Raw genomic sequence first — 64246 nt, forward strand, 5'->3', positions numbered from 1 at the left:
CTGATTTACTGCTGAAAGGGAAAAACTAATTTTGTTAGATAAAGAATGTCTCGTACAGAAAATAAATTGTAACAATGGCTTATACATTTTAACATGTTACAAGCAAATCCATTTAGCATTGCTTCAAGGATGACAGTGATGTGATTATTTCTCTGTTATTTCTCTATATGGGTCGGCTGTGGCTCAATTATTCTTCAATCATAAAAAATAGTTGCTGTTTATTTCCCGCTGACTGAGTGACTAATCAGATAATTGACTAATTGTGGCAGCTCTGTCGTTTGTATTCACACGTGTAAAACATGTAGGCTAATCAATCTGATTTTATTTTTCATTAGCTCCACCCTGATAAACACCCTGTGAGGTCAGAATTGGTTGGCATTTTGAGCATTATACCCAATCAAAGGAAAGCTTTTAATTTAATTTAGTGCTGTTGGATTGAACACTGCGGTTGTGCATCCTCTTTGACAATGACACAGGTCTATTTTAGGAATCTGTGTGACAAATTATGTCTGATTTTATTGTACGAGATTTAGAAGCCTATATTCCACATTAAGTGCAATGGAGCACAGATAGGATACCATTATATTTATATATAAATGCACCTTAGAGACATTTGACGCCCCTTCAGATGTATTACAGGAATAATTTGGTGGTAGAATATGACACAATGCAGACGCTGAGTCACGCGGAGAGATGCTGAGTCATAGCGTTCACACAGGTTTGGTAGCAGCTGTTAATCAAAGTAAGTGCTCAGTTGATTGCTCAATTAATGAACTGTGTTTTTAGTAAGGATAAAAAGCCACAAAAGGCAAAACTACACAACCTCATGTCAGGCAACGAAATGTAAGAATTCAAACAAAGACCTGAAACTACTAATCAATTCATCAATAAATCGGTGAAGAGGCTTTTTTTTTTTAAAATTTAATGTAACCTTTATTTAACCAGTAAGTCCCTTGAGACTGAAAATCTCTTTTATAAGAGAGGCCTGGCCGAGGTAGCAGCCAATCAGAACACATTTAAAATGCAACAAATATAACATGTAATTCAAAAATCCACAATAAAACAACAACTACTCAAACACAGTGGCCTCTCAAGACAAACTAGCACATGGTCTCTGTCACCACATTTGTTATGATGCCCTTAAATCAGCATCATAAAGATCAGAAGCTGCTTTTTAAAATTAGTTTTCAAATAAAAAGGCCAGATTTTTATGTTTCAAGCTTCTCAAATGGGATGATTTGCAGGTGTGTTTTTTTTTTGGTCAAATATGATACTAAAATGAATGTATTTGGGCTTAGGACTGTTGACTTTATAACTAATATTATTTTCCTGTAAAATGTTAAAAAAATACTCAAGTAAAAAAAACAATATCTCATAACTGCACCTATGTAAATGTAGCCCACTTAGTTTCATTCCATCATTGCTTTAAATTTGACCTGGAATGGTATTTTCCGTGTGGGAAGCTCATATTTACCGGTTTTCCCATGCGCCCGTGAACTCATAGCGCGGGCAGTGATCGCGGTGGGGGCGTGGCCTCTGTATGCAAATGATCCACTCCCCCGAGCGCCTTTCCCCCGTGAGCGGTGACGTCACACGAGCGGCCCGTGTTGGTTCCAGCTGACTGGCAGAGAGAGAGAGAATCAGAAAGAACGACGAAAATAGAGGTGTGTGTTTGTGTATGTGTGTGTGTGTGTGTGTGCGCGCGCGCTCGAGTGTGTGTGAGGGAGAGAGGGAGAGAGGGAGAGAGAGGGAGGAAAATAAGAGCCATCAGTCTCATCTATCTGACTCTCATACTACTGGATATTATTATTTTTTGGGGGGGATCTCTTTATTTCCTTCATCTTCTATTTGTTTCGCTCATATTTAACCACAAGTTATTTTTGTCTGTTTTGGAGACTCTTCGCTTCGACTCTGCTCTTTCTAATCCTCCTTCTCACCTCACTGCATGGAACTATACAGCCATCCGAATCTGCTTTAATTTGATTTTTCTCCCCTCAGGACTAACAACCCTCCGATCGATCGATCCAGCAGCCGGACCGGAGCGTGAGTTTGTGACTGTTTTTATCTCCACAAACTCCAAAGGTGGACTTGACTCGGCGCGAGCTCCGGGATCCAGTCTGTCTTCCTGTGTGCGTTTTATCAGTGTTGAAGAGGTGACAGCAACTCAGCCAGCCTGAGAGGATGAAATAGACTCGGTGAACATGGTGCCATATTGGAGATAAAGTCCCCCCCACACACCCATCCCTCTTTTATTTTGACACATTGTTTTGTCTTCATGGGACGGGAGGCAAAGCGGGACATCAGGTGGAGATCTTGAGTCACCTGCCCGCGCACCTTTTGACGGCGCGCCTGTCAATTAGCGTCACTAATTGGATTATTTTGATCTTGAAGTCACAGTCCGCAGTTTGCTCTCCTCCACCTCCTCCTCCCCCTCACCTCCCCCACCACCACCACCTCCTTCCTTGAAGTTATGTCAAGGCCTCTGGCTCAACTCTTACCGCCGGATCTCCCCGCCGGGGCCACCAGCCCCCAGTTTGGGGCCAGTAACCCGGCTGGAAGTGGGCCCCAGGGTGGACATCTGACCTCCATGACCAACCTGAAGTCCCTGCTCCAGCTGCCGATCAAGGCCGACCAGAGAGGCACCAAGGACTGCTGCGAGATGAAAGGTGAGTGTGTGCACGTGTTTGTGTGTGTGCGTGCGTGCGTGCAAGCGTGTGTGGGTGAGTGTGTGAAGGATCCTATAGGCGAGAAACTTCTTAAAGGGACAGTAAGGAAAATACCCTCAGCCAACAAGTCAGTGCAGGAGCATCACAGAAAAATGTACTATAATACATTTCCATGTAGAACAAGTGTAGTGCAGGTCTGTATGAGGAGATGATGTGACACACTATGGTGCATTTTAGAACTGTGACTCTAAATACACATTTTAAAGCCCCTGCAATATTACAGAAACATTTCAGTGGTATAACATCAATATGAGCTAAAGCTATCAATTGTATGATCAATTAATGGATTACAGGACATTTTTCAAGCAAAAAGGCCAGAAAGTCTTTGATTCAAGCATCTCAAATGTGATAATTTGCTTGATATCTTTGTCAATTTTGATATTCAAAATATTTGAGTTTAGGACTGTTTATTGGATGAGATAGGCAATGTAAATATGTCAGCTACTCCTTTTGGAGGTTGGAATAGGCATTTTTTGTTATTTTTTGACATTTTTAATGAAGAAAATACACGTTATATTATTTAACGATCAAAATAATCATCAGTTGCTGCTCTAATTTAAGAAATATGATGGATAGGAGAGAGAGTAATTGGTTTCAGCTTCACAAATGTGATGATTTGATTGATGCCTTTGTCGAATTTGGTATTAAACACAGTACATTTGGGTTTAGGACTCGTGGTTTGACAAGATTAGCACTGTGAATATTTCAGGTACTCCTTCTGGAAGTTGGAATCTGCATCGTTTAGATAAAGGTGTTGACAACGTTTTCCTTTAGGTACATAATTTGCAGTTAAAAAAAGGTACAATATTGTATAGGTTAGCACAAAACATGTTTAAAATTGTAACAATATTGTAGCATATTGCCTCTGGTGATTCTCAGCCCTATTCATAGGGTTGGGAATATGTGCGGTGAATATGTCTGCTTCCGTCTTTGGGAAGTTATAATCTCCACTGAAATCATTTTCGCAGCAAGAGGGTTCTTGGTTTGAACCTGGGGTGGGAGTTTGCATGTTCTCCCCGTGTCAGTGTGGGTTTTCTCAGGGTACTCCGGCTTCCTCCCACAGTCCAAAGACATGCAGGTTAATTGGTGACTCTAAATTGCCCGTAGGTGTGAATGTGAGTGTGAATGGTTGTCTGTCTCTATGTGTCAGCCCAGTGATAGTCTGGCGACCTGTCCAGGGTGAACCCTGCCTCTCACCCAATGTCAGCTGGGATGGGCTCCAGCCCCCCCATGTAGTGTCCCATGAATGACATCACATCCTTACCATACAGTTACATAGTAAACGTAAAGTTATGGAGGTTAGGTTCAGGAAACATGTTGAGGACTTTCCTTAAAATGACCCAAAGTTTACTCAGAGTTCACATGCCTCCTTACAAGACCACTTGGGACTGCTTCCTTGTTTACTCCCATCAGCACATGGGTCACGTGATTGGAGCCCTTCAAAATATGTGGAATATGTACGTATTTGGGTGCATTATTTTTTGTCGGAAAACATACTTATCATGTTAAAAATTGCAAAAATATTGTACCGTGGCGTAAGAATCGCGATAATATCGCATTGCGGGCCCTCTGGTGATTCCAGTCCCTAATAGAAATGAAAGAGATTCTTTGTTTCAAGCTCCTAAAATGTGATCATTTGTGTAATATCTTTGTCAAATGTGATATTAAACTCAATATATTTGGATCTAGGACTGTTGGTGGGATAAGACAAGCAATGTTAATATGTCAGCGACTCCTTTTTGAGATTATAATCTGCATTTTGAAATGATCTTTTGAAGTTTTTGCTCAAGAAATAAATAAATCGATAGTGAAAGTAATCAGTCGCTGCTGCTGTAATGAGAAACAAGCACCAATAAGTATTCATTAGAGAGCCTCTACTCTATATAAGTCTCTGCAGAAATACCACGGGAATATTACAGCGATTATTCATTGGTGTATGTGTGTGTGTGTGCATGTGACTGAGTGGGCAGGTGTGATTGTAAAAGGCAGGGGCCCTGCTTATCCAACGCACACACTCACATGCACACTCTGTTTTCACTTCAGCCTTCCTCCTTCTGGCTCACTGGAATTTTTTTTTTATATTAAATGCTTCCTTTTTGCTTTTTGGTGGTGAAATGAAATGATCATGAGGAGGAGGAGGTGGAGGACGAGGAGGAGGAGGAGGGAAGAGGAGGGTTTAAAAAAAGCAGTGTGGAGTGGATGCCATCAAAGTAGAGCCAAAGGAGCAGCAGCAGAAACAACAGCAGTCGTTTGCATGATTCTCTGCTCTGTTTAAATAAAGGTTACTGAGTGGGACCGAATTGTTTCCCATCCACCGGCTGCCATGACAAATATTAACCAGGCTGCCTCTTCTTCCTCTCTCTCTCCCTCTTGCTGTGGGGATGTCGTAACTCTCAGTTAGCTGCAGTCACACACACACACACACACACACACTTACACACTGTTTTTTCTGGGCTTGGCCTCCTAATTTTTATCATCTAGTCACTGTGAGGACATGATAAAATGTCCTCAGACTGTCAAGAGTCAGCCCTCACAAGTAGGAATAAATCTGCACACACACACAGAGGAAGAAAAACAAAGATGCTCCCTGCTGGTTGGCGGCCCCTGGTGGCCAGTTGTCGTAACTGCACCTCCTTTTTGTTCCTTTACATGAGGAGGAGGAGGGGATGATGGTGAGCGCGGCTGACAGGCTCTCCATGGAGTCAGAAAGCAGCTACAGCCTCATTGTCAGCACACATATATACATACTCTCCTAATGATACGTGATGCATTCAGGGGTCTGTAAAAAAAAAAAGATGTTGCTGTGTGATGTTTTTTTTTTTTTTGGTTTCCCCCTTCCCTGATGCAGAGTCGATGTTTCGCCCTCCTGGCTAGCTTTGTTTGACGCCTTCACAAACACCCACTCGATCTAGCACATCTCTTCCTCTCTGTCTGTCGTTCTCTCACGTCTTTGAGTTGTCTGTCTTGCTCTCCTACTCGATCACATCCCTTCCTCGGTGCCTCTGCTGATTTTCATTTTTTTTTAAGGCATTGTCTTATCCTCCTCTTCTCCTTGTCCCTCTCTGTGTCTTTTCCATTTCCCCTCCTGCTCCTCTTTTCATTCTCTCCTCCTGCTGTTCTCAAAGGGGTTTCCTCATTTCTCTTGAAGTCGCTTTTATATTGTTAGTTTGCTCTCCTTTTTTTCCGTTCTATGCAGCCTGCAGGTGTGTTTATTATTTGCGTGAAATATTTTGTATTTTATGCTTTTGAGTTAGTCACGTGTGCACACATATGAGTAATTTGTACCCTCTTGAATGACTGTCACTTCACTGGGGCAGAAGGAACTTAAAGCCACACTTCACCCACAACTTAAAAAATACATAGTTTTCCCCTTAACTGTAGTGCTGTTTATCAGTCTACATTGTTTTGTTGTGAGTTGCTGAGTGTTGGAGATATCAGCCGTAGAAATGTCTGCCTTCTCTCTGATATAATGGAACTAGATGGCACTCAGCTTGGGTTGTTCAAAGTGCCGAAAAAAGTACTCAACAGCAATGTCTCTTTCCAGAGATCATGTTCCGGTTACTCAAGATAATCCACAGAGTTTGTTGTGGGCAGTTTCATGTAGGAACTATTTTCTTTCAACCGGACTAAACCCTCCAACTGTATCACGGTGCAGACGGAAGCGTGCATCTATGACTAACTCACGTAGCACCGCTGAGGTAGCTAACGTTACAGCTCAGTCGAGGAGGACGCCATTAATATCCGTTTTTACACAGAGGGCCGCTACAAAGTCCCGTCTTTATGCCTCATTTGCATTTTTACGCCGAAGCCAACAACGGTGGCTTCAGTTTTGCTCCAGTGTGTGATTACAGAAAGCATGCTGGCATCGCAGATTTAAAAGAGACAGCTTCGGCCTTTAGGGTGACATGTGACAGACGCCTCTGCAGTGCTTTAAAAGCAATAACAATGGCAAAACAGGCAATAACAGTCATTTACCGTCTCTGTTATATGTTGACTGGTCTCGTTCTCTGCTCAGAGGGTAAAGAGCTCCCTAATTTAATCGTTTTCCCGATTTGCGGACATTTTTAGCCAATTGAGTTAGTTGCTAACTGCTAACAGCTACTTTTTAAATCTCCTGCAGTGGGTTGCATGCGTAACACATTGTCAAAACATCACATCCACCTGCCAATACAACACATAAGGTTGACTTTTGGTTTCACATGAGACACTTACAGCAGTCTCCTTAGTGGAAGTCCTGTGTTTGTTTGACCCATCCCTCCCGTCCACCTCCTTAAGTGGAGTTTCTCACTCTTTAATCGACATCACCTGACTTCCTCCTTTGCTCCTGCGGTCACTAGAGGTCACCGGCTAACAATAAGTACCTGCTTTTTTGCTAAAACGTTACTCTTTCAAACACTTATGCATGAACAGCACAAGCCTGCTACTCATCTGTGTATGAGACAGTTTATGCAGAAGTGTCATAAATGGTAACAGTTAAGTGAAGTGTGCCTTTAATACATGAAACAAACATAAACACCAGATGTCCATATTTTTTAATCTCTACATTGTTTGAAACTGTTTGACTGTTTGTCTTACGTTTTTAACCTGTCAACGTAACCGTTCATCAGGACAGAAGTGGTTGGCTGTAGCCGCTAACTCAATGTTGTCACCAAAGCATTGTGCAGATTTAGCAGTTATTATTTCTGCAGGTCAACTTACAAATACTAACTTGTGCATCTGAAGTGACATTTCATTTTTAAAATCAATTTAATACTTTTCACTGTTTTCGTTCTATCTGTGGTTCTTTCTTCCAGTGTATCGTGCTTTGAGTATTTTTAACGAACAGACAGCAAAGAAACTGGCAGGCAGATGAGGAAGATGATGACGATGATGATAGCAGAGAGATTATGAGGGACACGAATTTGATGGCCTTGACTCTCCGCTCTCTTCCTCCCTCCTTCCCTCCCTCCCTCCTCTGCTGTTTTCACGTTGTAATCTCTCGTGTCTTTATGTTCTTTAATCCCTTTAAATTTAAATTTCCGGCCTTCCTGATGTTCTCCCGCAGTCTCTCTCCCTCTCTCTTGGTCCCTCTTTCTCATTACTCTCTCTTGCTCTGTCATCCCAGCCCAGTTAAATATGCTCTTTTATTACTTTTTTATTGGGTTTTATTATTCAGTGTGCCATTTATTCAATATGCACTTTTGGAGGCATAATACTGTGGAATAATATTATTAAAGGATCAGGGTACTAAACAATCACTCCAGTTCTTTCCATGTGTTGCAATTAAGTTTGGTTCTTGGTTTACTTGCAGTCATTTACTTTTTTCTGCTGATGCTTTATTGATGTCTTTATCTATCTTTCCATCAGACCCCCTCCCTCTGTGGAGGGTCAGAGTGCAGGGTCAGCCAAGTCAACTTTATTTATAGATGCCTTTTAATGATTGCAACTAAGTGCTTCACAGGCAGCAGAGGACATGAGCACAAACCTTAGCCGGTGTTCATCAAACAACAATGCAGCCTCCGGAGCTGTTTGTCAATGGTTGTTTGTCTTTTAAAATGATTTTCTGACAAAGTTTCACAGGATTGTGATGCAACGTCTTGTAGATAAACGCAAGATCTGGATCACATCCGAAAAGAAGCGATCCAAAAGCTGTCTGTCTAGCAGATATCAGCTCACTATTTGAGTTTTTGTAATAAACAAATGACTAGAACAAGGGTGAGGTCCAAGGAAAGAGCCAGATCTTGTGTAACCAAACATACATTTTGATTTTGTGCCTTTCTCAAGAGCTCTCAGAGGACAATGATGAGTATTGGTGGTTATGAGACGCTGTGGAAAACTATGCAACTTTAACTGAACTAGATTTACATGTCCCAGTTACAGGATGAAGACGAATATTAAAACCAAGCAGTGTAACAAAAGAATAAGTAGAGAAGAGCCATAAAGTCATGCCTGCTGCACAGCATTAGCTAGCACAAGCTACTGCTCATACCAGACCATAATGCTTTAGAGGAAAAAAACTTGACGAGATAATAGCTTTTCTGGAGCTTGAATTGAGACACATTGGCACCAAGAAAAAAGAGTGCTCCAGGAATTAGCCCTAAACACAGAAATTAATTTGCATTTTAGCACTTCAGGTTACCTTGTTCCAAAGTGAATGTGTTTTTTTTAGTGTTTTCTTGGTTGGACTGAAATAAGGTCTGTGGTTATCACAAGCTCAAGAGACTTTCATGTTTTGTTCTCCGCCATAAAATGAACCCAGAACGTCAACAGCCAACGCACCCAGGGTACCTTTCACATCATTAAGTGGATGTGGAAAGTCCATGACCAAAATCTCTATATGTGACGAGGTCGGAGTGAAAATGTTTTGTATAAAATACGCCAATAAATACTCCACTTGTGAAATTTGAAGCTTTACATCTTATAAAAGGCAGTTGCTAACAAGTGGTAAAATGAGACGAAAGAACGTCATCAGGCCGAATACAGCTTTACAGCCTAGTTGTGGTGGTGACGTTGAAGTCGTGTGTCTGCGGTGTAGTTTGTTCATAGCCTAATGTTAGCTTTTCTCTTCTAGCGACTACATTTACACTTTAGAAATCATAAAAGTGGTGTTCATTTCTGAACAAAATATGTAATTATCATGACCATTTGTTCGCCAAAGAGCTTATTTTCTATGTAATTCCAAGATCCAATTGAAAAATCCCTTTGGCTTTTCATTGAGGGAACCACCGCAACGCTAACTTACACTCTCGCATCCGATTTTCAAGACCTGCTCCCGAAGTGGAACTGTAACATGTAATACCGCACCTGCCACCCACAAATATGATAAACTATCAAACCCAACCCACCGACAAAAGCTCTGCAACCTGACCCAAAGCCGCAAATTGTATAATAACCACGTGCTGTTCAAACAATTTAATTTTGTTATTTGTATTCTCACTTTATTTTAATATATTTATCATACAGCACCCCACTCCAACACACGTTCTTTTGCTCACCCATAACCAAATCTGAAATTAAAATAAGACAAAATGTCACCAGCCTCTAGTGCAGGTTTGCTAGGGAACTTAACCAAATGCAGGACTCTAGCAAATAGAACGTCCCTGTGTGTGTGTGTGCACTGGTTAATGTGTGGTTAGGTTTAGGCACAAACATGACTTGATTAGGTTTTGGAAAACATCATGTTTTGCCTTCAAATACCTAGTTTTGTTGTAACAAACACAGCTGAACACGTCCCGGACTCTATTGGTATCAAACAGTGGTCTCCTGCTGTCTTCTCTTGATGTCACGCCATCCACGCCATTGATATCCCCTCTTTTGCTTGATGAGAAAGTCAACTCATATACATAGTGTGAACTATGCAACATGAAACATACAAAAGTAAATAAATATGCGTTGATTGCAGAAACATACAATGCCAACATTTTGTTCTGCTACCTGGAAACAAAAAGCACTGGTATTTTCTGTGTGTGTGTTACCTTTAGGGAATCAAACCTGTGACCATCTGGCTACCAGACTGTTTCTTTAAGCACTTGTGCAGAGTGTGTGATGGAATATTTCAAATTAATTATTTCGTTTCCACAGTTGTAACTGATTATTGATATTTTTTTGTAATCAGGTTTTGAATTGTCTGGTGTCAGTGGGGGCATATTTAGGGGATTGTTTCATCAACACCTGCTCACAAGGATGCTCACTTGCTGTCGTTCATCATATTCAAATCAGGAATTGTTAAAGATAAAATCATGCTCTAGAAACATTTCCATAGTGGACACATAGTGTGTTGGAATAGAGGACTGCATTAGTTTAACAGTCAATAAATCACTGCCACATTAAGCTGACAACAGTTTGATTACAGTAAACAAATGAGATCATTGTGAATGAGATTATCAGCCTGCACTGCACAGCAGAGTCTCATCTGATGGATTGTTTTACAGCTCAAAATACTGAACATTTTCCCTCACTGATACTTAATCATTCTTTCTCACTGCATAGTTTCCAGCTACATAGTTTCAGCTGTTATCGTCTCTTATCTTTCCTTTCACCCTTCAACATAAACACAGGGATGAGGAAGACATTTCAGTCTTTGGGTGGGAACAGTTTGTCTCAATCAAGATAATATAACATACATCTCCTCCTCTCCAGACAAAGACAAGCCTGTGGACTCTGACGAGGACTCCCTGGGTGTCAACGTCGTAGGGCCCGGTGGGGTTGGAGGAGGCCCTGGCTCCGGCACATTGCGGCCCAACTCCCAGTCAGCGTTCCTGGGCCCACTACTGTGGGAGAGGACCCTGCCGTGTGACGGAGGCTTGTTCCAGCTGCAGTACATGGACCTGGAGGAGTTCCTGACTGAGAACGGGATGGGGATTCACAGCAACGGGCCCAGCTCCACCAGCGCCCAGATCCCCTCCCAGGTGAGACCAGGACCCCAGGAATGCTACTCAGCCTTACAGCCCATTTTCCCAGTGGCCTCTTGCGGTATTGCAGTGAAGAAAATCCTCTGCAGCCTGAATCTTTTCCCCATAGACCACCATTATAAAAGAGACGTCTGTAAAACTGTTGACAAGACACACTGAACTGCAAACAAGATCAATTATGACTCTTTCTATTACAGTTTTTTGATCCATGGAGATTTTATATTTTTAAATTTGCCTTGAGCTGAAAAGCAATTTAAAAATCTGAAACCGTTAATGGCTCAGTGCCCCATTCATGCTCTCGTCATAGCTACCAGACTCCATTGGCCATATCAGTAATTTTGGCGCATTGAACACTGGAGCTGCTGGTCTACCACTGCCTTGATCAGTTAGCTTGTTTGGGATATTGTACAAGATAAACGATCGAAGCAGCGGTAGACCAGCAGCTCCAGTGTTCAGCACTGTTAAATCACTATTTTTCTAAATGGAATCTGGCTTTGAAGAGAGCGATATAACGGATTGCTATCTGTAAATAATATGTGAACAGGACATGATGGTAATATAGCATCATTATAACTTGCTCACTAGTTAGTTTGCAGGTCAGCTATGAGCGCCACATTTCCTCCTGAAGTGGAATGGCTTTTAGGATGTGAGTAAACGAGTTGATGTCAAACTCACGCTATGAAATTCTGCCAGTTTCTCTGTTTTAGAATTAAGATCCATTTTAATTTGAAACATTTCTAAGAGCACTAAAGACCAACCTGCCCATCATTTGAAAACAAAGACCCATTGTCTGCAGCTGGCATGTGGTCATTTTAAAATTTCAGCCAGAGGTGCTGCTGCTCAGGACAAAGTTAAAACACCTGAATTTAATTTTGGTGAATTGGACGAATCTACAGGATCTTAATGAGAAGGGATTTACTGCTCTTCTCTTTGTCTGTACCGTGATTTCAACTGATGATCGTCTTGGAAACAAAGTTAAGTCTATTAAATTTCCTCTCCTCCCAGAGCTCCCAGTCGGCGGTGCCCAACCAGAGCTCCCAGTGTCCTCCCAGCTCTCCACCGCCCTGCTCCTCCTCTTCCTCCTCCATGTCCTCCTCATCCTCCTCTTCCTCGCTGCTGGGACTGGAAACTGTCCAGCCACAACAACCTCCGCCACCACTGCCACCTCAGCAGCAGCAGCAGCAGCAGCAAGGCATGATGGGAGGACCTGAGTGTCTACATGGTGAGTGGCTGAGTGAATTTGGGGGTGCCATCAGGCGGTTTGTTTCATTTTAACCCATTAAAATGGACATTTTCTCAACGTTTTGAGTTAATTCGTTATCAAGTAATTATTAAATCTATTAGTCACTCCAAAGACTTCAAGTAGGAGGGGGGTAAATCTTAAAAGTTGATAGAAATAAAACAACTTTCCACATTAAAGCAACATTTATGCAGCGGCTAATGCAGTCAGACATATATGAAGATGTGTATGTAAAGGCCTCAATGTGATCTGACAGTAATGAGGGCACACACTCATGATACATTACATTAACTAACCCACTCCAACGATAACCAGAGTAAGATTTTGTCCAATTACATCTCTGTGTGTTAAATGGCTGACACGTTGTTCTCCGGCTCTCCTCGTCTCTCCAACTGCCTGTTTTCATCCATTATATATTCATAATTTATTGTTTCCTCTCTGCTGCTTTTGATGTGAACCAGAACTGCAAGAACATCAGAGCTTTCTTGTCTGTCTGTCTTTATTTAAAAAAATTTTCACAAGTCTGTCAACTTCCAGTTCTGGCTAATTGAAACCACAAAGCCGCGCTTTGTAGTGCTGATGGCCGTGTTTTTTAATCCTGCGAGCCATCGAATGAATCATCACAGCAAATTTTCTTGATGACTTATTAAAGACAGATTGCCACATGTCTGTCTAAATGTTCAGCGGTTGTATGGACATTTAAAGGAAGGATGAGGGGATGAGTGATGGAGTGTGGAAAGGACTGTGTTGAGAGTCTTTGATCAGATTTAAGAGAAGCAGAGCTGTGATACATCTTTAAAGGGACAGTTCCCCTCCGAAATCAAAAACATATATTATTCCTTTTACCCGTGGTGCTATTCGTTGGAGATATCAACTGTAGACATGACTTCCATCTCTCCAGTATAATGGAACTATATGGCACTCGGCTTGTGGTGCTCAAAGCGCCGAAAAAATACATCTGAAAAACTCAACAGCAATGTCTCTTTCCAGAAATCATGACCTGGTTACTCACGATAATCCACAGACTTTGTTGTGAACAGTTTCATGCAGGAACTATTTTCTTTCTAACGAACTACACCCGCCAACTGTATCACCACGCAGAAGGAGGCGACATCTATTCACGAACGAGAAGCTCGTGCTTGTGACAGTGCGAGATGTAAACATTAATGGTGTCCTCCGTGGTTGAGCTAGCTAGCTCACTGTTGCTAGGTGGGCTAGCAGTAGATGCATGCTTCCTTCTGCGCCGTGATATGGTTGTTGGGTGTACTTTGGTGGAAAATATTTTGCTCCAGCCAGTGGGTGCTGCTTAGTTTTGGCTTGACTGTTTTCAACATGGCAGCTGGGTCATGAACGTTCTCATTTTACGGCTAAACAGTACACTAAAATATGTTTCTGAAAACATTCGAGGTGAGAAATAGGAAATGCAGTAACGGAATCTGGATTCACATTTGACCAGTGCTGCCTAGTTTGACTGCAGTTCATGAGCAGTGATTGACAGCTGCAGTAGAGGCTCCTCAGCTCTGATTGGTTGTCTTCAAATGCCATCAGAAGCACTACAAGGAGGAGGAGAACATGTTTATTTCACAGATTAACTGCCTCGTGTACTACTGTGTGGATGTAGTGACAGTTTCAGAAAATATAACAAAAAGTTATTTTTACAAAAGTAACCAACTACAGGAACCACACAAGGGAAAAACAAAACAATCAAGCTGACGATGAGGAGGTCCATTGTTATTTGTTTGTTCCAACACATTGTTGGCGCACTTTATACACAGCCTGAATTTCTAAAGGTGGACCAATCTTATAGAGACGTCAGAGTGTAAGAGGTTAATTCTGAGTTGTTATGCACGGGCGGCTGCTGCTCCCGCTTTGTTGTTTGACACATTGTGTAGAAAATGTTGCCTGACCGGGTCACTTCTGTGGGAACTAGGCACAAAAACAGTTTTTATCATCTGCTTGCAGCTGCTTTTATCAGCTCTGCACTTCATATTTTTGCCTGTCCTGCTCTCATACCTTTGCTTTTCACAGCATTTTCATACTTCTAATACAGTGTGCAGTAAGAAGAGTTTGTACACAGCTACAGTCAGAGGAAGACACAGATAGAGAGACAAAGAGTTAAACTGCTCAGCAGGATCTGATTCTGAGAAATGTGACTGGAACATTGTGAACATTGTCTTTTTATTCCGAGTCATAAACAATAAGAGAGGACATGTTTCACTGTGAGAGCGAGCTGCAGAGAAGCTTGAAGGAAAAAATAAATGAGTGAAAAACGATTGGAAAATGAAACACAGACAGAAGACACATGCATGAAAGAAAGCAGCAGAGCTTCAGCAGAGCTGCTACAGAGGAGCGAATACCACTGGATACTGCTGCAAGGCTCTGAGTGTGTGAGCGTGTGTGTGTGTGTGCGTGCGCCCTAAGTGCTTCTGTGAGTGTCTATGAATACACACCATCAGTGTGTCTTAGTGTGCATGCAGGCCTTTATGTGTTTTCTGTGTGTGTGACTGTGCAGCACAATGAACTTCGAACATGCATATGAGAGTGTCCTCTTTGTTTCGGCATTTGCATGCAACTGTTTAGGCTTTAATGTGAACATACCCTCTCTCATGAGTATGTGTGTGTGTGTGCTCTTTATTCTGAATTATAAACACGTGACTGGGTTGAGCATGATGCATCCAGCCAGAAATCCCTCAGGTCGCTGTGGAGCTGAAGTGTTACTACAGAGCTGCAGAGAGAGGGAGAGAGATTCAACCAGAGAAATAGATGGAAAATAGACTGGCAATATTAATCTGATCCGCATGCACATGTTTGGTTTGATTTTAATTCATTCTGGGCAAAAGAGGGAACAGCTTAGAGGGAGAGAGAGCACAATAATATGGATGCGGCTGTCATTTTATAGGGTTTGTTTTTCACCTATGTCTTGTTTAAAATGCAGTAATATTTCCATCTGAAAATTCAAACTGAGGTCTGAGGTTAAAAACGGATGAAAATGGAGATGAGTGGATGAATGCTGCAGAGATTAAACAATTACTAAACCAGCTGTGGTGGAGCTAGTGCTGGTTTTTCTTTTCTTCCTGCTTTTCCTTACCTCACAAAACCAGACTGAACCTGGCGAGCTCAGTTTTTGCTACTAGATTTCAGCCAAACAGTGTCTAATGTCATATACTGTCTCTCAAACCCCTAAATTTAGATTGTTGTTTTCAATTTGACCTGATAATAAATGAAAAAATACTTGGGTTTTATACTGTAATGGAATGATTCACCACAGTTTATAGTCCAAGTTTTTGCAAGCCACAGCTATATTACATTTGTACATTATTTTGTAGCAAATGTGTTGAAACTTTGTTTCTCACAATGCTGTGGTTAACTTGTGGTTAGGTACAGGCACAAAAACCACTTGTTTTTTTTGTTCGGAAAAGATCAAGTTTTGAAACTCCCACGTTTAGTGGCATAAATGCTGTGGTGTGGAGATGAAGAACACCGAGGTTTGGTTGCTCAAACACCACTAGATAATGCCACAATGTTTCTGTAAAAAAAACCAACCCAGATTTGGTGCCATAAACACTGCTGCAAATGAAGCAATGTGCCACCAAAAAACCCCCAGGTCTAGTAGCATCAACGCCACCGGAAAACGGCACGATGTGACACCAAGAATACTCAGGTTCGGTGGCTTAAATGCTGTGGTGTGGCAGTGAGGAACACTGAGGTTCGGTGGCTCAAATGCAACTAGGAATCACCACAAAGTGCTGGTAAAAACACCCAGATTTGGTGCCGTAAATACTGCTGGAAATGCCACATTGTGCCACCAAAAACACCCAGGATTAGTGCCATCAGCGCCACTGGGAAATGGCAGGATGTGCCCCCAAGAGCACTCAGGTTCGGTGGCTCAAACACTGCTTTGAAAGGCTGCAATGTGTTGGTAAAAAACACGTAGGTCTGGTGGCTCAAAAGCTGTGGTCTGGCACTGACAACACTGAGGTTCAGTGGCTCAAATACAACTAGGAATCACCCCAAAGTGCTGTTAAAAAACACACAGATTTGGTGTCATAAAAACTGTTGGAAATGTTGCAAAGTGCCACCAAAAACGCCAAGGTTAGATGGCGCTTCAATCGCCACGAGTAAATACCACATGTAAAAACCATCCCGATTTGGTGGCATAATCCCTGCTGGGAAATGCTGCAGTGTGCCACTAAAAACTCTCAAGTCACCAAAAAGCAACCTTTGTCCTTGGTCCTGAACACTGGTCTGCAGCTTGGCGGACATGCCGTCCACCTTCTCCTTCACCTCCTGATGACAGTGTCAGTGCATACATTACGTCACTTTAGAAACGCTGACAATATGAAATGTGCAAATGTAAGGGGTATTTGTGGATTGCAGAAATGTAAAAAATGCCAACATTTTCTTATGGCAACTGGGCTGTGCAGCACAAAATAGAACATATCTAAAAAGAAATAAACAGAAATTGACATGTCCCTGAAATATGTAAAGTAATACCGATATCTATGTATGATGTAAAATAGTTTGTGGTTTTCACTCTGATTTTTGTCTCTTCAAAACATAATGAGCTGTACGTATAAACAGGTAATTAAAATCATGATTGCATGATGCATGGCCCATTTCCCATGAAAGGTATTGTTCAGAGATTAATTTTGCTGGATGTTTAAGAAGAAATTCGACATTTCCACAACAGCAATCTGATAGCTCTGTAAGCTCTGTGCTGATGTTGGTATTTTAGTCGGTAAAGGAGAGAATTTGTCAGGTTGAAGCCCGATCCCATCATCTGCAGTGTAGTTTTGCTCAACACTCACTAATGATGCTCTTAACCAAGCAAACGCCCACTGAGCTACAAGATCATTTGTCTATTTTTTCCTTGCCAGAGCAGTTTCTTGTTTCCCTAAAGAACCGCTCTTATTTAGGAAAGGAAAGAGGAATCACCTTAACTTTTAGTCCAAATCAGCTGTTATCAGGCTGCAGCTCCGACGATTCCAGGTCAATTCACTCAGTCAGAAACCTTCTTAATCAAACACAGATACTGAAACCTCAGATTGCTCTGAGTCTGCTACATGAACTCATTGGGCTGCGATGTGTTTTGGAAGGAAGCATCTGCTACACAAATTTATCACAGCTATTACAAAGATGGTTCTTAATCACTTATTAAACTAAAGAGCACAAAGACATAACTGCACGTAAAATGACGCAACAACACCTGGAGAGAAAAATCCCAAACCTGAATAACCGCCCAGATCGAATCAGTTGTTCCTTTGCCTGAAGCTGATCTGGTCACCAAACTTCATGGGAATATGTGCAGATTTTAAATCCTGCTGACAGACTGACACGTGATGAAAGCAGAAGTGGTGAAGCTTCAGTGGGAAGTGCAGATAAAAACAAACAAGCCAATAGTGGAATATGGGCTGTAAACCTCAACAGGCAGACAAACTAGAGTTTACACAAAGCTGCTAAATTAGGAACTTGTGTTTTTTAAATGACATTTACGTTTCAATTATTTATATCCTGGGCAGGATTTCAGGCCTCATTTTAAAACATTTTGAGTTTGATCCAAAGTGTATCTGAAGAGAAAATGGGCTGAGTTTCAGCTGTCAGATTTCTCTCCGCCCTCAAGTTGTCTTTGACTGTAAACACTGATATGCCATTGTTTTGACAGCTTTTAATTCCAAAGCCCCAATAGTCCAAAAAAAAGACCTGTCCCATTGGACCAAAAGACCCTTTATCTGAAAGCCCGTAATCCCAAATACTAACATGCACTGTGCCAAAGGGCCATTTCTTCGATGAGACTAAGCACATGGCTAATTATAATGCAGAATGACATCATTGGACCTTCATACATTGGCGTGATCCACCCTACTCTGCCTCTGATTGGCTTACCCTGATATTTTTACCCTAACCAATCTCAATCCTCATGCCTAGACTTAACCAACCCAACCAGGAAAGGTAATGAGGATTAGCCAATCAGATGCTGAGTCAGATGATGTCATTCTGCATAATATTTAGCCATGTGCTTGTATTTAGGCAGCCCAGCTGCCAGAAGAAAATGTTGGTATTGTATGTTTCTGCAAACCATGGATACGTGATATTTCACATGTATCATATCAAAATTTCTAAAGTGACGTAGTATAGCAATTGAGTTTGTTATCACGAAGTGAAGGAAATGATGGATGGCGTGACACCGAGGCGAGATGCCTGCCAAGCTGCAGACCAACAAACAACAAAACCGTTTGCTTTTTAGTGAGTCATCACTGCGTTTTCTAGCGGCTATTTCATCACCAAAAGTGGGTATTTTTCAGCGGTCCGTCACTGTGTTTCCACCAGGGATAGTGCCGTGAAAAGGGATATTTTTGGGGTGCCAAGTAGCTCACCAGGTAGGGCAGGCGCCCCATGCATAAAGGCTTGCCTTTATGCATGGGGCATAAATGCATACTCCTTGCCGTAGTGGCCACAAGTGCACAGAAAGTGATCTTTTAAAAAAAAACCTGGCTGCTTCTCCAGCCAGGATTGTGCCACGACAAATTGTGTTTTTTACCAAGATATTGCTGCGTTGCCAGCCATCAAAACCAAATACACTGATATGTCTTGACAAATACTGGATTGCTGTGAAATTCTGAGCACACATTCATTGTCCCCAGAGGATGAATTGTAGTAGCTCAGCACTGTCTCCAGAAAAAAACATTGCTTTTTTCCATTACTGCAAACCACAGATACATTACATTTGTATGTTATAATGTAGTGGATAAACTGACCCTCTACCTTTCTTTATGTCTCAACAATGCTGTGGTTAATGTGTGTTTAGGTTTAAGCACAAAAACACTTGTTAATGGTAAAGAAAAGATCATGGTTTGGCTTAAAATATCCACTTTTCGTGGCACTGTCCTCACAGGAAATGCAGCCATGTCTCATTAAAAAACATATGCTTTTCGTAGCCTAATTCCCACTGGAAAAACTGGCATGGGTTCGCCAGAAGACAGCTGTGTCTGATGCCTAAAAAGCTGCTGAAGAACAGCAATGACTCACTAAAACCCAAATGGTTTGTTGTTTGTCGGTCCGAGCAATGAACTGCAGCTTGGCAGGTGTCTCGCCAAGGTGTCACACCATCCTCCATCTCTTCCATCTCCTGATCACTAACTCAGCTCATATACTACCTCACTTTAGAGACGCTGACATGATGCATATGAAACATTCAAATGTGATGTAGAAACATACAATGCCAACATTTTCTTCTGTTGATCGGGCTGAATGGCACTACTCCCTCGCTCTACAGCCACCATCCATTCAGAACTATTGATGTTCCCATCAGCGTCTGCTTCAGTGTCTGTTTAGTGCTAATTAGGAGATGTTAGCATGCTAGCACACTGAACTAGCATGCCACACATATTGTTAAACATCAAGATAGAATTATGACTGTGAGCATGGTGATGTTAGCTTCAACTAACATGGCTGTAGACTCTCAGTACAAGTGTTTATGGCCCATAAGCTGCTGTTTTACAGTCTTCTATATAAATATATTTAATCTTTTGCAGCGTTTTCACTGCTAAGAAGAAAACAAATCAAAAATAAATATGAAGAAGAGCCAAATTACTGCAGCTCAAATTACTGCAGTCAATTTTTCCTGCAGACAAACAATCTGAGCAACGATTAGACTGTCTTGGGCCTCAGGAACAACATACACTATATGATTTCCCCAGCTTTCAACCACAGAACTGCTTCACCTCAAACAGAAACCAAATACCAGCGTCTAGACGGGAAGAATCCCGGATAAACCCTCGACCCAGTGAGATGAGATATACATCAAGTTTCTTTCAGGTATTAAGAGATGAATTTAGTCAAATCTGGCTGTACATTGTTGAGGTATTAAAGTGAGCTGCTGTGTCTTTAAAAGAGGAGAGTGCAGGATAATGCCATGCTGAGGCAGTCAGTGATTTAACATTCAGGGCTGTGATTAATCTTGGCGAGGGAAGGGTTAAACAAGACACTGACTCTGCACTCTGTAACACTGCACAGAGAGAGGCAGAGAGAGAGGCAGAGAGAGAGGCAGAGAGAGAGAGAGAGAGAGAGAGAGAGAGAGAGAGAGAGAGAGCAGTGCCGGAGGGGGGAGAGCCAGTCCAGAGTGTTCGCTTTGCATGTTTTGAAATCTCTCTCCCTCACCCTCTCTCTCTCTCGCTGTCTCTCACACGCTCGGGCCATGTGCGGCCGCCACGTCACGTGCCGCTGCAGAAAGCATCAGAGCGAGAAAGAGGAGAGGAGAAGGGAAGGGAGGGGCTGGGGGAGGAAAGAGAGAGAGCAGGCAGGAGGAAAGTGGAGGGAGATAAAGAGAGAGAGAGAGAGGAAACAGTGGAGATTACAGAGAGAATAAACAGGAGGACGAAGCAGAAGAAAATCTTTAGGATGGCAGAATAAACAGGGATTTGGGGAGAGAATTTTAATTGAAAGCAGATCTTTGTGTAGCAGTATATATACTATTCAAAAAAGACATAACACTTCTGATTACAGTCTAATAAAGATTAACATTTTTAATAAATCACCGTCTCTAAAGCTAAGTTCAAACTAGAAACCATTCAGGTCCTGCATTCAACAAGTCCTCCAAACTAAACTAAAAAATAAACAGTTTTGTGTCACAATATGAGCATATTCTGATCTGATGCCCTGTTGTCAGTTCATGACTTTACAGCACCCTCCAAAATGCATATGACCTTTAGCAAAATGAGTCATATAACCTTTTCTTTTTGCATCTGCCTCCTTTATGGTTAAAAGCAGGATACACCAGCAGCTCATGGTGTGCGTCGACTTGTAGGGATACACTGCTGTCCTTTGTCTCCATCAAAGACGTGCACTAGCTCTTCAGAAAATATTGCATTTCTACCACACTGAATTATATCGATTTGTCACATCCCAGCTACTGTACTCTGACTATGATCTGTATTACGCACCAGGTATGTGCTAAAGGCGTTAACGCATTGATAATGTGCATTTCACTTTGAGGTCATGTCCTGACCATGAGTCCAACATCCATATCGCAAATGCAAGTTAGTCGAAAACCTCTGAGATGTGGTGTGTCTCAAATCACATACTTCCGTTAGTACAATTCTATGTAGTATACTATGTGCACTATGTACTCATTAACGTAGTGCGCAAATTTCGACAGGCTAGTGTTGTCTCAAACCAAACACGGCCGTCGTGCACTCACTGGAAATGACAACCGCAAATTAGCTAGTCAGCAAACTAGCATTAGCATCCGCGTTATCGTTTGCGGTACCAAATCATTACAGACTGCTAAATTAACCCAATAAACATACTGCTGGCTTATACCCGACAACAGTATAGTGGTGCTTAGTGCAAAAAACACATGTATTTGTACAATGCAGCGACGTTCACGGTCGCACAGGCCTCGCCGCTGTTTCCAGTTTGAAAAGTGGTTCCTCCCTTTCCGCTACATAGCCAAGATGGCGACCATTGAGGGCGAGAAGTGTCCATAGTTCCACACTGAACTTTTTGACCGTTTTGAGTGCACCATCCGGGTACTCATAGTGCACTGCATTTTTCCATACTTCTCAGTGTGAACGCACTTATGCACTCAAAATAGTAAGTGTAAGTACAGAAGTACGTGATTTGAGACACAGCACTCATCTTTGATCTTTTTGAACTCCAAGGGATGTTATGAATGGCGGAAGATCAAAATGCTTTTGGATGCATTTGGATAGACCTTAAACCAATTCGAAGCACTTGAAGCCCATTCTTATTGGCAGGGCGTCAAATATGACAGTTTAGTCAGTGGTCATTTGCATTTTTTTTTACCAATGTTATGTTGTTAATGTCATGTGACTTATGTGCCATGTTGACATACATGACATATGTCTTGTTACTTGTAACATATACTCATAAACTTATTTTAGTTATGTAGCAAACATACTTATTTTACAACACATTTTCCCTCCTACCTCGTCAAATACCGACGCTTGGTCAGTGGCCCTACACTATGATGCTGTAGGTGTCCCTCTAGTGTGAGTTTGGACACTGAGGAATGGCGTGATAATTTATGCTTGTTACATACAGATTCTTTTCAAAATAAACTTCAGCTTTCATAAGAAATGTACAGTACCTTAGACCAACTTAGATTGGTTCAGGTTTACTTCCTGAAGTTGAGGCAACAAAAGAATGTGGTCAGGTATAGAAAAAAACACCATGGTTCGGCTTGAATAAGTAGGGTTTGTTTCTAACGTAATGTAATGTCATTGTCATAGATTTGTGGCATAGTATGCTACACATACTAGCACACCAAGTCGTCATTAAAATAACTCGACTAACTTGTGGTGTCACAAGGCAAATGAACACCAGTCTCAATGCTCTTTATACTAAGGCAGTTGCTTTGGGCGCCAAAAACTTACATCTCATGCAGCTGCTGAAGGGTGCCTTGGAGTGTCGGTGTCTGACTCTGAGAGCCACCAACCAAGCTTTCTTATTTGATCAGTATGGAATGAGACTGGGTTGTTTTTTAACCCAGATCATGTTCTTTTTTGTAAACCTAACCAAGTATTGCTGTTGCCTAAACCTAAATTACTTTTGGTGATGAAACCTACATTTCCTGTGAACAAGGAAGTTTACTTTGAAAAGACACTATGCATGTAAAGAGCGGAAATTGACACACCATCCCTGAGGGTCCAGAACTGATGCTTGAGTGTTGCCTAGAGTGTCACAGTTTGAAGCGTAGGGTCAATGACCAAGCTGCTGTATTTGTTAGAGTTAGGAGTGAGAACATTCTGACATGTGACGTACCGCTGAGCAACAGACAAATGTGAACAAAGTGCAGCGTGCAGAGATGAGCTGTGATGGCGTAGCATCAGCATGTGTATGAACGACTTGTACCATTTTTGCCATCAGAATTTGAAAACAGTACTTCAAATGAAAGTGTCACATCAGATGCAGGCCCCTTGGTGGTTTTTAAAAATGCCTCAAAGGCCCGTCTTTTCTAGGTCTAAGCTCACTGCAGTGTCCCTGGAATGAGGGTGCGTGAGCTAAAAATAGCATCATCACGTATTTTGCATATTCTGCAGTTGTCAGTCAATGTCTTAAACCTGCCCCTTATCAGATAAAGGGTTGTGATTGGCCCAATCTGAGTGTGGTTGGCTAAAAATCTGTCTGAGACCAGATGCATCTGCCAGTGCAAATAAAACATGAGCTCGTAGATTCATCTGGTACCCAGGCTAGCTGACCGCAGAAGGCCTTGGCAAAAAACAAACAAAATTTGGTTTGCGCCGTAATCCTGCAAGATTGAAAAGCTTGTCTCATAATGTGATAAACTGCTCGGCAGTGTTTTGGCATCTGCTATCTGATAATGGCAACTGCCATGTCAGCCTGGCCTTACTGGAATGCATGCTAACATCTTACGGCTACCTAAAACATTGTCATTGCCAGTCTGAATATCTGCTGAGGATTTGTTATGTTACGCCACCCGAAACTACCTATTTATGGTTAAGGAGATGTGATGATTGTGGTTAAAAGAAGCCAACCAAGAAGATATAATCATCTTGGCGTTTTTGGCATTCAAACAAATGAGACTCAGGCCCTGTCTACACATATGCAAATATTTTTGAAAGCAGATATTTCCCCCCCTCCTTTAAAAAGATCTGTCCACAATACCTTTGTTTTACAGAATATCTCCATCCACAAATGCAAAAACAACTCCAAACACTTAACACCGATAGCCGTCTTCTGCAGTCTTCCCTCGTCACAAAGGTAGTGAAGTGTACAGCCTACCTTTTTTCGAAAAACCTTGCTGGAGATCTCATCACAGTTGGTTCCCCTTCAATATATGAAAAAAAGGAGCTCAATCAAAAATGGGGAGTGATGCTCTGGACTTGTGACAGTCTTCCTTCCATTTCTCATCAACAATTCCACTCTCGAAAGTGTCCCACTGTCTTCTTTTGACCAGGCCTGATCCAAAACTGTTGGTTTTGGCGGACTTTAAGCTGCGTACACTGAGGTGGAACAAAACTTTTAGGAGCAATAGATGCCTCTGTCCATCTGTGAAGTGGGGCGGAAATACTAATTTTATCAGACCAAGCAGTGTTAATAAAGCGTTAACAAACCAGTGGTTCACCATGGTTGTTATTATTTCAGCCGCTTTGTTCATTACATGCAACAATGGTGTTTTACATGTCCACAAAGACACACAGTAACTTTTGAAAAATCTGCACCTTAGAAGGCGTTTTCAATAATGTTGTCTCCAAAATGTGAACAGGGCCCATTACTGTTGTTTTTATGGTGGGGACAAGCTCACTGGGCACTGATCTCTGTTGGATTTTATTTTAATTTTTTTGCTGGAAAGTAAAAGTCAAAGCTTTTTTTCTTCACAACACAGCTGCACAGTTCATACTCAGGCTACAGTGATTCAACAATAAATCCAGTAAAGTATTTTAAATGGTTGAAAGCCAAAAAGCTTTGCCGTACGCTCGTAGAAATTTGCATAGTGTGTGTGGAAAGCAGCATGAGTGTTACAGCCTGAATTCATCTCCAGCATGAACAAAAATTCTGATGCAGCTATAGATAAACCTGCAGAGTGTAATACTATGTGGGGGTCTGAACTGCCTGTAGACAGAGTGTGAGCTGTGATTAAGAAACATGAGAGAGAGGGAGGAGGTCACTACTATACCCACGCTGCAGTGACATAACTCCCAGTCCCAGTGTGTTGACATAAGGAACAAGACTCCTGGGGTGTGTCACCTGGACTGAATTGTTTCTGGTGTGTTTGTGCATCCACTGGTGTTCTGGCACACTCATGTGAACGTGCACGTGCCTGGCTGTGTGTTTGATTGTGTGTGTGCAGGGGCAAGTCAGAGCCTGCTGCCTTGGTGTGTGTACAGGGACGTCCATGTTTGCTGCTCAGCGTCTCACAGTGAAACCATGAACTGAGACAAAAAAACACACGTTAAAGAGGCTGTGAACTGAGATTTTCTGATTTCATATGATCATTGAAAGCTTGGTGCAAAGACTTTTAATTCAACACTGATTAGATTTTCTTCTTATAGTATTCTTTGTGCTAACAATAATCAAAAGAGATAATGCAGTTTAAATTTGAAAATAATGTCTTTGTGCTTCTAAAGTATATAATCATAACAATACAATTCATTATATGTAAACTAGATTACAACACAGTCAGTAAAAAAATCAGTTAAAAAAAAAGCACTTACAGTAAAGGAACAGTGTCAAAAATTTGGGAGAATTTAGTGGCATCTAGCAGTGAGGAATGGCAGATTTCAACCAGGTTAAACTTGTCCTGGTTAGAATTCCATCGGTGGTTATTGTTCAGGAGGTTTTTAGCAGGAGCCGAATTATCTGCAGAGGTCTTCTCCTCTCCAAAACAAACAGACCAGGTGATTAAAAAACACTAAAAACACTGGATGAAGCAGTTCCATGTTATAATCAATGTTTTTCCAAAGCTCTTTGGCATGTCAGAGCCAGGCCGCTAGCCTTGCACCTGCTAATCTCTGCTCACCCTTCTCTCTGGTGACTTAATGTTTTCTCACCTTATTTCTGATCCAGACATTCTGGAAGTTTTTACCAGGAGCCGAATTATCCCTAGAGGTCTGGTCCTCTCTTAAACAAACAGATCTGATGGTTTACACAGATAAGAACATTGAATAAAGCAGTTTTACTTTACAGTTCAGTGTTTTTCTGATGCTGTTTGGCAGGTTGGAACCAGGCTGTTAGCCCAGCACCTACTAATCTGTGCCCACCTTTTTTCTCTGATAACTTGAGATCCAGACATTCAGGAGTATTTTTTACCATGAGCCGAATTATCCACAGATGTCTCCTGCTCTCCAAAACTCTCCGTTACTTTTCTCTGTTTTATATTTGTGGGGGATTTTTGACTAGCTATTTGCCATTGCTAGCTGTATAAAACTGTATAATGATAACAATTGTACGCCGCAACCACGAAGGACTGTGTGTGTGTGTGTGGCCAGCTGTTCCTCCATATTGTTGTTTGCACACATAATTGAAGGATCATGTAGCTGCTGCTGTGAAGGAGGAGTCCACTGTGTTTAAGTTAGAGCGGAAGAGGCCAAACATGGTGGCGGTGGCAATGAGGAGTGTGAGGAGTGTTTATGTTACAGGGAGGGGAGCCCTCTTTATGTAACACACTTCCTATATCACATTCCATGTACGTATTGCATTTCCAACTCATGTTTTTGTGTTTGGTACAAACAGCTGCTGGCACAGGTCATCTGCACGTCGTCCACTCTGAGCGGACTCAACAGGAAATGAAACACTGCTCTGACTCTTTATCTGATTGCAGTACTAATACTGCATCTGTAAGTTGTGATATCATTAGTACTGCTGCTGAGTGTGCAGTTCATGCTACTACTGCTGTTACTGCTGTTAGCACCACTGTTGGGACTACAAATGGTACTTCTCTTAGTACTTCTGCTGAAGGGACAGTGCTACATGCAGGCTTACCGCTAGTGCCACTGCTACTGCTGCTACAGCCACGAGTATTATAGCTAATACTTCTCTGACTACTACTGTGGAGGCCACTACTTCTATAACTAGTAACGCTCTTAGTACTGCTACAACTAGCGCTATTGCTAAGGCTACAAATACTACTGTTACTGCTTTTTGTACTGCTGCTGAAAGTACTACTTTTACAACTAGTACCACTAATACCAATTCTACTGCTGCTACTACCATGGCTACTACTACTAGTGTCAGCACTACCACTGCTGCTACTATTATTTGCATGGCTGTTAGTGTCACTGTTACTACTAATACTATAGCACCACTAGTACTATTGTACTGCTGTTACTACCATGACTCCTGTTACCACTGATAGTGCTGCTGATGCTACTGCTGCTGCCAAGGCTACTGCTAATACTACTGCCCTTAATACTACTGCTATTACTGTTAATACTGTCAGTGATACTGCCCCTGGCACTACTAGTACTCTATGTACTACTGTTATTACTACTCTGCTAAAATGAGTACAACCATTGTTACCAGTACTACTTTCCACAATCACTAAAGCCGTTTAATACTACTGTCATATAGGCACTACTGCTACTACCACCTCAGTTATTGTAATGTCGAATAATGAAGAATAATCTCACTTGTGTGAAATATTATTTACATATTTGACTAAGCAGACTACGAGTCAGTCATAATTCAACGTTAACGTTAGATGACACCAGCAGTCATGTAACTGTACTCATGATGTGTTTGATGACTAAATATTAAGATGTGTCATCCCGTTTGTTCTTTTCTCCTTGTACCTGCTCTGATGTCTGGATCTCATCTTGTGTTTTACACTCATATCTGTTCTATTTTTGAAATCTGATGTGAAAAATGAATAGTTTCAAATAAAAAAAAATGACAGGGAGAGCATTTCGCTTTTATTTGACAGTTGACAGCAGAGACAGCGAGGATCATGTGACAGGCAGGACATGCAACAAATGCCCCTGTTTGCAGTAACATGACATGCACCTTCGACCATAGCGATACAGAAAAACCCAACAAAAATCATGATAATGCTTTATCATGAGAAGCAATTTCAAAGCAATTAGTGATAAAGACGTTGAGTGGAAACCTCAACTTGAAAGCTAATGGAGTTTAAATGCAGTGAAGTACTTTAACTTTGATGAAAACTCACTGAAGATGAAAATAACGGACTTTAAAACCACTGAAAAAGTACAAGTCTCAATTACTGTAGTCACAATAGAAGTTAATTGTTACCTCCATCCTTGTATAATTAGCATAATTACCATTGTCACAGTAATTGCATTGTTTCCCTTTATGGCATAGGAAGCTGCTGAAACAGGAAAAGGCTTAAACAGATTTAAAGGGAAACAGTCTGTCCTGTTTTAGGATGGTGATGATGATGATGATGATGATGATGATGATGATGATGATGAAGTGCAGTGTTCAAAATTAAAAGATACAATATTTAACTTTTTGAAAAACAACTAGACCAATGTTATATATTTTGTTGAGTTGTGTACTTACATTATCCCAAATGTTTCCAATGAAGTTCAAACCCAGAGAAATCTGTAATTTTATTCAAGGACAGTGGCATCAAATCCCCTTTGCACAAGTGTCAGGGTTGTGGTTGTCTGACAGAAGCTGTCATAAATGAACTTTTTATCCAGTTTTAAGCCACAAATTTCCCTTTATAGATCTTGGTCTTTTTTTAACGGGATGAGGGATAATAGCCATCAGATGTCTTGATCCTAAGTTATCAGAGATACGAGCTGGGTAAATGTCAGCGGCAGCTCAGCTCCAGTCTCTGCAGTGCCAAACAGCATTGGAGAAACATAAAATGGCTTTTTTCAGTGTTTTTACCTGTTTCAATCACTGAGTCCATTTGCTTTGGATTCAGCTCCCAGTAAAAACTTGCTGAACATCAGGATCTAAGAGTTCTAAGAGAAAAAAGATGAGCCCACATTAGTTGGAGGCGGGCTAGCAGATCCTCCGCAACAAGGCAAGCAGCATCGGAGAAACACATGGTTTTAACAAGAAACTGCTTTCGTGTTTTTGCTGGTTTTAATCACCTGGTCCATTTGTTGTGGAGGGGAGGAGACCTCTATGGAAAATATGGCTCCCGATAAAAACCTTGTGAATGTCTGGATCTTAAGTTATCAGAGAAAAAAGGTGAGCACACATAAGCAGGAGCTGGGCTAGAGGGCTCTCTGCAACAAGCCAAACAGCATCAGAGAAACTGTGATGTTTGGGAAGGAGACCTCTATGGATATTACGCTCCCAGTGAAAACCTTCTGAGCACTAAGGAATCCTAACCGGGAGAAACTGACTGCAATAATGGCATTGCTCTGTATTTTGTTATTGTTTAGACTGAGGGACCCCACCAGCAGAAAATTACATATTGTGCGTTTAAGTCTTAAGTTTTACCTGCTACGCCTACTTCCACTTCAGTGTTTTGGGTTCCTACATTTCCCATAATGCCTCTCCACGACCCCTCAGAGAGCAACAGTGAGTTTGTTGCATTCAGTTTCATGTGTAGGCGGATCAAGTGGAAGCATAGTTAGATCAAGCGAGCGATTAGTCAAGAGGAAGAGTTGCTCACCTGACTCTCTTGTACCTCAACCTGTCTATTTTCTGACTCTGTGGGCGTCTCTGCCCACTGCAGCTCATCTCTCCCTGCATGCTTTGTGAACACTAGAATGACGGCTCAAGAGAGAAACTGATCATTTTATCATTGTCTTCTTTCTTTCAAAAAAGTTTCCGAAGGAGGGCTGGAAAAGTTCTCTGTGTCTTAAAGTTGCAATACGTTGCCCAACTTGATCAGCATGCTTCTGTTCGCCCCGTGTGAGGATCAGCGCAAGACAACCTGAGGCGAATCCTGTGATGGAGATTTCAGATGATACGGCAGCCGTTTTAAAATGAAGGATTTCAACCAGGATTTCTCGACCTGACAAGAATATGAATAAGAAATGAAGGCTCTAAATCTAAAACCGTTGAGTCCTTGAATTTCACCAAACGCAACCTTCAAAGACCTTGGAGAGTCCTTAAAGTTAATGCAGGAACTTTAGTGTTGCAGTCCTGGAAGAAAGACTGGATTCACTGTGATGCTGTTGGCGTGAAAATGATTCATTTTACATTAAAAGCAGTTGAGTTTTAGTTGCTTTAGTCCAAAAATGTTATTATACACAAGGCTTTCAGTGAACTTCACAGACTGATCCAGAAAGACAGAGAGAAGCAGAGATTGACAGGCAGAGCGACAGGCGGAAAAAGAAAAACACATAATCTCAGCTAAATTAATGAAAGCAGAGAGAGGATCCGAGAGTCAGCGGCTGCTTCATCCAAATGGCTTCTGCTCACAGACAGGAAATGAAGCCAGGCGAAGCCGTGCTTGGCGGCTGTTTACCCGGCAGCAGCGGGAGCCATGTTCTTGGATCAGTTTCAACTTTTTGCCCAAAATGGTTGTTATTAGGACGGGGCTTTGGGCAGACTTATCCAGGATCAGCCCCGTCCAGCTGCCACAGAGTCAGATCAAGCCAGCAGCAGTTTATCTGATGGAGTCGCTGCTTTACGGACAAACAGATGGACTAGAGGATGTATAGAAGGATAAAGAGGAGCATATATGGTGCATTGCATTATGAGTTGTAAACAGCAATGGTTCATGATGGTTTTATAAAAGTGTGCACAAATGTGTGCATGTTTTTGCTCACTCAGTGTTTGGCAAAGGATATTGATGGTATATCCTGTATTTATGTCGGTAAGTGGACAGTTTGGAGCAGTTTGTTTGCAGGATGCAGAATTCAGTCATTTAGTTCAAGTAGAATTAAACAAAAGCGCTTAAACGCTGCTAATGGCAGCAGATGATGACACTGAGATATCTGGAAATGAAAACCCCTTCCAAGAGAAGAGGAATCAGGTTTTGATTTTTCTGCCAAAATGTCAAACTCTGCAGAGGGACAGGTTGCCAAGACTCTGGCTAATCAACAAGCTTCTGTATGTGGGAGCCCATGTGACTTTTGTTTACAAGCCCCAGTTTGATTGCGACTGGGCACTGGGAGCCCAAAATAACTGAATACACAAAAAAGTTTTCCACTCTTTGACTGTGACCAAAGAAAACCAACTAAAAAGCATAATAACTGTACAGCAGGATGATGCATTTATGTCAGACACGGAGCTTATGTCAATCTGAGAATGTCCACATAGGTTGTTTGTACAAGCAGCATATTATGACCCATATTTAACTTTATTGTTGGGTGGCAACCTCTATTGGCCGTAGTTATTGACAGGAGCAAAGGAGGATGACAGGTGACGTAGTATAAAGTGTGACAAAGTCTGCGTAGGTAGCATGGATGTGCAAAAAGAACTAGATACAGCTGCGCGGGCCCAAGTTGCTCAGTGGTGCATGAAGCCAAAAAAAGTTCGACCTCCTGGGTACAAAATTACCCAGATCTTCCACATCCTTGGACCCACAGAGCAAGTGTATTAGAGACTAATGCCAGCTGAGCAGTAAACTTCTGATTGAGCGCTCTGCTAACTTGAATGGGAATAAAATGATTTAATAGTGCGGCCTTTTCTTGTCTTTCAAAATGTCATCCAACTGAATGAACAAAAATCCTGGTAATGAAATGAGTCAATTCACGGGAGCTGTGACACTTAAAAAAAATCGACTGATTTACAGAAGTCTCCTTCATAATGTAAGTCTATGGGAAAAAGTCTTATGGGAGTTGTAATTCCACAGTCTGGCCACTATGTAAAACTGGCTTCAAAGTCTGGTGCTGGTCCTGGGGACTTGGTAAGGAGATGGTCCGGATGGATGAATTCATCAAACAAACACAGGACTTACTTGTCCCATGTGAAACTAAAAGTCAGTGTTGAGTTCTTTTACGTACGTACCATAGTTAACTACATGACATATGTTACGTGACTTAGATACCTAACTTATGTATGTACTTATTTGAACCCAAACCATGATCTTCTTTCTAAATCTATATGATATGATATATGTAAACAAACTACGAAGTATGACCCTAGTGATGCAAGAGATGGATTAGAGTCTGAGGCGATCCAAGTCATTTAATATTGCTTATCTGCCGATACTGAGTCCCAGTCTGATACCTCTATTTCGTCTGTACATCTTTTGTGCTGATTAGATTAATAAATTGCTCTTATTGGTTTTATGCTTGCTTGACTTTTGTTGCACTTGCAGTGGCATCATGAGTGTTGGTGTCCCCCGGCTATCCACCACTGTCTATGTCTCTCCCAATGGTGAAACACCAAAATGCAAACGACTCTCACACTGAGCTGAAATGAGTGCTTCTAACTTTGGTAAATAACATAAAATAAACAGCCTCAAATGGCATTTGCTGTCAATTATGGCATGTTGTGTTTCGTGGCAGTCAGGGTGCAGAGTGGAGGAGAGACAGATAGTGGAGAGTTGGAGAGTAGACGAAGGCTGGACTCATCGCGTCGTTGTGCATGAAACCTTTGACAGTAAAAGCATTTGTCTGACATAAAAATAGGATTGGATAGGACTCCATGAGCTCAATATAGCTGATCCTGATCAGGTCAAAAACGCCCTGATCAGCCCTCATACCAATCTTTGAGATTGATCGGGACACTCCTGCCCAAAACTACCTTTGAATCATTCCACAACCAGAAATTATGGATTACCAGAACTGTCTTGGATGCCACATAACACAAAGTCATGGACAATTATGTAGAGGCAAAAAGGTTGAAGGAACTGACAGGATCGCATTTCACTGACGATAAACCTTGTGTGACTTCATGTAATAAATAAATGATTGAGTAATTAATAAATGTGGATAAATCCTCACAAAACTTACAGATCGTGTAAAAGTGTAGGAGAATGTTGGTTTCATAAGCGGATCAAAATCCCTGCATAGAAATGAGAAGCTTTTTCCTACTTCTTATGACTGGATGTAAACACCGTCTTCAGATGATTTTATCTCAGAATTTGACTTGAGTTTGAACTTGAAAACCACCGCTCTCAAAGTTTATATACTCAGAAGTTTCCACTCTTGTAGTGGCACTGCTCCCTCAGTGTGTAGTCAAGTGTTTTCAGCTGGATTTTGGAGGGGAGGGGGGAGGGGGGGGTGGGGTGGGAGGGAGGGGGGGGGGGGGGGTTGTGTAGACCATGTACTTCCCCTCTCAGATGGTCCCATCCCACCCCCTGCCTGCCATGGAGCCTCAGCCTGATTTCTCAGAGCCTGCAGAGGATCCAGTTGTGGTATTGTGGTTGAGGCACATAATAAAATGACTGACAGCTCACAGCAGCAGTCAAGTATCAAATCAGTTGTGCTGCTCCGACTGACATCTCCAGGTTTACAAAATGCTTGGGTTGCAGAAAGTCTGATGGCTGAGGACGTTTTATTTGTGTCTGTGATTTTATACCAGAGCTTCTTTATAGTAAAACAAAATTAATTCTGAATCTTTAGAATCTACTGTTAATGAGAGGGATTTTGGATCTCGGCTCTCTGTTGGTAAAAATAACTTAAGTCATATTACGTAAACACTACTCTTTTCTGTTTAATTTTGCTCAAGTATCTGAGATCTTTCCACTACTGTTTTAGTAGATATTGGTCACCAGCTCTGCAGTTATTTATAATCCGTGGCTCGGAGCCTGGAGCTCCAAAAAAGCGTCTTACAAATGCTGCCACAGTACAGTTCTGACTGGTGCTGGATGATTGCTCAACTCACACTTGTATTCAAGAGAGAAAACATTCAGAAATATTAAGTTTTTTTCTCTCCAGGTATCAGAAATGGAAAATAATTGACTGATAAGCAGCTGGTGTTGAGATATGGGCGAAAATAGACGCTCTATTCTTTGCATTCAGAAAAGAAAAGCGGTGCTAATGCAAAATAGCTGCAGGGTAAAAGCATCCAGGAGGAGTTTAACATTCACTGCCACACAATTTCCTACCAGCATCCAAGAATCACTTGACTCAACATCAACAACGTCATGTTTTTTTAAAATTCCTGCTCTACTTTATTTGATTTGATTTCATTCCATTACATTGATTATTCAGCACACACACATGAAATCATGCCAGTAAAGCTTGCTGGAATCGAATCAGGGGGGAAAAAAAAATTGACCGCCACACCACCAAGCTACCAACATTATCTGCAGTCTTTCAACAGAGCTTTATCAAATGTAAAACAGACACAAGAGATCTGACTTCTGATCAGATTTTCTGTCATTTCCTTGTTGTGGTTCAGAGACGGTCTTTCAGTTTCTGTTTTCAGTGGTAAGACCTGATTTTTCTCATACGAAGCCGCACAAAGGGTTAAACAAAATCCTGATCTTTCCTGCTTGTTGTAAATCCAGCGTGATGTGAACCCACTGCCCTGCACAGCGTCTCCGGCTCGATACCATCACCTGGTGGTGAGTCAGCGTCACTGTGGCTGCTGTGGGGAAACAGCAGAGTGAAGCTGAGATTTGAGAATACGAAGACTTACAGCGTCCGCTTGTTATTCCACATGCAAGAAACTATTACCCCCCCCCCCCCCATTTTGATTTAAATTTGAACATATTGTCAGCTGTCTATAGGGTAATCCTCTTTATGGTCAACTCATCTCAGTGGGCCTCTTTTTTGGCTCACTGCTCTCTGGATAAAACTGTGTACATCACATGTCACTCTGCTGCCAGCCGCCTCAACACTAAACCACACAGGGTTTGACCTGTATGAGCTATTGTAACCCAAAACCAGTAGCGTTGCCTTTTTTGTGCCATCATAGAAAACAGGGTATCTGCAGGCTCTTAACAGTCTTAAAATGTCTTAAATTCAGTTTTACAAATTTTAGGTTCTAAGAATCATTTGCCTGGGTCCACACCTTTGAATCTGCCCACCCCAGGTTCTGGTTGCCCAAAACAGACTGAAATCTGCACCTATGTCTCTCAGAAAATATTTTGTATTGGACATTAAAACCAAACTGCTAAAACACTATGGGCAATGGCTAAATAATAATTAAATTAATATGAATATAGTGAATTTGGAAGGTGAGATATGAATGTACATAAACTGATGTTAAACACTTGAAAAGTCAGATTTTAAAATTGTGCCAAAAAACCCTGAGCATTTCCATTGGTTGAAATCAATTAATAGCTGATGTTCATTTTACTATGGGAGCTGGTTCTAGAGGGATTCAAATGCAGAGAAAATGGAGACACTTATTACAAAATAACTGAACACAGACAGTAACTGTGTAAAGAAAATTAATTTCAATTTAAATTTTATACTTTTTAAAGACTGCTAATATCGATAGTCCTTGTATAATAGAAAAACAATGACACCATAATACTACAGTCACCATGTTTTTCTCCACTGGTAGCTGAAACACATTCATCAGTCATGTTTATGTCTAGAGTTCAAGCTCAAACCTCCGCTGAGGACCGTGTTGTGGTCATCTTTAGCATGTTAGCTTTTATCCTTTAGCTCTGCTGCTGCTCTTTAACATGTGACCGTCCTCAGTGAGGGCAGATGGGCTCTAATCTGCAGATAGAACTAGATGATAATGAGTGAACAGCTAAATGAGTAATGAAGCAAGTCCTGCTGACTCTGTGTTGATTGCATCTGAACGGACCATCGAGCATATTACACTTTGCTGGAAATGTATAGACAATTACCCTCGTTTGCTTCTCTCTTGCCCTCTCCCCTCTCTTCTCTTGTAATTTATGAGCTGTGTTATTGAAATGACTATCATAAATTGCCAATATTAACAAAGTACCATGCACAGAGCCATCAGAATAAGCAGCAGACCGGGGAGCCTGTTTCAAGTTCAAACCAAACTCAACCTAAATGACTCCCACTTCCAGTGTCTGTAGCTGAGCTTGACCTCTGACCTTCCACTGACCTTCTGCCTTTTGACAATCAACAGCAGCTTTGCAGTTATTTGTAAATCTCAGCCTCCACATCTGGCACTGTCGAGCAAAGCTCTGTGAGCTCAAATACAGCTTAAGCCTTTGAAAATCTTTGGCAGCTCCTAGTGGTCGTATCTAGAAAGACACCACTGCAAAAAAAGGAAGAGTGTACTGAGGTTGATTTGTTTCCAGATTTAAGTTATTGTGATGCAAGAAAAACAAATATGTCATATATGCTGTATATATAATATAAGTTTGAAATAATGTAATTGTCATTATAACATACTGAGTCATCCTCTCTTTCTCCCTCCCAGGTGGTCAGGCGGTGCCTCAGGACCAGTCACCCACCTCTACTTGCCCTCCAGGACCCTCTGGACCTCCGGCGGCCGCCAACGGCAACAGCGACATCATGGTGAACTTTGACCCTGACCCAGCGGACCTGGCGCTGTCTAGCGTGCCGGGCCAGGAGGCCTTTGACCCACGGCGGCACCGCTTCTCCGACGAGGAGCTGAAACCTCAGCCGATGATCAAGAAGGCCCGCAAGATGCTGGTCCCCAATGAGCAGAAGGTACTACATCTCCCACAATTCTTTGCTGTCCTACATACCAGTTTCTGTTCAGTAATGTGTTTTTCCCCAAAAATGCAAGCATGCAAACAGCTTCTGACAGGCTAGAAATATATTTTCTTAAAATGACATAAATAATACATTAACATTTTGTATAAAGGACAAATGTTTTTGATGGCCAGTGAGTGGGTATATATTTGCTTTAAATTAAGCTTAAAACTTTTGTAGCACTTTTATAGCACTTTATTTTGCAGTTTTCAGAAGCTTTTGTCTCAAAGCTGCAGAAATGTGGTTTCAGGATATTTTTGTCTGCAATTTTAGTCGATAAAATCTGCCAGTAAAGCAAGAATATTTCAACTTGTTTCCAGTTTTCAACTTGTATTGGGTATTTTATAACATCACATTTCATTTTTTTGTTATACATTCAGCAGTGGCATGCCTCATTTTTATTTTTTCTAAACATACATACTCTCATTTCCATTAAGTGTTGAAATTAATGGATTTCTGTTAAAAACAGGGTGAAAAACTCTCACAGCGCTTGCAGAAAATAAGGATTTTTGTACTCAGTTGCAGACAGAAATTTATTGATGTTTTTATCTGTAATAAATACACACAAAACAAAACCAGTCACAGCTGAACGTCATCACAACAAACGCCACAGCTCTTTGACAGCTCCTGTATTGATGTGGAAAAACTAAAGGAGCACAATGCCCACTTGTAATTGATGCCTCCTGACGAGAGTCCTTAAAATATTATGTCCTCAGTTTATTGCACAATAAGAGAAGCTCTGATCAATGGCTTTCATAGTTGAGTGCAGAGCAGCTGCAGCTCCTGAGGCGTTGGGTATTTATGGAGAGATGAAGGCGCACACCTCGTGCTCAGTCGTTGAAGGTTTTATAAATCATTTGTACGCAGGTTGTTTGGAAAAATTATCTCTGACCAAAGTTAAAGATGAAGCTGGGATTGCTCTGCAGCCCCTCATAAATGAGATTTCAGATTCAGCTCTTTGTTTAATACCAACCCTCTACTGAAGAGTTGGAAAATATGGCCACGATCGAAAGATGAAAGTTATTTCAGGATCGCAACATTAAGGAGAATTACATTTTTTCATTAACTGATTAAAAAACTAATCTCAGAGCGCTGGTAGCCCCAGGAAACATTTAAAAAATGTTGCAGAGGGATAATGATGTGGCTGAGGAATGATGTTAAAGACCCCCTCCTGTGAAAATCAGGTTTTTAAACTTGAGTTACCACACATTTTTACCAATGAATTTTCAAACCTTTTTCATAACTTTTCCAATATTTACCCTATTTCCATGACTTGAGCAGATAAAAATAAGTTGACAGATGCGATACTGATGCGTCCATGCTGGTAGAAGTGTTCATGTTATTTGGCCCATGCTTAGTTTGAACTCCTCCCACTATGAATATGTATACAGATAATTCAGTTGGTAGAACAGTTGCAGATACGTATATTGATGTACTCACTCACCACTATCATTAAATGCCTGGAGGGAAACTTAAACTTAGCCAGATGTAAACAGATCCTGCACAAGGCCCTATGAGGATACACTATTTGGGCTGTCAGATAAAGATCTCTCAATTTGGACTCTTATTTTGCTCTCTAGGTCCAAAAGTTTAACACAACAATCTCAGTGGTTTCCAGTCTTCCTCTCACGAGACCCTCATTGGCCAACAAATTTCTTTCATGCCCCAAAAAGCAAGGATGCACACTTTTGTGAGGCTGCCGGGCATTTATTCTCTCAGCGTAGCAGCTCAGCAGGACAGGACTGAGCAGCTGCATTCAGAAAGAACTGCCTTTCATAAAGAATTATTAATACTAGCAAGTAATTGAATATCATCAAGTTTAGCAAGGAACAACTAAAAACTGATGTGGAGGTTGTTTGTGTACATGCAAATCATTTGATTAATAGAACGCTTTTTTTGTTTATATGTGTTTGTGTGTGTCTTGTTAGCTTTCAGGCATCTGCTAACATTGTTGTGTGAGTCTAGAAAGTCATTAAACTGTGACTTTCTAGACTCGCACAATTATCTTTGAAATTGAACCAATTCAGGAACTACTGTAGTCAACATTTCTCACATTCAAAAACAACATCTCTTTGCTCTCCGCATGGTTTAAGACCAGTTTCAAATTATGGAGGTGTTTTTGAAGGAGATTAAATGAAAGCCATAGATTTAGAGAGGCAGCATGAATAGAATCTGCGTAGGAATTGACGTCTGTGTCATCTGCATAAAGGTGGAAGTTAGAATTGTACAATGCAGATATAATACTTTTTATATAAATGTTAATAAAATGGTCCCAGGACAGCACCTTGGGGAACTCCATTTGTAACAGATAGAAATGAGGACTAAAAAATGACCTGTCTTGATAGACTGCAACCTATCAGAGAGATAATTCTGAAACCACAGGCAGCTAGCATAGTCAAAACCTAAAGGCAAAAGTCACATTAAAAGCAGAGAGTGGTCAAAAGCCTTTGTTGGATCAATAAAAAAAGCAGCGCAGTGTTTTTTGATTTCCAGAGTTAAGACTTAATAACTAAAGAAATGGTAGAAAATAGTGCTATGGGTAGGCCTGAAGCCAGACTGAAATGAAGTATAAAGTAAGTGTATAAAAACTGCCTGTTAGACAATCAGAAATTAGTATTTTCCATGGCTATGGTGTCGAAATTTGTCTTTGCAGTCCAGTAAATTGTCAATGCTTTTGTGTTCCATAGTTGCAAATGTTCAATTGTCGCTCCCTTTCCTCCTACCCTTCTTCCTTTCTCTCTCATCACACATCTGACCCTCATAACTCATCCCACGCTCTCTTCTTTTTTTTTTCTCTCCCCTCTCCACCTTCCTCCCCACACACCACAACATGCCACACCGGCGCCGATGACAGGACGAGAAGTACTGGAGCCGACGTGTCAAGAACAACGAAGCGGCAAAGCGCTCGCGGGACGCCCGTCGGCTGAAGGAGAACCAGATCTCTGTGCGGGCTGCATTCCTGGAGCGGGAGAATGCTGCCCTTCGCCAGGAGGTGGCTGACATGAGGAAAGAGCTGGGCCGCTGCAGGAACATCATCAACAAGTACGAGAGTCGACACGGAGACTTGTGAGGCGGCGGAAGGAAGAAGACGAAGGCGAAAGGGGCGGGAGGGGAGGAGGAAATGAGAAAAGGGTACAAGGCAAACCCAACAACAGCAGCACTTTAGTTGAAGTGGCGAGGGGGGAGGCCGACGTAGATCTGCAGTAAGCGCTGTGCGACACCGGGCGCAAACACGAAAAAGTGTGCGCACGCTGTGCTTCAGGATGTCACGGCAGGAAAGCACAGTGACGCCATCTTTTACCAGTTTGACTCTCTTTGTACATGCTGCTTTGCTGAATCCACTCAACGTACTGTATCACCGTGTGTCACCTCGGCAGCTTTACATCACCCTCGGTGCTGTGCTTACGCCCGATGTCGCATGGCATTTTTGCAGGTAGTGCGTCCCGGCCGCTGCTCCGGCCAGTTCAAACAGGGTGTTGAATTCACATTATGCCAGTGAAATCTCACTTTTTAAGCTCAAGGCACGGATACAAGCCAGGAGAGGTCAGATGTGTAAGATTTTTCTATAAATAGGATAAAAAAACATGTATATTTTTGAAGTGGGCAGGAAGGCAAGACTAGTCCAGCAAAGAGGAAGAAGTGGAGGAGGAGGTGCAGGGTTTTCGTCCATAACGCAAAGAGATTTTGACATAGGATTATTGTATATTTTTCTATTAGCAGAGATAGCCAGGAGGAGGATTTTGGAGATAATCTTTTGTATATTTTATATATGGGGTGGGAAGGGGCTGTTAGCTGGACAGTCATGGGGCCACACAAAACGCTTTTCCTCCCAGCTGTTTATCGCTAAACAACAGATAATCTATTTTCAATTTCACTGAGCTGGTTAGTTGGAGGCAGAGGCATAACAGAGAATGTATCACGGTTGAATCAGGTATTTCACATGGTGCAAGACGAGGTGGGGTATCTTAGTAATGATTGTTTTTGGTGCGGGGAAGGAGGCAGTAGGAGGAAGATGGTGAAACAAAAATTGTATAGTTTTAAGAAATTTTTGTGTTCGTTTGTTTTCTTTGTGGGCTTGTTCAAGCACTTGATTTGTTATCTTCTATTTGATTCCGTGTCTGACTTAGAAATAATCGCAGGGCTTTTATTTTTGAAGGTGAAGAAGAAAAAGAGAGGAAAACAGGAAGTAATTATAGCCATCAGAACAGCTGGATGTGAGCAGATGTTAGAAAATAAATAAGGTGGAGAATTTCGCTGGCAGGTTTGCATTTAGATTCGGGAACGTGTCTCGCTCACACACACAAACATGCGCATATACTCACACTGATAGTTTGTTAACAATAACAGAACATGGTTGCAGTCTTTCTGTTTACTCCTCGATTTGTCCAGGAAGTGCAAAAATGAAATACTAACTGGTTTAGGGTTGATTTGCCCAGATTGAACAGTGACTGAAACCTTCAGCATGCAGACACATGACACACACATGGACACACACACAGACCTCACCCAGGTTTTAACCCTTATTGTTGTTGTTGATGTTGTTATGGACTTTTATGGTGCTGATCTGATCTGATCCTTCACCTGACGCACACACACACACTGACAAAAATCATAATCACACACACACACACACACCTACACCATCTCAAACACAGTACTGAACTGCCTATACCCTTTCTTTGTCTTTTATTCCTTCTTTTTAGTTTAATTTTTCTTTCTTTTGTTGCATATTGTATCGATAAATCGTATATAGATTTACACATGAACACTTGTCTATACCTCTCCTTCAAACTTTACCCAATGAGAAATGAGAAATGCACCCTACTGCTACTGTACCATACAACTGTACTATTGAATATTAAACTATTCTCTCACTAGATATATATATGTATATGATATATGCTTGAATCATGTGATTATAGTTGTAATATACATAATTGAATATATTACAGAAAATCCCATTGGAATCATTTTGTCAGTTTATTTCTCAGGTGTTTTTGTCTGAGGTATTAAATACACGTATTAAAAAAAACACAAAAAAGTCTTTGGATCACAAAATTTGTGGTTTGGTTTGTTTTTCTGGGGGGAATTATATTTTATTTTTCTTGTTGTATATCCTTTCAAAGCTGTTGGTTTTATCATTTTAATTCTGTTGTACCCTGGTATATTACTAACTCATTATGGGATGGACAACTTTTTCCTCAGAACAACTGACCGTTTGCTAAGCCCCGCCCCCTCTTAATTACTGCTATGCCCGTCAAGCCTTTTTATCCTTGAACTTAATGTATCTATTTCACTATGGTAACAGTGGCACAGTTTATTCGCTTTATCTAGCTTACTAACAACTCTGCTCATACCTGTCTTCACTCGTTCACAGTAAATTGAGACTTTGGACACTTATGAATCAAAATCAAAATTCATAGTAATTTTTTCAAACAGTTGGTCCTAATTTTAGACACAAGTGGACAAAAGCAGCTTCTCATTTTCAGTTTCTCACTGAACTGTTGATTTTGCCAGCTGAAATTACTACGACACTAGCAGCAGCTGTTAGTTAACTAGCTAACTAACATTAAGGCTTTGTTGAATACCATCCTACTATTCATAGGCTGCTATTTATGACCTGAAATTTAGTATGTGGTTCTTTCCAGTTATGTAGACAGAACATCATGACAGTGTGCTAACAACAATAACTGGGTACAAAACTGGCAATTGGTTAAAATTGTGGAGATCTATAAAATCAGCAAACTTTTTGATTTCTGTTGTCATTTTCGGCCATATCTTTGATGTTTTGTAATTATCTTTGATAAACCAAATTTACCAGCACAGAAGCTAAACAATATACCAGAAACTTAGTGTTCTGCAACATACAATGACCATTTTTGTCAATGGAGTCTGGTGACTTTGATATAACAGCTTCAGTTACCCATTGGAAAAGATTGTCTGACAGCAAGGTAAAGCAGTGAAAATATTCTAAATACTGTTTAAATACTAAGTACTGTTTAATTTTAATGAACATGATGCAAGGATTTCTACCCGGAAGTTATGGTAAATAAACATTGTGATTTGGTGTGTAGATTTTGTGTGCGCAAGAAATGCCTGGATTCTTAAGCAGCTTGGTCAGTGGCCATCTGTGTGAGATGCACCAGGCTTTCAACAGACTCCAATATAAACCCATCTGCGGCAATATTACTCAGAGTGACTGACATTGCCTAAAGAGCGAAAAAGTCCTTGTAGGGAGGAGGTTGAGTGAATCGGTGGGTCAAAAAACAAACACAGGATTTTCACCCAGGAGACTGCTGTTTGTGTCTTGTATGAAACCAAAAGTGTGAAACCAAAACGTCACTTGAACCGCAACGATGATCTTTTTTTACACCTCACCGAGCACTTTTTGTGACAAATCTACATTTCCTGTGAAGTTTATTTTAAAAGGCACTGTATGCATATAATGAGAGGAAATTGTAAGCTTCCTGCAAACATGGAAGTTTATTTTGAAAAGACACTATATGCATGTAATGGGTGAAAACCATAGTTTTCTAAAAATATCTAGATACTGGATGCCAAGATGTTGCCTCTTCCTTCCAATGGAGTTGCTCACCTGGTGCATATATACACCAAAATGAGTTTTTAGTTTCCGGGTTTACTTCCATGATGTGTTGCCCATTGAGTATGCCCAGTGGTGTTTCTCCCACCGGCCCTGTCTGCGAGTTCCCACTTGGCTCATAGATTCTACATTGTGATGATGTCACATATTTCCTAGTCACTTTTCTCGGCTTCAGGAAAGTTAAACTAATGTAAAACCTCCATGGATCAAAAATTCATAATAGAAAGAGTCATGATGGACGTAAATGTTTGCAGTTCAAGGGGTCCTGTCAACAGTTTTATAGATGTCTCCTTTATAATGATGGTCTATGGGAAAAATACTTTTTGGGCCACAGAGGAATTTTTCACTGCAATACTGCAGGTCACCACTGGAAAAAAATGGCTGCGAGGCTAAGCAGTGTTCCTGGGGACCTGGTGTAAACTGATATATCCAATACTGACACTGAAGGGGTACCTAGATGTAAGTAGTGATGGCCAAATGAAGCCTCATGAAGCATTTTCTTTACTTTATAAGCCCACTAGATGGCGCTTTTTTCAACAAAAGATGAATTACCATTCTTTGAGCCTCCCTTTTATAAACCAAGAGCACCATCTAGTGGGCTCATAAAATAAAGAAAATGCTTCATGAGGCTTCATTTGGCCATCACTAGATGTAAGCATAGAGCCACTGACCAAACTGCTCTATTTGTTAGGACAGAGAATGTGTTAGGGGTTGTTATGCATTTGATGGCCATGTACATTACATCATGCAAATGTTGCATGCTGTTTAATGATGCAGGCAAATGCTAACGGTCGCTCGCAGATTTGATCAGTTAAGATAACATTATCCAAAGAAAACACTTTCTGCTAATGACTTTAATGTTTCTAACGTTAGCTTAAACTTACATAGCAGTTGGTAGCATTCAGGGCTGTTGTGACTTCTACACAATGGATTGGTCAATACCGAAATGGGGCTCTACTGAAAGTAACCATTACCCAACATGATAATGTAGTTAACTAATAATATGTTCACTCTTGGCCTTAGTAGTAACAATATGCTACTTGTTTATCGAGTTAGCCATGCATGCTTATATTGGTAGCTTATGCAAGAGCAGACTTTTATGTTTTTGGTTTTGGAAGGTAGTTAAAATGAAGATGCAACCTTTTAAACCCTTTAAGTGCAGAATATCGCTAAGAAATCCAAAGCCAAGTTATGGTCACTAAGATATGATTGGACAATCACTCTTTGGGGGAGGGGTTTAGTGAACGGTTAATCTGGAGCTGTTGTGTCTTTATTAACAAATGGCGACTAAACCTATTTAAAAAAAACAACAACAACAACTAAAGTTCTTGTTACCTACAGCCATAGTTTCTAGTATTATATTTGCTGTTGTTGTTGATAATACAAATTTCTTTTCAGTCATTTCATGCAACAGCTTGTTTTGTTTTTTCAGGGGCAAGCTGTGATTTGATCCTCACCTAAATTCCCTTTTGATTCCCATAAACAACTTTCACTTGGTTTCACATGAGCCTGTTTGCTGTCTGCACCATCCACAGAGACTGTACTAAACCCCAGGTGTATTATGGGAACTAGTTCTATCCTTGATATAGTATATGTATACATATTTTATTCGTATTCTTGGTCTTTTCTTTTTGTTCTACAGACATAAACTTTTGAATTGAAATCCCTGGAAGAAAAGTCTCAGAGCTTCTTACACTTCCATCCGTTGATGGAAAAAGAAAGCCATGTGTTTTTTGTTTTTCTTTTTGATATTTGGGATTTTTGGATTTCTTCACAGACATTTCAGAAACTTTTTGACAGTGCTATTTTTCTATGTAATTGTGTTGTTGAGCGTGTTATAACTTTTTCTGGTGGGCATTTAAGGCCCTCTCTTCATGTGGTGGCAGTGACAGTTCACTGCCAAACGATGAATAAGCATTGCGGGTAATGATGACAACAATAATAATAATGATGATAACAATAATGTACACAGCCTTGTTATTTCTCCTTCAATTTTGTGGATTCTCAGCTAATTTCTCTATGTTGTGACTGACTGTTATGAACTTCAAGTCCCATGAGCGCAACACTACCCCAAAACCTCACCAGTATTGTGTGCTGTCCACAGGGATGATGGCATATGTGGTCTGGCTTTTTTTCCCTCCAAACACCAATAAAGGCTTATCCTTACTCACAGACAGAGTTTTTCTGGTGTCTTGCTGTGTGATCTAACCATGTATGTATCAAGAGAATCTGATATAGTATCTGAGGTGGCACCCCGCTCTGGCCTATGATGGTTACTCAGTAGCGCATAAAGCCAAAATAATTTCTTTCTGGGTATAAAATTACCGAGATCCTCTGCATCGTTGGGCCCATAGAACAGAGTTTACCAACCAAAGGGCTAATTTTCGGTTTAGCCCCCGTTTACTTCACTGGGAATAAAATGATTTAATTTTGTGGTTCTTCTAGACTTTTGAAATGTTATCAGACAGAATGGATCAAGTCTTCTTGCAGGGGTTGTAACACTGAAAAAAATGTATCCACTGATTTACAGATGACTTTTTCCTATTGTAAGTCTATGGGAAAAAGTCTTTTTGGGTTCCATGGCATCACGTGACAGACAATGAAGTTGTAATTTCACTGTTTGAAAAATTAGAAAATTATTGGCTTCTCAGCCTAGCAAACTTCCTGGGGGCCTGGTACAAACCAGGTGGCAACCACAACTGTTGAAGCTAACGTGAGATGTGTCATGATCTGCTGTTCTTTTCATGGCCACTAGAAGCTGGCTCTATAAAAAAAAATGACTATATTAAATTTGGTGAGAAACCTTCCAAACAGTGCAGAGATAATACAAAAAAAAAATATATAATAATAATAATAATAATGACAACATGCTAAATAGCTAATATAACTTCCTCTAATGTGTGTTTCAATTGTTTAAAAATGTATTGTTCCATTAGGAGGATATTATGACTTATAGAAAAGGCATGTAAAAATGTAATGCTTGTTACTAGTGTCAACAAACATCCAAAAACCTTTGAGGGAACTTATTATGCTTTTCCGTCTTTTCTGTGATGTAATGTTACAATATAGAAAATTAATATTAAACTTGGCCAAAGTTTCAAATAATGAGGTAAAAGTACATAAAAGTTATGCCTGTGGGCAACAACCTTGGTTTTAATTTTTCTACTTTCAACAAGCTGACTGCTCCAAGAACACTACTGCAAATGACAAAGTGTTGATGAAGCTACATGCTAAAGTCAGAGAAACTAGTAATCTTTGTTGTCAGTGTTGTTAATTTCTCCCCGATTTCAGATCACATTCTTGTTGGAACATATCTGGTTGTGTCTAGAAGCTTTTATTGGTGACTTTTAAAGGTCAGAAAGTGATGCTCCCCATCTGCAAGTACACTGCTTGTAGCTACATGCTAACATTATGACAGGAAACGTGATCTTGGTTGCTGTTGTTGTTAATTTCTCCCTGATTTTGGGTCAGTCCTGCTGGAACATGTGTGGTTGTGTTTAGAAGCTTTTCTTGGTGATTTTTTTCCTAACAACAAGCAAGTGTCTGACTATCACGTCGCATTGCATCACATTGGACACTCTGTCCACAGTGCTTCTGGAAAATATGGAACTCTGTTACCAGAGGCGTAAGGTAATTACAACGGGCCCCAGTGCCTGCTATTATGATGGACTTTAGAGCATGCCACTGTGCACATATCGTCTCGTCACATGATCAATTAGAGACTCAACACTGGACAACATCAACATGTATATTACCCAGCAATCATCACTGCATCTGTATGTGACAAAAATACCAAAGAAAATAAGAAATTATTCATTTCATTTAATCCTTTTATAGTTTATTTATGGTTTATTTAGAATGACCATATAATTTTGTTTTAGATGCTACTTACTATTTTACGAAACAGCAACAAAAAAAAAAGACACAGAAGAGTTTGACCTTTTCAAGGGCATATATAGCAAATGGCACCTTTTTAAATTAAATTAAAGTACTTCATTGAACTTAGGCATATTTCTGAGGTGGCAATCATTCATAAAGGCCCATTCTCCACCCAACATATTGTTGGAACACCTGCTCTTTTTATGGCCCCCCCCACCTCACAGGCCCCAGTGCAACCACTCTGCCAGCACTGTCTATATTAACACAGCTTTCTGTTACGTCATGTAAACAAACCACTTTACTCTCAGTGTGTGCTCAGAATAAGGTGACCAGATTTCTGAGATGAAAATCGGGGACATTTTCAGTGCGGCGGTGAAAAATCATTAAATATTATCATTATGAAATAAAAAACGGGGACAAGTACTTTTTCATGTATTTTGACCAGCTTTTATTACACAAAAGGTTGCAATCAAACAAATGAGTGACATCACCAACCATCCACCCACTGAGGAAGACAAAAATATCTTAATCTGGTTAGCTTGAGTTAGGATGGATTTTTTTGGTCAAAGGTTTCTACTCATACCTGAAAACTGAACTGATATTTATGACACAAAAGGTGGCAATGAAAAACCACCGTGATCCCCTCATTCATCCACCTCCGTAGCCTCCGCCTCAGGAGCCTGGGTAGAATAAGAGCAGAGGAGAACATGAGAAAAACTGCAAGAACAGAGCCAATAGTAAGTGAATAGTTTCTTAAAGAAATAACATCAGTTTTGGTAATATACTTACATAATTTAGTCATTGTGTTCTTTTTTATCTGCTCTGTGTAATTGCCTCTGTTTGAAATGTTGCTACATCAGAGGTTCCTAAACCTTTCAGACCATGTACCACTTTGTACCAAACCAAATTTCCAAAGTGCAACTTTCTACTGCAGATATGATTTTTTCATACAATAAAAATAACTGTATCACCCATTCAACAGCATCAGTAAGGCTAAACAACATCAACAAAATGCTACTTTATTAAAATCAAAGAATAGCCTACATTTATAAAGTGCACTCACAAAAGTCACTCATCAGGGGGACAGACTACATTCAGCCATCTCCTCTCCTGCATGTTACGCACTGCATGTTACAATCATACTTACTTTACCTCACACACACACACACACACACACACACACACACACACAGTCAAGTCTACTGCCAGCTCACACAAAATAAATAAGTTCATACACAACATACCATTTAACACGGGCACCGGTCTCCTTTTCTCTCCTTTTTGCTGCCTCTAGATTGTTGTTGTTGATGCTGCTGCGTCTGGTCATGCTTCCTGATAACGTCTGTAAGTCATACGACGTCTTCTCAGGCGATGCGTTTACTAACTACCGTAATAACTGGCGTTTGAGTCTGCGCGCATTTTCCCCCCATTCAGTGTCAAAATCGGGGACATTTTCAGGGACAGCTTTTACCAGGGACAGGTCACCCAAATCGGGGGCTGTCCCCGGAAATCGGGGTCGTCTGGTCACTGTAGCTCAGAAACATCAAACTGGAGACGTAACCACTGTAAAGATGGGTGAGTACTAGCTTCCTACATTTGTACTTTTAAACAGAAAACACATGATATGAATTGCCAGTTGTAGCCCACTGCAGACATAGCTGCCTTCTCATTATTCATATTCACAACAATACTATCACGGGTAGATATTATTGTTGTAGCGACCATATTATTCTTACTACTATCTCCACTTTGTAAAACAATCTAGCTAGCTAGAAAACTCTGCTGAGCATCCCACAAAACAATGCTTAACAGAAATGTTCAACTTCCTAGCAATCTCTCCCTTTCAATGCATCTGACAGGAATAAAATAAGATCAGGGTCTCTGACAAAAGTTCAGCTCAAAACGACGTGCCGTGTCATGCTGTGTCACTTGTGGCCAGTTAATACATTTCAAAAGAAGAATAGAACAATGCAGTTACATATATCTGGTTGCTGACGCTTACTTCCAGTGAAGACATGGTGGTCCAGTCAATCCCCCTAGGTGACATGTTCCGTCATTATTAACACAAACACTGCAGTGCCCCATACACAAAATAGAGCACCAAATGTGGATTAATCCACTGCTGAAAATAGTCCCAAACAAATGCACTATTTTCTTCTGCTCGAGAAACATTTGCTAAAATCCACAGTGACCAGCTGTTTTAGGGAATCACTATACCTTTTTCAAAACATTTTATATTTGTGAACTGCTTTAAAGATGTACATGTTGGGTTTGGGGCTGAGAGAGACAGACAGGGCAGGGTAAGTATTGAGAGACCGACTGACACAACGATGGTTTTTAGTCTTTTTTCATGGCATTAGTTGAAAGTAGGAAAAATAAAGAAACTAGGTTGGTGTTTTGACTGGTATTTCAGCCTGCCACAATTGGTTGTCATGGTTTCCACTTAATTGTCCCTCCTGAGCTCCTCCCAGGTTGCAAGATTTTCTGGCCCTAAACAGCTAGGTATACATAAATGACAACACAGGTGCTACATCCTTTTTTTCTGCACCATGGTTGCATTTATGGTTTGATTTTGAATTTAAAGTTATAGATATTATTTAGAGTTCCTCACTATAATAATTTCTCTGATGTTATTAGTGTCCCCCCTCTGTCTGTATGTGTGTGAGACATTGAGTAATGAAATAAATCTGTTACACAGAAAGTGCAACAGCAGGCCATTGGGAGGCACTCGGACCCTTCTGACAGCTCTTCTGTTCACACATCAGATCCACAAAGAGTGTTTATATGTCTCATCATGTGCATGTGCAGTTACATGTGTGTCTGCATGGACGCAGGTCTGTTTCCATGACTACTGTCATGAATTGTGGGTCCCCTGGACAGATTAGAAAGTGAAGCCTCTCAACCTCAGTTATGTAACACACACCATCCCGGTCTGTGTGTGTGTGTGTGTGTGTGTGTGTGTGTGTGTGTGTGTGTGTGTGTGGGAGTGGTTCACCTCACCACCTGTATCTGGTGGGTTGTTTCAGCTGTTTGGTGATGTTTGCGTCACCGGCTCCCCCTCGTCACGTTGCAGACCATCTGCCCAAGCTGGTGTCGATTGTCTGAGCCAAAGCGTGCTACGTTGGCCCCCTTCATACCACACTGTGCTGAGCTGTGCCAGGTGGTGCCAGGCCCTGTAACCCTGCTGCTGAAGTTATTTACAGTCAGACCGGTTGAGTAACTGAGAACAAAGCTCATTTTCATAGCGTGCAGATGGGTCTTCATGTCGTTGGTGTCATGGTGTTGCATGAAGTTTAACCTTTATTTTCTTTGTCACGAATCCAATCGATGTGCTTATCAAACCCTGTCACCAAAAGAAAATGTTCATGATGAACGTTTCTGCAAACCATGAATATGTTACATTTTTATGTTTCGTGCATGTCTTATCAGCATTTTCAAAGTGCGGTACAATATGAGCTGACTTTGTCATCTGGAGGTGAAGGGGATGGTGGATGGTGCGACATGACATGACTGCCAAACTGCTGATGACTGTTTGAGATGAACAAACAACAAATGTGGTCGCTACTTAGGAAATGTTCACTGCATCTCCAGTTGGGATGGTGCCACCAAAAACATGATCTTTTCCTAAAAATAACTACATGGGTTTTACATGTGGTTGGGCCTAAACACATGGTAACCACAGCGTTATTAAAACAAAATATTTCAGTGTATTCGCTCCATAATAATGTACAAATACAACATATCCATGGTTTGCAGAAATGTACAATGCCAACATTGTTTGTGCTGATTAGGTTGGCTCTCACAAATTCTACAAAATATTATAGAATAAAGGAGAAACAGTAGGACACAATAGCAGCTTCGTGTCCTTTCAGGTGCTACAGCCCTGCTGTTAGCTTTTTAACACCTGATGTGTTTCAAAGGTAATAGCTGAGCCTCTGCACCCCTGCCAACATTTACAAGCTTAGCAGCGGTTAGAAAGTGAAGTTTCCAAATTTTGCTAGTTAAACGACATTTCCTTATGGAAGGAGAATATCATGACGATGATAAGACCGGTTCATCAATCAATAACACATGTGTTTAAGTTGTCATGATGACTGTGCCTACTGTATGTGCATGAGACGGAAAGAAAAGGAAAGAAATCCAAAAAGAGAAACGCATGTGAGGGAATGAGAGAAAGATGTGAGTGTGTGTTTGTCAAGTGTGTCCACTGGGAGAACTGGGTGAAAGGTGAGTTCAATGTTCCACCTTGAGTCTCAATGGGAACCAGATGGCCAACCTCCACACTCACACATGCACACACAGACACATGCAACACGTGGAGTTTAGGTATTTCACCTTTGTATGCCTTCAAATTAAGAACCACTTTATCAGGCTTCAACACCATTATATGTACTTTACAAGTTCGTTAGAATGAATCAAATTAGGAATTTCCACAGTTAATCGTTAATCTGTTAATCAACGAGAATTTTTTTGACTGACTACACATGTCGGCCTAAAATTGTTCTGTTCATTTTGTATCTCTTCAACGGTAATCTCTGAATGAGTGGCGCCGCTGGCTAGCTATTGGTTAGCAGTGCAGAGCGTCCGAAGGTAACGTTAGCTGACCAGTGGAGACCAGAGGGTGGGCAATGAGCACATGTTTCCGCATGTAAATGCAGCTATCTTATGGATATATAAAGACACCTGGATACAGCATTGGAGGCGGGCAACTGCTCATTACTGTGAAAATTGCTCAGTGGCGCATGAAGCCAAAAAAGCTCTGTTTTCACAGTATGAATTTACCTGGATCTTTTGCATTATGGGGCCCATAGAGCAAGCGCAGTAGAGACTTATGGCTGCCGAGCACAGCTGAGCACAGCTGAGCAGCTAACTTCCGCCTGCAGAATGGCTAACCTTTGGTTTGGTTTGGTCTCTAGACTTTCGAAATGTTATCGGACCAAATAGATCAAATTCCGATAGAGAAACCAGTCACTTTGTGGGGGTTGTGACGATCGAGAAAATGCATCCACTGATTACAGATGTCTCTTTCACAATGTAAGGCTATGGGAAAGACTTTTCAGATGGCTTCACTTGATGGACCTGGATAGTCTAATTCCACTTTTAGCCACTACGTAAAATTGGCTTCAGGCCTGGCACTGTTCCTGGGGGCTTGGGCTAGCTGCCTGTTTGTCAACAGAAAATTAAATTAAAGGCATTTACATCACAGAACATTACAATTTCACCACCTCTAAATGGATAGTGCTTTGAAATGTGGGGCTAAAGCTCACTGAGTCAATACAGTGCCGGACTAGAATGAAAGGCCGCTTGATTTTCTCTTTTTTTTTTGAAAAATAAATCAACCTATTAGTTATCAGTTAATGGGTATCACGCTGTTGAAAGCCAAGTTAACCAAAACTGACATTCTTATTCAAATCAATTTAGGGAGAACCAGAAACAGACAAGACTTAATCACAAATTTGGACAATAAAAGCAGATAAAGTCACTAATGAACCCATTTAAGTCTGTTAGTTATTCAGAAGATGGTATCTGAGACACAGCAAACAAACACTTCTCTCCTGCCTGAAGACAGATCTCTTCCTTTACACTGCTGTCATCCCTTTAGTCTTATTGGTTGCCTTGACAACCACACAGGCAACACATGTATGAGTGTGTGTCTGCAGAGTTTCAGCCTCTCTCTAATTCTAAGAATTGTCGCCCCCATCTCCAACCGCCAGTGTCCACTGACTTTACCATCATAAGAAAGTCTCATCACCGGGTAAATGTGAACTGAGATCATGCAGGTGGGAGCTGCAGCGCCTTCTGGCGGTCGGCTGTACAGAGAAAACACATGATTCTGTGTGGTGATGAAATAAGATGAAACTTTTAACATCATTGCAGGAGTGAAATTTAAAAGCCCAGGACTTATTAACATCAATAACACCCCCTTGGCTAATGATTTAGTGTGGAAACTTGTCCTCCTGTGCTCCTGTTTAACATTGTAATTATATACTTTATTAACATACATTTGGACCTCATACCTAACGTGATTCAATTCAATTTTTAACTGTGAACAAAGGTGTAAGGGGGTTCCGGCCATTTTGCTTTTGTAAAACCATCTTTTAAAAAAAGGCCCAAAACATGGCGTCTAAATAACAGGTATATTTCCTTATAAAGCTAAATGGCATCAGAAACACAAATAACTTTGGAGTAATAATTAGGTCTCTGTGTGATTTTGTATAATGGGTCTGTCCTTTTGTTTAAATCTAGGCAACAAATTGGATGTAAAAGATCACAGCTTTTTTAGAAGATCATTACTAAGAACTTGCGCCAAAGCTAATATAGCAATGATCAGACTGAAATTAAAGGCAGGCTTATTTTCAGAAGCTGTTTGTGCAGTTTAGCTGCCGTAGTTAAGTAATTGAAATAGATTAAAGTCCCTCCAAAACTGTTCTAGTTAATTCCTAATTGGAGTCTAACTGATTCTGCACTTTGTTTACCACTTAACAACAGCTTGTTTTTACGCTGAGACATGAAGAGAGTACTGTTTTTCCCCCTCAAAATAGAATGATTTTGGTTGAGTTACTATATTTTAGTGATGGCCCAATGAAGCCTCATGAAGCATTTTCTTTATATTTTATGAGCCCACTAGATGGTGCTCTTGGTTTAAAGAGAGAGACTCAAAGAATGGCAATTCAGTGGTTTAAAGAGAGAGACTCAAAGAATGGCAATTCAGTGTGCTTTCAACTTTTTGTTAAGAAAAAGCGCCATCTAGTGGGCTCATAAAATTTAGAAAATGCTTCATGAGGCTTCATTTGGCCATCACTACTATATTTTATAGAGAAACCATTTTGTGGTTAATGTCCACAAATGATTTGCTTCACCAGTCTTCAAACTTAAAGCAGTTTTAAGACATTTTTGACCACTTGGGTGCAGTGGAACAACACTGAAATATTATCAACACAAAATTAGTATGGTGAATATTTTTAGAAAACAATTGCCTGATCACAGATCCGGCAGACACACAGCAGCAATAACATTTTAAGTTGTGTTTTTGGCCAGCCTTTTTGGGGGGATTGTTACGGGCTAAAATGTCTGGTTTTACTGCAGTTTACTGCATATTGTGATGTTTTAGGCAAAACTTTTGCAATGAAATTGCAGGAGCAGATGAAATACTATCAATACCACTAATCAAAAATATTTAATCTTGATGACACCTTGATTCTTTGAGCATGTGTAGTAGATCTGGATGCAATGGCCTCTGTCATGATCATTTGTCTCCTCCTCACACGTGGACAAGTGATGGAAAAGTGTTGATTGTGTTCCACCACAACATTGCAAACAATGCAAAACAGTTTATCTCAGCTTTTGTGCAAAACATCAGGGAACTGCCTTACACCATTTTCAGTGGCAACTTTTCTTGGTAAATGTGAGATTTTCTTATCGCACAGGTCTGCATCTTCACAACCAGAAACAAGAAAATGAGTTGGTGATGCTACGCAGGGGACTGCTATGATTGGTGAAACTCATGGGAAACTATGATAATTGGTCATATTTGTGGAAAAGTTGCAATGATTGGACAAAATTGAAAGGTCGCCCAGAATTCACAGGGACTGCTTGAAACTGAGATGGTAACATTGCAACATCTTGAAGGGGCTGGTTTTGGTCTCCAACAGCTTGAGAGAAAATATCTAACTCTTAAGCTGCTCCACTATATTCACCAGCCCTACCTTTGTCTGTGTGTTGTTAAGTGCTGGGCAGGTAGTGGAGAGTCAGTTTATCAGAGCTCTGTCATTGGAAAACAGGGTGAATGGGAGCAGTGAGAGTGAACCAAAACAAGAACATTTAGGAGTGGGGAACCAAAACGATCTGAAATGTGCTAAATGATGGGTAGAGCTGTAGTTGATTCTCTGTGGGATTGTCAACATGAGCTGCAGTTTTCACATCCCACAGAGCCAGTGTTGACATAAAAATATTGATTTGTGCAACTTTAAGTGTGGCATTAATTGTCTTTCTGTAAGTTCTTTCTAGTTATTTTTACATGGCCATTTCATTATCCAGAAATATTGATGCGAATAACTATTAACAGAACAAAAACGAAGGAAATGGTTGACACAGCATTAAATGAAACTTGCCTGATATCAGACAGAATTAACATTTTGTTACCCTCCATTACTATTTTGAGTTTGACATTGTGTCCACTTTACCTGATTTCTATGGGGTAGTGGGATTCGATTTTCCTGAACCAATCGTAAAGACCAATGTAGCTGCCTGAATCTAATGTCATATTACTTCCACACTGATGTGTAGTCGGCGGCACAGTGGTGTGGTGGTTAGCACTGTCGCCTCACAGCAAGAGGGTTCCTGGTTCGATCTCAGGAGGGAGCCCTTCTGTGCAGAGTTTGCATGTTCTCCCTGTCAGCTTAGGTTTTCTCCGGGTACTCCGGCTTCCTCCCACAGTCCAAAGACGTGCAGGTTAATTGGTGACTCTAAATTGTCCGTAGGTGTGAATGTAAGTGTGGATGGTTGTCTTTCTCTATGTGTTACCCCTGTGATAGTCTGACGACCTGTCCAGGGTGTACCCCGCCTCTCTCCCAATGTAGCTGGGATAGGCTCCAGCCCCCCCATGACTCCTAAGAGGATAAGCGGTTACGAAAATGGATGGATGGATGGATGGATGGATGGATGGATGGATGTGTAGTCATGCCAACATACTTGTTTTGCCGATGTTTTAAGAGTAGAGTGGAGCAAAGTAAAACAAACATGTCGGTGACAGTGAGAAGACATGGATTTAAAACAGCCTCGATAGCAGCATCTATCTTGTCTTTAGTGCTTGCCATTGCTGTTATTACTCCTCATTGACTCTGGCGTACAGCTTGACAATGTTTGACAATGATGTTAGTCCCGTCCCATGGCACTGACTGGCTAAATGAGTCCCACTGCGGTGCTCATTAGCTGTTTTTTACTTGACCATGAAATCGCTGTTTCATGTCAGGGAGACGAATCAGTCAACTGGAACTTTGTGGAGTGGGCGGACTCAAAGGTCTGAACCCAGGCAAAAATCGAACAGCAAACTGGAAGCTTCCTGTTTTTGGAAATAAATATTATAGTAAGTTCTAACTAAACAACACAAATTTTAATTATTTACCCTGATGGAGACTTGTGTTAAATCATGTTGATGACTGCAATTTTTTGGTGACGCTCAAGGTCTTATAGACTGAACTGGTGTGTTTCAGGTGGCAGAAATAAAATTAGTCAGAATCAGACACTGTTATTTTCTCCTGGGTTTGTCAAGGAAAGAAACCCAGAGGAGGCACTTTAAACGGATATTCAAGGTCATCTTTTGTATTGCAAAAATTATTAAGGTCTTATTTTATTTTTCTCAAACACATACACTTTGTAAGGCTGCTGTCTGAGCCCACTTCAACCTTTGGCAAATGTGTATGTTTTTCTGTCTAGCACAGGGAGAAAAGGGAGAGAGACTCTTGAATCATTAATGGGTATTATCAAAAATACCATCATTTGTGTTTGTGTGTGAGTGTGTGCGAGTGAGCAGACAGCAGGTCAGATTGGGGTTTAACTGTCACATCTGTTGCTGTGTCGCTCTCCGTCTCGCTGTGAGTACGTCACTCTAAATGTCTCTCTGAGGCTCCGTTTGCCCTCAAAAACCTTCAGCGGCAGCAGTTCCACCTGATCCCAACCAGCTGTCAATCACAGACCGCCTCCTCTGGCCCTGTGAGCTCCACAGACAGGCAGGTGTGTGTGTGTGTGTGGGCACAAACAAAACAAACAGTGTCTGTATTCACTCCCCACAAACAGAAGGATGAAACAGTAAGAGAATACAAAAGCTACAAATCTTGAACTAACCTCAACCTCTGCCAAGGTTTCATAAATAAATTAATTAATCTTTATAAAATAACACGTCATATGGTCCACTGTCAGTCTGTCAACATGAACCTGATCTATTACAGGAATTTATTAAATAATTTAATTATTTAACTTGGGTTATTATTATGTAGGTACATTTCAGACATCATTCCTTTGAGTTACAATAAAATTGCATCCTTTGGTAGGGAAAACCAAAATCAAATATAAAAATAACAGCTATTTTGATTTTACTGACTTACCTCCTGGTGCACACACACACACACACACACACACACACACACACACACACACACACGTCTGTTTATTGCCTGAGAATTCCTGTTCCACACCTGTTGCATGCTGTTTGAGACACTTGCTGCATCCCCAGACTTCAGCAACATGACATGATGAGAGAGGATCATCAAAGACCTCCATCACACCAACATCAGGCTCTCCTCTCTGCTGCGGGCAGGGAGGCCCTACTGCTGCCTGAAGGCCAAAACAGAGAGGATGAGGAGGAGTTTTTATCCCTGAGGCCATCCTGAGGGTCCTGAATCACTGACTGTACAGCATACATTATCATACTAGGTATACATTTTTCATTTTTTGAAACAAAATTAAATCATACTGATTCTGGTGATCATATTGTCTTATTATTTATACATTTCTATTTAATTTGCCTGTTTGTCACTTTAAATTTTGGAGCTAGGCATCTAAATTTCCCCATATGGTGTACTGTGTGTATAAATATATATGTGATAATAAAACCTGATTTGACTTGATTTGATTTAATAAAAAAATGTCAAGGATTTTGTAATGATGAACAGTTAAATGTTAGCAGAGAAAAGCTTCAACAAAAAAAAGCAAAGTTTACTAACTACTTCTACTAACCCTACTTATTCTGCGGCCCAGCCCTCCTGGGGGATTTGGGGGGAAAGGAGATATTTGTATGAACTTAACAGATAAACTGACCACTCTGAAGCACAAATTTGAGTTCAGAGGTTGTAAACGTTTTGATGACTAGGTGCCATTTTAGGGAGCGAGCATAAATGAGGACCGTACAGGAAAAGTGCAAAGGCTATGACCTTTATTCTGACATTCTAATACTTTACAAGAACTATAAGAATTCACAGTGATATAGCTCACATAACACTCATTTTACATTCTACTTTTCCTCTTTATAATGCATTTAAAAGTGATGAAATGGAGAAACAGTACAGTGTTTGACTTAGATTGCATCAGGGGCGATTGCTCTGAGACAACAAGGGAGGCTGAACTTCCCCTTAAATTTCATAGAAGAAATGGTCAAATATGCACTATTGAATTTACATTAAAATAAGAATTTACATTGCATTAAACGTTTAACATCATGACTATGGTGTTCAAACGTCAGCTGTTTATCACCAGTTTTCAAACGCGACCTCCCTGTCATACATTCTTGTGTCAGCACGGTGGATGCGGAGCCTCCAAGCATTCCTATGAGACAGCGCTGAGCAGGTTTTTTTCATGCTGCAAAGTGAGACGGTCATTGGATAAATGCGACAAAATCGTCACTTCCAAGGAGGCTCAGCTTCCCGGGGACCTAATGGAGCGGTAGGCGGGAGAGGACGCTCGGTGTATGCATGATGATTGGAGGAATTGTCTAAAAGGCTGAACCCCTTAGTGCTTTGGAAATACATACCGGCATTGGTGAGTGGAGTCTTCTGAGTGAGTGCCGTCCGGAGTTCCTTATTTCCATAAGCGATATAGCTCATTTTCACTGTTTGTACAGAACAGTTCAGGTGTTTAAACCCATCTGAAAATCTTTGAGGTGTGTTTTGCTGTGGTTCTATGGCATGAGTGTGGTTGAAAAATGACTTCAATTCAATCTTCCTTTTATAAGTTACTGCCTCGCGACAATATGACAAATTTTATGATGTAAACTTAAAGTGAGCTTCCCCTGTTTGAAAGACCAGCAGCCGCCACTGGATTGTACCTACCCGCAGCAGTCGACCAACCTCTTGGAGAAACCACACACAGAACAGCAGGACACCATGAGAGAATGCTCCAAGAATAAGTCCTAAAACCTGGAAGTGAGTTAGCATTTTAGCACTGCCAATTCCCTCGCCTTGAGGTCAAAAGGTTTTTTTAATTGGATTTTTGGTTAGATGCCTGAAATTAGGTCTGTGGTTAACACAAGCTTAAGAGATGTTCATATTTGGTTCTACGACATAAAATATGCCAGTAAATACCACATGCAAGAACTTCAAAGCTTCTATGTGTTTTAAAAAAGGGACGTTGCTAACAAGTGGCTAAATGAGACTATAGAGCATCATTAGGCCAAACATGGTTTTGCAACCTCGATGTGGTGGTCACATAAAGCCTAATGTTAGCGTTTTACTTCTAGTGATTGCATGTACAAGTAAAAAAAAATCCTAAAAGTGGTGTTCATTTGAGGAGTAAATGTGTCATAAACATTTCTTTGCTGCAGAGCTTATTTTCTGCAATAATCGAAAATCCAATAGAACAACCCCATTGGCTTTTAGATGAGGGAACCAGGGTGATGTTAACTTACGCTTCAGCTTTTTTTTATTGAACTAGACATTGCAGAAAACTACACCAGCTTGATTTTGATGCATAAACATACAACCATGCTGTGAACAGCTTTTGTCCCCGTGCTCCCTGGCTCATTCACACATGCAGTGTCTAGTAATGTCAAGTCATATCCATGCAGGTGTGTAGGGCGGACATTATAACCTCACAGTTGCTTTGATGATCACACCTGCTGCCACAGATCTGACAGTCTGTGCTTTTGGACAACTTCATTAAGGAGGACATGATCCCGGCTGCCTGCAGCTCTCCTGTTTGCTGTCGAACTGGGACCACTTTGTCAAAGGCCGGATCATCCCCAGTGGCGTGAGATAGTTGTGATGGACCCCAGTGTATACTATTATGATGGGCCCTAGTGCATGCTATTGTGCACATATCGTCTCATTACATGATCAGAGACTTGACATTGGATAACGTCAACAATACCAAAAATACCAAAGAAAATAAGAAATTATTTATTTAATTTAACAGTTTTAAAAGTTTATTGTAGTTTATTTGGAATAAACATGTAATATTGTTATAGATGCTACTATTTTTACAAAAAAAAGGGAAAAACATGGAGATGGGTTTGCCTTTTTCAAGCACATATGCTTTGAACACAGGCATATTTCCAAGTTGGCAGTCACTCATAGGGCCCATTCTCCACCCAACACATTGTTGAAGGGCCCACTCCCCCCCCACCTCACAGGCCACAGTGCAACCACACTACCTGCACTGTCTGTACTTACGCCCCTGATCATCCCACACTGTCAGGTATGCTGCTGCTGTCTGCTTGTGTTTTCAGTGATTGCTAGTAGCATGGCATGGCTCAGTGCAGGCTGTGTGTTTGGCAGTGTGAGTGAGCCATGAGGCTACTTTGTTGTTGCTCATTCCTTGGTTGGGCCTCGCTGCTGTTCTGTTGCTGTTCAGGTTTGTGATGAGCATGGATTATTGGCGTTTATGGCCTCTGCTTGCTTACAGGTGTTGTTGCTGCCGGCTGCCCAGTTTGCTGTTATGCTGCTGGATCTCTGTGTATTCATTTGCAATCTGTGTATCCACTAGCCGTGTTTCTGTGTATACATCTGTATTCAAATCAAGGGAAGTGAGCTGTGCAGCTACATTCTTGTGCTGGTTTCTGGGATCTCCCCTATCAGAGTGAATACTCAATGGGCTGAACAAGTATGGGTCATGCTTTCCTCTGGTAATTTGGAGTTGTTTGGCGGGGGCTGTGGCTCAACACATAAATAGACCTAACTCTAAAATCGTTGAGCCAGTTGTCACAGAACTTGCAGAAATTTTCTACATACATATTAACAACATATCCTGAAAGCGTCATTCAAATCGATCACTAGGGGGCGCAACCAATGCAAAAACAAAGGTATGGCATAACACAAATCAGTAGTGATGGCCAAATGAAGCCTCATGAAGCATTTTCTTTATTTTATAAGCCCACTAGATGGTGCTTTTTTCAACAAAAGATTGAAACTACATTGAATTGCCACTCTTTGAGCCTCCCTTTTTAAACCAAGAGCGCCATCTAGTGGGCTCATAAAATAAAGAAAATGCTTCATGAGGCTTCATTTGGCCATCACTACAAATCAGACTATAAATCAGAAACTGTTTGTCCAGTCATCACAAAACTTATATATATTAAATTTTAATGTTAAACCATGTGTGTAAAATAATTTTGAAAATCATCAATAGGCGGCGCCACCACTTCCAAACAAGTGCAACGGCCTTTTGACCTATTAGACCATAAATCAATGACGGTTTGTTCAAACATCACCAAACTTAGTGGATGTTTCTGCAATCGACCAACAGGAAGCAGCAGTGTCTCCAAAGAAGAGCATGGCCCCATAGAGATTTGTACATGTATGATTGAGCATCTGTCCGATTATCATTAAATCCTGTTGGAAACCTTTAATGCAGGCGTCATGAACTGTCAGAGGTCTTGGTGTTACCCAGCTTTCAACTTGATGGCTTGAACCCTGGAATTGCCGCTTACAGATATGTTTTCATTTTCTTTTAATGGGAGTGAAGGCCTGACTTACAAAAGAGCAACAAATGTTTCTCTATATAGTCTAGGTACATTTTATTTGTAAAATACCAGATTATATTATCATATCACACATTATTAATATTTTGCCTGATACTTGGTACCTGATACCTACCTTTAAAGATTTCTGTTCATTATGGGTTTATTAAAAGGGGATTAGCTCTCTTTGCAGGACCTAAACCCATCCATCCATCCATCCATCCATCCATCCATTTTTGTAACTGCTTATCCTCTTGAGGGTCGTGGGGGGGCTGGAGCCTATCCCAGCTGACACTGGGCGAGAGGCGGGTACACCCTGGACAGGTCGCCAGACTATCGCAGGGCTGACACATAGAGACAGACAACCATTCACACTTACATTCACACCTACGGACAATTTAGAGTTATCAATTAACCTGCACGTCTTTGGACTGTGGGAGGAAGCTGGAGTACCCAGAGAAAACCCACGCTGACACGAGGAAGCTGGAGTACCCAGAGAAAACCCACGCTGACACGGGGAGAACATGCAAACCCCGCACAGAAGGGCTCCCTCCTGGGATTAAACCAAGAACCTTTTTGTTGTGCGGCGACAGCGCTAACCATTACACCACCGTGCTGCCCAGGACCTAAACCTAAACCTCTGATATTGCCTCTTAGATCCTTTGAGAGACAAATATTACTGTGTAACTTAGGTGTCTCTGACTGGAAGTTACTTTATTGACATGCAACCCAGTCGCCAGAGTAAATGTTGTGCAATTCTGCAAACCACAGATATGTTACATTTGTACATTATTATGCAGCGAATATGCTGGCACTTTATGTTTTCACAAAGCTGTGGTTAATGTTTGGTTAGGTTTAGGAACAAAAACCACTTCGTCATGGTTAGGAAAAAATGTTTTGGCCTAAAGGACTCAATTATAGTTGCTATAAAGCTGCTGGAAAAGCAGGGATGTCTTGGTACTATCTCGATCTTGGTAGCACTATCTCCAGTGGAAACATAGCAACAGGTTGTTAAAAACACACATCTTTGGTAGCTAAAAAGCTGCTGGAAACACAGCAAGAGGTCACTACTACAAAACCGCTGAAAGAAGTGATGGGTCACTGAAAAACAGCCAGATGTGGTAGTGAAAAAGTCGCTGGAAGAAGCAGCAATGACTCACTAAAAAAATATCCATTTTTGTTGTTTGTTGGTCTCGAAAAATGGTCTGTTTGCGGCTCCATGACAATATCAGCTCATATACTACATCACTTCAGAAAAGTTGATATATTACGTTTGAAAGGTATGAATGTCACAAATCAGTGGTTTGCAGAAACAAACAATGCCAACATTTTCTTCTGGTGCCTGGGCTGTGACACTAGCAACCAGGTACAGGTGCAACTTGACAAGGCAAATAACTTCATATTAGCAGAGTCTGGAGAAGGTCTCTAACCACAGTAAATACGATGGTTTCCTGTTTTCAGATACAGCTATCCACAAACTTTTGTGTTCTTTTTAGTCTAGGACAGGTTTTTTTTAATAGTGTGGGCTACACAGGTCCCTTAGTTCTAGTGAAGGGAATCCCTAATGCTGCAGTTTCCTGTTTCCTGTATAAACATGGCAGTGCCCTTGTGCACAAAGCCAGCTCCATTAAGAAATAGTTTTCCCAGTTTGCTGAGGAAGAACTTGACTTTTCTGCTCAGAGTCCTGACCTCAACCCAAACAAACATTAAAGGTGTGCAGGGTCATGTCTCCTCTTGTGTTATTTAACAGTGCAAACTGTGGGGAACCATGAAGGATGAAAGGAAGAAATGGGGCTTACTGTCTCACAATGACCCTGGAAGAGGAAAGAATCACTCTCGTTAAAAAAGTGAAGTATAAACCATGGATAATTCCTAAAAACACAGTGTACTTAACCCCTCCAACACACACACCTTTCCTCATACCTGACAGCTCTGGTGTGAGTGTTTGGACGTGTGTGTGAGAAGATGAAGCGGGCAGTGAAATGTCAGCAGCAGCATACTGATGAGAGAATCAGGCGGTCTGATCTAATTGTCTCCAGGCTGCTGCTGTCGTGGACTCTGTGGACTCTATTAGACAGAAATGCATTGTGGGACCTCGATCACGGTGAGTTCAGTGCAAGGTTTTGACACCAATATCTCGCTGATGAGTGCTCACTGAAATCAAATGCAGAGGCAGTTTTACAGTTTCGTGCTGTTCGCTGTGATTCTAAAACAACATTGTTTCTGTGTCACAAAAAAAAGAAGAATTTATTTTGGCTCTCAGCTGCAGTCTGACCGTGTTGCGCTGCAGAGCCTGGGGATTGTCAGTGTCTTAAAATTACAGTGGGTCATGAATTTTTATTTTCAAACACAGAGCTGGCCTGAAAACTAGAAAGTGTGGACCTTAAAGTTTAAACGGGCAGAAATCTAAGCAGCAGTGCCTCACAGACTGAGAGGAACATTGTCTTTGAGTTTGACTTTATTAAATTGTTTTGCTGGTTCTCCACTTAATTCTGGATTTACCAGTGCAGCGGAAAGTGTGCTTACATGAACAACAGAGAAATATATCACATCCAGACAAGAGTGTTTAACCTCAAATGTGATGATTCCCATGGAAATAATAAGTTGTTGCACTAACAGTAATAATGTTTCAGTAGAAGATATTGAGTCCAGATCCAGCAGAACAAAGATAGACATAAAAGGAAATGACAACTCAATAGGTATTCAGGCTGGTATCTTGCTCCCCTTCCATTATCTGTATGTTACCATTTTCAATATTCCCTTCTTTATGGGAAACTAGTCCACACCCATTGAATACAGCATACCATACCATGAATTAGTCATATACCAAAAATTAGAAAAAAACATTGGGCCACAGGGGGAGCCACAGCGATCAGTCGCATTTTAGCCATTTTTAAGCATTTTTCTGTTGTTATAGCGCCACCCAGTTGCCAAATAGACTTACATTTCTCCAGTCACCTTGAGGCGTCCTGTTCTACATATCTACCAAGTTTAGTAAAAA

At 41.0% G+C, this 64246-nt stretch overlaps 1 protein-coding gene across 1 annotated transcript; it reads left to right on the top strand.

The window, feature by feature from the left end:
* The first annotated feature begins 1545 nt into the window (after positions 1-1545).
* Positions 1546-41722, top strand: dbpa (D site albumin promoter binding protein a). Its single transcript, XM_050035117.1, has 6 exons — positions 1546-1664; positions 1999-2666; positions 10845-11113; positions 12122-12338; positions 36021-36274; positions 39174-41722. Exons 2-6 carry the CDS (start codon positions 2471-2473, stop codon positions 39387-39389), a joined length of 1152 nt encoding a protein of 383 aa, XP_049891074.1. The 5' UTR covers positions 1546-1664; positions 1999-2470; the 3' UTR covers positions 39390-41722.
* Positions 41723-64246: the final 22524 nt, after the last annotated feature.

This window comes from Epinephelus moara, chromosome 22, assembly GCF_006386435.1.
Source record: "Epinephelus moara isolate mb chromosome 22, YSFRI_EMoa_1.0, whole genome shotgun sequence".
Lineage (NCBI taxonomy): Eukaryota > Metazoa > Chordata > Actinopteri > Perciformes > Serranidae > Epinephelus > Epinephelus moara.

Bases quoted from the DNA above. Each gene is read 5' to 3' on its own strand.
- dbpa (XM_050035117.1), top strand. From the start codon at position 2,471: ATGTCAAGGCCTCTGGCTCAACTCTTACCGCCGGATCTCCCCGCCGGG. The intron at 11,114-12,121 runs GTGAGACCAGGA...CTCTCCTCCCAG, and splicing joins GCGCCCAGATCCCCTCCCAG to AGCTCCCAGTCGGCGGTGCC. The intron at 12,339-36,020 runs GTGAGTGGCTGA...TCTCCCTCCCAG, and splicing joins AGGACCTGAGTGTCTACATG to GTGGTCAGGCGGTGCCTCAG.